At 42.9% G+C, this 71,702-nt stretch overlaps 1 protein-coding gene across 1 annotated transcript; it reads left to right on the top strand.

Moving 5' to 3' along the window:
- The first annotated feature begins 21,213 nt into the window (after positions 1-21,213).
- On the top strand, positions 21,214-58,494 carry RASGEF1B (RasGEF domain family member 1B). Its single transcript, XM_063336313.1, has 14 exons — positions 21,214-21,328; positions 33,999-34,181; positions 35,959-36,081; positions 37,051-37,188; positions 41,294-41,506; positions 41,605-41,679; positions 42,990-43,085; positions 43,702-43,804; positions 44,567-44,646; positions 45,931-46,026; positions 47,990-48,085; positions 49,281-49,404; positions 50,057-50,129; positions 51,333-58,494. Exons 2-14 carry the CDS (start codon positions 34,005-34,007, stop codon positions 51,355-51,357), a joined length of 1,419 nt encoding a protein of 472 aa, XP_063192383.1. The 5' UTR covers positions 21,214-21,328; positions 33,999-34,004; the 3' UTR covers positions 51,358-58,494.
- The last annotated feature ends 13,208 nt before the right edge of the window (positions 58,495-71,702 follow it).

Raw genomic sequence — 71,702 nt, 5'->3', positions numbered from 1 at the left:
GAGCGGTCATGTTTGAGGAGGGGATGAGATTTTGAGTGCTGGTTTGTTCCGTTACACAATTAGGTCTCAGGGGACCTCTGGGTCTCAGCCTGGATCTCTGTAGGAACTTGTAAGAGTCCCGAGGCACACTTTGGCATCTAAATTTTAAGATATTCTTTGCTATAGATAGGGACATCACGTGATGTTGAGGAAACATTTGATTTACTGCAAACAGGCGGGGACAGCCCAGCTTGTACTGGCATCGCAGCCAAGGAGATGTTTAGCTCCTGAGGCGCTCTCCATGCAGCAGATCGTATACTGTCAAAAATTCCTTTGGGCCTCAGGATTTCAGCATGTCCCCCAAGGCTTGGTGACGTGCCAGAGATCTCTGACCTCTGTGGAAGCATTTCTTCTTAGTCCACCTCCAGCAATATCAGCTACCCACCAGGGCTGTGCAGCTGGCATGATGCCATCCCCTGTTATTCCTTGGCTGTTCTGAAGTGCAGCATTTCAGGAGCTTTCAGCCAGCCCAGCTCACAGATGTAGTTCAAGGCCTTACCTTCGAGTAATGTTTTGAACGTTACCCGTGACCTTGCCATGATCTTAATTCAAACTAGATCAAATACAAATTAAAAATGTTTAATTAAAGTGTACAAAGCTCACTGGAAAAAAAAAAAGAAAGATAAAAAGCAAGTTTTATCTGCTTATATGAGGATAATGTCTAAAAAGTGTCTCTCCTGTATTTGGCTGCTGTATTGCAGGTACTTTCTGGTCCTACATTCCTGGAAGCTGATGGCCTAGCTGTAGTCTAATTAGATTTCTGAGAGAAGGCTGTTTCCTGGTGCAGAATATTTGCTTTGTAGTCCTTCTGTCCTTCAGAAATTTTCCAGAGGTTCCATTCATGTTCAGTCCTTTTTCTGCAGACTTGTTCACTTCTGGCAGCTGACGACTGTGGCACCTCCTGGGAAAACTCGATATTTCACTGGAATGTCATCTATCACTTTCTGTATGCATTAAGAAGTTTCTGACTCAACAAGGGGTTGAACTCTCTCTCCCCTGTTTTACCCCACACACCTACTCTGGGGAATATACAGTGTGGATCTTGAACTGATCTTCATGTGTGTATCAATATTTATATCAGCTATATGACTAAATGCCAGAACGAAGATGAATTCATGCAGCTCATTTCTGAGCATTGGATGAGGACAAACATGATGATGATCAAACTTCCGTCGGATTGATAGCTTGGGCAATGGACTCCCTCACAGTCTGTCTTGGAGTGCTGTTCCTTTAAATGCAGAAGTCTACACCACCTCTAAATGTGGCACTTGTGTAGGTTTAATTACAGGTTTTGCATCATGAGAACTCCCAGTAGCTGTGCTTTGCTTTGCATTTGAATGAAACCAAACCTTTCAAAAAAAAAAAAAAAAAGCTCAGATTAAACTGCTCATTTTCATCCTTTTTGTGGTTTGATCATATGAAGTTGACATATTTCCCATGGTTTCTAGCCAAAAACATTAATCTAAGGTTCATCTGAAACTCAGTAAAACTTCATGTGGAATTGGGCTCAGATTTTGAGGTGATTTCACTGAATCCGGACTCAATTCCAGGGTTACAATGGAACCACAGTGTGTAGTGGAAAACACCTGTTTAAGTTCCCTGCCTACCTCCTGGATGTTGAACTTGACAATTTAACTAGCATTCCTGTGCTTGGAAATAATAACCCCCTGCCAGTGCAGCCTGTGCTGCTAAAACTCGTCTTCTGCCAGTATAACTGTGCATAAGTAAAGTTTTCTCTCTGTCTGAGTGGGAATGTCACCACCACGCAACCTTGGTAAGTTGGCTGTCGTGGCCAGCTGTACCAGGATGCTGGCCAGTCATTAGGGAGACGTAAATGGCAGTTTGCATCTTATTGGATATCAAAGAGAACAGGCTCGGAACAAATTGTCCCCACATCCATGCCATCGCTTTCAGTAAGAATGTGCTTTCATGGCTGCCTTAAATTAGTCTAGAGGTATGCACTGCTGCCAGAAGGCATGCAGTTCTGGACCTCTCAGTGGCTCTTGCCAGCTGAAGTGGCTTCAGGCTAGCTGTTCATTTTCAGTTGTGGCAGTACAACTGTTTGTGAGACAAAAGGGTGAAATGGATTCAGGGAGGCTGAGCCAGAAATTTTCCTCTCCGTTCTTTTCCATGTCCAAGCACTGTTCCTACCGTGGCTTCCCAGACAAGCTGTATTGGTACAACCGTATGCCACAGATGAGCAGGGAACGAGCTGTTAGGGGCAGAAACTCTTAAAGCTGGTGCTGCACTGAGAGAAATGGCCACGGCGATGAGGCTCTTGGCTCTTTTAATGAGTTTCAAGACAGGTTCTTTTTCTCTGTACCTGCTCCATGTGCACAAATACAAGGCTGCTTGTTATACTTTTTACAGCATCTCTGTGCTGACTACCACTGACCTCATCTGAATGAGTGCGGATTTGCTGTCATGCATGTGAGTGCATGGTCAAACAGCCATGGTAAATGTAATACCAACTGCCAAGAAGATTTAATCATCGTATGAGGTGAAACATCTCCCACTAATGATACAACCTAATCAGAGGATGCTATTTTGCATGCGTCACTGTCAAATGCTTTAATAGTTTTAGTCAGAAGGTATATCAGTGATTACAAGCTGCATGTGATTAAAATTAGTATAATTGCACTAAAGGAATCATAAAAGGTCACTGGGTTGGTCAGGCAAGACTTCCCCTTGGTGAAGCCATGCTGGCGGTCTCAAATCATCTCCCTGTCCTCCATGTGCCTTAGCATAGCTTCTAGGAGAGTCTGTTCCGTGATCTTCCCAGGCACAGAGGTGAGGCTGACAGGGCAGTAGTTCCCAGGGTCCTCCTTTCTACCCTTTTTATAAATGGGTGTGATGTTTCCCTTTTTACAGTCACTGGGGACTTCAGCTGATTGCCACGAGTGAGGTCTACAAACCCCACTGAATTTACTTTGAAGCCTGTATGTTACTTGAAGGGGCATTAGAAAGAGCCACCTGTTCCTAGCTGGGGAACTCGCTAAAGCACCTTAGGCTTACACATGAGAGTCTGTATCCATCCCATAGGTTGGGAGACATAGCTTTAAGCTCAGAGGGGGAAATGAGGTTGTTGGGTGGGGGGCAGAGTGTGGGTGGTTCTTTGCCCAGTAAAATTTTTAAAGTTGCCTTTGTGCTGTCTAGCAAATTTTTCCATCACTTTCTGCAGAGTAAGTGTATTTCGTAACCAGTGTGCTATTTCGTCAGTTCCTCTTCCTGCTACGAATAGCAGCGGCAGTTACTTGTGGTGAAGGCAGCTGGCATGGGACTTACCAGGGTTTTTGAGAGGCAGTTGCTGATTGAAGACTGGAGAGAAACTGAGCCGGTACCTCGGGGGAAAGCACAGTTCACCTCGGTGCTGACATACGCGCACTGTCACTAACAACACAGCTTGCCGTGCCCGCCCCCAAGCAGGGGTGGAAGGCGTTGAGACAGAGCTCACAGCTCTGGACATGACGACTACAAAAGCAGGTTCATCTCCCAGGTGTTGTTCCATTTCCTGCATGTCCAGATTGGCCCTTTGGCAATTACGGAGGAAACCAGCCTTAGCTGAAGGACAGTATCCATGCCCGGGGCTGAGTGTAAATTCTATAAAGTATTAACGAAAGGACTTAGAGCAATGAAGCCCCACCATATCTCACATCCTGGGAGCCAGCCAATGTTGCAGCATCGCAGTGGCAAAGAGAGTGTGCTGCTCAGTCTGGATCTGGGTTGCAGGAATAAAACTTTCCCTTTGTGCCCAGAACACAGGCAGAGTTTGGGAACTATTAAACTGAAGGAAGTGAGTGATGGAGAGGGAGGCAGGCTTTCAAAGGAAGTGTGTGGTGGGATGGTAAAACTCAAGCAAAGCAAGTATGTGATATCCAGAAGGGATCAGGACACTGATTGGATCCACGTGTCACAACAAAGAGCAAGAGAAATAAATCTCCTTAAATGTGGGCGGATTGAGCTGCGGCATTAGGGAGACCTAGCATGTCTTTCACACAGATCCTCATCCCTTAGAAGCAGGAATTCAGCTCCATCTCTCTAGCAGCTCCCTCTAACTTCTCTGAAGCCTTCATATAGTTCCTTAGCCAGAAGCCTTCCCCAGTGTGTTCTGCAGACTACAGTAAACCTCTCACTTCTAGTCAGGATTCAGCTCCTTCCTATTGTTGCTTTTACTTGCTTTTTCTCTTTCATTGCTTCTGCGGGGCTACACGTGGTCTCAAGAAATGACTGGAGAGCATGATCCAATTCGAAGCAGAGAAATACCTTTTCTGTTCCATGGTACAATGGTTCCCTTCTTGCACATGGGAGACAGTGTACCCTATAGTTTATACTGAAAAGTACCACATAGGAAAAGATTGCAGTTTTTGAAGTTGCTTCTATTATTCTTGAACAATTTGAATAATATCATTTTTTCATGTGCTGCATGATTTCTAAACTCAGAAACATGTATGTAACTTGAAATTTAATTGCCCTTATTACCATTTGCACAAAAAAAAAAATACTGCAAATTAAAATGTTTCTAAGTACAGTCAATTAAAGAAAGCTTTGAGAAATCCCAGCCAGAAGATTTTTTAAAAATTTCTTTTGAATAAACTATTGTGTTTCAATGAAAATAACTCCGTAGGAAGTCTGCTACTTTTAGTTCTGTATATTTTCGGCAGAATAACAAGATTTTTCTTGTTTTTGAAATAGTAGCTGAATGATCACTAGTGTCCTAAAAATCAGAAATACTGACATCAGTAAAATAATAATAATTAATATTACGCTGGCTCTCTCATAAGTATAGCTATTCTAGACTTAATAAATGATAAAATGTCAATTAAAAGGGTGTTTTCTTTTCTCAGGGTGTTTTCTAAATCCCAGCATGGTAAATTCTTTAAATGAGTGCATTTTGTCTGTTGAAAGCACTTAGAGAGATGGGAAATTTACACATTTATTGTTCAGTATCTCAGTATTAAAAGTAATAGTCTTCCTTACAGCAATGCCAGAAACTAGAGGGGGAGAAAGCAATCTTGTAATTGTAGCAAGCCTTCTTTGTAAGTGTCTGTCTTCTTGAATTTTGATGCGGGCATAAACAGGAGTAAAGTGCTCTCTATGGGTTACAAATCTCTCCTATTAAAAATGCACATGACAACCATGGAGGAAAGGGTGGTTTGGGAGTGCAAAAAAAAAAAAACCCCATTCTGGTCCTCCAGACCTTCTGTACTCCAGCAACACAGCTTCCAGGCAGAAGCCAGTTCTCAGCTAGGAGACTGGAAAAGGGGACACATAACCCCCATTTTTAAAAAGGGAAAAAAGGAAGACCTACAGGAACTACAGGCCAGTCAGTCTCGCCTCTGTGCCCAGCAAGATTGTGGAGCAGAGCCTCCTGGAAACTATGCTAAGGCACATGGAAAATAAATAGGTGATTGGTGACAGCCAACGTGGCTTCATTAACGAAAAATTGTGCCTGATGACGGGGTTACAGCGTTGGTGGATAAGGGAAGAGCAACTGACGTCATCTACCTGGACTTGTACGTGTTTGACACTGTCCCACATGACATCCTTGTCTCTAAATTGGAGAGACGTGGATTTGACAGGTGGACCACTCGGTGGATAAGGAATTGGCTGGATGGTCGCACACAAAGAGTTGCGGTCAATGGCTCAATGTCCAAGTGACGAGTGGTGTTCCTCAGGGGTCGGTACTGGGACCAGGGCTCTTTAATATCTTTGTTGGTGACATGGACAGTGGGATTGAGTGCACCCTCAGCAAGTTTGTTGACGACACCAAGCTGTGTGGCAAAGGAGGGAGAGGGAAGTGTTATTGTATTATCCAAGGCAGCGTGGTAAACTGACATACTGGACACAAGCCAGATTTGGAAATGTGCATGAAGTAGAAGGAAAACTCCCTGGAGTTGTGCCTGATGTCTGTGATTAATAAGTTACTCACTATCAGGTGGTGGTGTAGAAACTCATGGTCCTTGTCTTCAGCTAGGCCACCGTATTCAGCAGTTTGTGTCCTGTGGAAGGGAAGATGACCTTGTCATTAGCAAGTTAGCCACAATGTTAGAAGACCACAGCTTAAAAATGCCTAAATGATTCATAAGTCGGTGTTTTCCTGATACAGATACCTAGTTCTGAGAGCTCCACCTAAGAGAGTGCCTTAACTGAGCAATGATCTTTTGAGCAGTGTGTTTCTGAGGAAGCAACTGGGCATCCTCAGTGACTGCTGCTGCCAGGACCCAGCCATCCACCCCTGAAGGAGAAGCGTGTGGGAGCCCTGGGCTTCATTCCCCCTACGGATTATTAGTTTCTGACTCTGTTAACATCAAGTTGTAATCTCTAAAGAGTGCTTGGAGAGGTGCACTGGTTAATGTGCTGGATTAAGCTTTCATTAAACCTATTTCTCATTGTTTGACTACGGCAATTTGGGAAATGATGTTCCCCTGCTTCACCTGGGTGTTTTTATCTCCCCTTTAAAGCAGATCAATCTGACAACTTCAGAGGTCATAAAAATAAATGTTTGTAAGGCCTTGACCAGAAAGGAAGTGGCTGCCGCCATATGACATGATTTTTATATTCCCCAGTACAGATTTGTGCTTACTGTTGAGTAAAAATTTTGAACCATTTTTAAGACATCACTAAGTAGTAGTACCCCTTTGAGGATTTTGTTCCTTTGGATGAAAGAAGCAACACTCCCAAAGCTTTCTGGGTTGCTTCTGCTGGGTCTGATCACAGCATTTAAAGCCCATTGCTTCCTGTTCCTATGGAGTGTATAGCAGATTGAGTGATGCTCCAGAGCCGTAGGTGATGGAAAAGCTATCTCTATAACGGATGGTGGTGGGAACATTTCCTTGTTCAATTTAGTTAAAATCAGACACGGCTCTTCTGAGGAGATGTGGAGTATGGTTTGGGTTTTTCTAAGTTCCATAGAAGAACACACAAGAATTCTCGTGGCAACTAGGACCAGCTGCTGGAGTTATGAATTTGTATGAAGGGCTTTCTGGCAGCCATATTAAATAGTGCCTTTAAGTCCACATATCGTCTCTCTGAAGTAATTTTTATATCATTAGATGGTGCAAATGGGTGATGTGTTGCAGCACTGGCTGCCATTTAAACTCCTGGGCTACTACAACAAAAGGCTCATCTACTTTTCAATGTTTTTGAGTTTGCATTTAATTTTTCACTCAGAGTGATGCTAGTAGATAGAAGAATTATGGAAGGAAGAGAAGGGAATATTTTTTCACCACCCAGGACTCAGTTATAGTATCGGTTTTAATATCAGTTGAATTTCTTTACATCTTACTACTGGTTCTAGCTTCCAGGCTATTCTTCACACCTGTGGCTTCTTTGAAACGGCCCCTAAAAATGAGCATCACCAAGAGTTCACCCTTCAGTGACTGATATCTCAGTCCAAATGGACTCATATTATGTCATTCTGCAATACAGAAGGACAAATTCTGTTCCCCTTTATGTGCATCACCTGCATGTCTTCAAGACTCATGATGTGAAAGCTGTAAGTGTTATAGCAGAAGTTGCGTGCAGGTAAATGAAAGCAGAATCTATTCTGTAGAGTGCAGGTAAGATTTGTTGGTAAACACTTCTGGAAAGAAATCCCATAGGGCTCAAGTCAGTAGGTTCATTTTATTATAGTCATGCTGTATTCTTCTCCATGATGTTTATTGAAATACGAATTCTGTAATTTTCACCTTAAATTCCATGGCATTGCAGAATACCAGAATCCAGAGTAAGTTCCTTCTCTAATCAAGTTAAATAATTAAAACTATTACAGTGATCATTCACTGATGATATAACCACCACCTCACTCTGCTAGCATTGTTTTTATTTCAAGAGGCTGTGTCCTACTCTGCAGCTCATCTTGGTGCTGTGAAGTCTGGTGGTTGCAGTTGTAAAGGATGCTCATAAATGTTCTCCTAACTGTTGGAAACTGGTTCGGGAAGTCTTTTTCATTTCTGGTTCTACTTTTTGAAAGCACACCGAACTCTGTGCATGATGATGCCCTTACTTTGGAGCTATGGACTGTCTGACAGTTACATCAAATAAGCTGGTTTTGCACGGAAGGGCTTATCCTGTAGGAAATGGAAAAAGGGAAATGGGAGGATAGAGAGGAAATGATGCACATACAGCTACCAAAAGCATCAGTGACAGAACGAGGGAAAGAACTTTGCTCCTTGTGCTCTATTTCATTAGAGCTTTCAATACCAATTGGCAACATTAGCTCCAAGGTTTCATGCAACATCTTTTCCTTTGTCCATGTTTCCTGACAGACATGCACCATTCAGTTGCGTTTTTCTGCAGTTCTCGTTTATATCATCTGCAGGGTGGACGGGGCCTGTGACGTTTATAAAACTCTCATATACTCTAATGAAACAGTATGTGTAATCACATACCTGCCTTTGTTTTTGAAGCTGGTCAGTACAGGGTTGGGGTTTTTCCATGTGGGCGACCCAGAGACTTTTAGCAGAGTTTCATGCATATGGATTTCACACCGTTCCTTGCTGGCATACTTCCTGTTTGATTACAGCACATCTGTACAGAGCTTAAACTGCAATAAAATATTTCAGTGAAAACTGCACACAAGGACCTCTGATTTTCTCTGAGGAACTACAGTCCCCCTTAATTATCTTCTGTAGCCTGGAGTGTTGTTGTTGCCTTTATGGTTGGACTTCTTTTTAGCCAGTCCACCCTTGTTTAGCCAAATGCCCTCCCTCCTTCCCTTTCTCAAATCATAATGTTTGAGGGCATTTCTTAAGACGTGGGAACCTTCTTAGAGCTTTGTGCTGCCTTAGTCAGAATACTTTTAGGGATAACCTCTAATCTGTGTGAGTAAGTAACACAAAATAAAGCCCGTATGTCCCTGCCTGTACGCAGACAGAGGAAGAAAAGGGAAGGAGGCTTTAGCAATGGTAGCCTGATGACTGACTGTTCAGCAAAAGCAAAAACCCTTTTGGCTTTGATCACCTCAAATATTTGCGTTTGCCAAGAGAGGCAGAAACTTCTGCATGACTGTGTAGAATGCCACCTGCTCATTTGGCATTGTGAATTGTGACTAAGCCTACTGTTAAATTAATCCTGGCCTCAAAGAACGGTTATTAATTTTGCAGGAGGAAGTATTCTCTTACATAGATTATCCTCAGCAATCCGTATATATTAATTCCTTATTTCTTATTCTGAATTTAGGAAAATTCTCCCCCATGCTGGAAAAGGAAGGCATAGGCCAGGCTCTTAATCAAATATAATAATTCATGCTCATTCTTCAGAAACAGAGAGCTACACTGATATATAATTGACTACTTGACTCATGGGTAAAAATCAATGTTGTATTGAAATTCTCTAGCTGGAAGCAAACGGAAATTATTTTGTGAAAATATTTTATTTACTTTGAAATACGAAATAGAAATCACTTAAAAAAAATCACAAAATCTTTTTCCCACATGATCCAAACCAAACCAGATGTGTTTTGCCAGCTGCACTTTCCTTTGCCTAAACCAAGGCCTACTACATAGGTTCTGAGGGGTATGACAGTGCTGTGGATAACACCTAGAACCTACCCCTTTGCTGCTGCTTTCTCCCAAACAATTCCTTAAAAATACACTTGGGTCGTATATACATGCTTCTTCCTGTAGCCATGAAACTTAGGTAAAATCAAACGATAGAAACCTTAGATTTTTTTTGTTTTTTGCTTTCTTTCAATGCAAGGAAGCAAATATTTTCATGCCATAACATTTCTGGTAGAACCTTTGGAGCTGGCAAATTGAACTGAATTGCTGAAAAATGGCAGAACAATTCTGGCTTTGGTTGCTGTATGAAAGGTGAGTACAGCATTACTCCAGTAACTCAGAACACTGGAAATTGTGGCACTGCTGATTTCCAGAGGCTTGCTTTCAGACCCTTTCATAACTTACACATTTAACTATTGTTGTGTTTCTGAATCCTGACACTGTGGCTGTATCATTGTTTAGGTACAAGAAAGAGGCGGGAATTAATTTAAAAAAAAAAAACCAAACACAACAATGAAAAAACTAAAATTAGATTCAAAGCCTCTTTTTTGGAAAAAAAAAAAAATCTTGTGATTAATTTCTCCTAATTGCCTGTCGTTCAATGGTGTTCATCCCAGCATTAAAGTCAGAGGTGATGAGAAACACCTTACTTGCCTGAGGTTACGCTCTGATAAAGTAGTACAGCTCTGTGAAGTAGACGACAATAAAGCAATAATATTTAAACACTGTTGTAAATCTGAAAAAGAGTACACGTCTTTAGTGTAAACGTCCTTCCTTTCAGCCTGTGTCCTACATTCACGTGCTCTGTCTGACGTACGGTATAAATGTTTAATGAGACTCTGTCTCGGGTCAGCTTCTATTAAAGTTGAGCGTGTGCATAACAGTTTGCAGAATCTGAATCCTGGTTTCTGTCACAGCGCCTTTCCTTTCTGTCGTGCTATAAGAGGGGCAAACAGCAAACCGCCATTGAAAGCTAGTGAACAAACACAGCAGACGAGTTGCAGCCCATCGTGGGTGTAAAAGTATGCCTGCTAAATGATATTTGGACAGAATTGAAGTGTTCGCTATTTGTTCTGTTTCAAGAATGGCTGTTTTGAAGCCATTTCTGTTGCATGAAGTAACGTTTAAACAGTTTTCAAATGACTGTTTCTGGCTTATTGGAATGAAACACTGAAGAGTCAAATGGTGTCGGTGTAAGATACTAAGCCTGTGTTGTTTCATTTTCTACCCATCAAAAGTATCGACCCAATAGCAAGTCTTTGCAGTTACAGTGAATAACAGCAGAAAAAACGTCAATAGTAACAGTTTCTATCCTCTGTCCCACCATCTTTTTTCAGGAAAAGAGTCTTTGCAGATTTATGCAGGGAGAGATGCCCATCCAAATAGATAGATACATAGCCAGGGCTTCTGCGTGTGGCTGGAGAAGGTTTTGTTTTGCTTAGTTTTGTTTTCTGCCTTGTATGTCCTGCCTGTTGTACAGTACCTCCTGCAGTCTATGAGCTCAGGAACTGTTGTTCCAAGCCTTCTGGGAGACATACACCATGCTAAAAAAGGGGCTGAAGGCTGAGCGCCAGTTATTTTTCTTGCTTTGGGTGTAGTAGCTGCTCTGTTATGTGCATGCAGGGGGAGGGCTCCAGGAAGTTTTTATTCTGCAGAGCTTTGTAATCCTCCTCTCCACTGGAAGCAGACAGCTGGGGACACAGCAGGCAACCTTTCTATTAAAAGGAGAGAGTAGGAAATTTTCCGGTAACACTTTTTTCCCCTCTTGACCAGACAAATTTGCAAAACTGAAAACTGTTAGGAAAAAGGGTAGTTTGCAAAAACAATCACAACCTTCTTCTGAGGGGGGAAGAATCGAAAAAGATTCGGTATTTTCTACTTAGTTATTTCTGAATGTTAAAAAAAAAGGGGGGGGTGTCTTTTTTTTTCAAAACGACCTTTGTTGGTTAATTTATTAAATAAGGTTTTAAAAAATACAAAATTTTGAATTTGAAATTTAAGCTTTTAAAAACTATATAAAGAAAATTTTCAGTCTGAAATACGTTTGGGATTGTTGGTTCATGAATATACATTTTTTGGGGTGTTTTCAAATTTGTGTTCTGGTTCGGGAGGGATCTTCGATACCTTACATATACTTGCAGAGTAGGAAAGACATTCCCCATTGTCACCGTTTCAGATGAGACGGGGTTGACTTTCTTGCTAGCAGCTGGTGTAATGCTATGGTTTGGATTTGGGATGAAAACAGTGTTGGTAGTGCACTAATGTTTTTGGTTGTTGGTAAGCTGTCAATGCCTTTTCTGCTCCTCACACCGTCCTCCCAGCAAGTAGGCCAGGAATGCACAAAAAGCTGGGAGGGTCACAGCCAGGACAGCTGACCCCAACTGACCAAAAGGGATATTCCATAATGTGTGATGTCCTGCTTAGCTGATGTCATGCTTAGTTGATGTCATGCTTAGCTGGGGGAACAAGAAGGAAGGGGGCAATATTCAGAGTGACGGCATTTGTCTTCCCAAGTAACCATTACACACGATGGAGTCCTGCTTTCCTGGAGATGGCTGAACACCTGCCTGCTGATGGGAAACAGTGAATGAAATTCTTGTTTTGCTTTGCTTGCATGCGCAGCTTTTGCTCTACCTATTAAACTCTCTTTATCTCAACCCACAAGTTTTTTCTCACTTTTACTCTTCCGATTCTCTCCCCCATCCCAACTCGGGGGAGTGAGCGAGTGGCAGCATGGTCCTACTTGCTGGCTGGGGTTAAACCATGGCACCCATGCAGCTGCTGGGTGCTGTGGTGACAGTTTTGAAAATGTGAATCCATTCCCTGGAACTTGACAGAGGTCACCCACCAAATTCCTTTCGTGTAGGCTGTCAAATGGCTTTCATTCATAATAAATCTTCCTTTTTCTTCACCGACCTACAACTGAACTAACACATTAAAAATAATAATGGCAATATTTGTTAGGTTTTGGGACATCTCTTCATTTACCTTGTCTTATCTGTTGAACTATAAGCCTATTTTGCAATACATAATGGTGGAAAATACACCAGATCCCTTCACAAAATAGCAAGCACAGAGAAACGTATGTGCACGCTTTATCCATAACTCAAAACAAAAGTTGTGGTTTGTGAAGTCTTTGAATCCTTTGTGCACTGTTTGTGGGTAGAGATGACTGAACTGTAGCCAAAGATTTTGAGAGGGCACTGTCGAGTTTATTAAACATCTGGGAGGCATACCAGGTTTCCTGCAAGTCATATGGCACAGAAGCTTCTTACTATAACCAGTGCTTTGAGGTTTGTTTAAGAGCCATCGCTGCTGCAGGTTAGAAGGAAGGATTTCCTCCATGACATAGTCCGACGTGGTTGGTATGGTTGGAAGTGACAGAAGGGAATGTCTTTCAAGCTAATAGATCATCCATTATACCAGAGTCCCAGACTGGGACTAGGCCCACACACAAGAGAAATAAACCAAGTGCTAGTATAAACTGTAAGCAAACATAGTAGGATCATTTTCTCATTTTGATAATCCATTAAAATGGAAACTATTTTGACCTCGTGATACTTGCAGTACAAGACTCTGCACTCCAAAGGTAGTTCAAAGCTCTCCAATTCCAGTTCAGGAGTTCAGGGAGAGTTTATGAACACTACAAAAATCAGAAGAAGCATTGGTTTTGGCTTTGGGAGGAGGTGGTTTATTTGTTTTAATTGTGGGCTTTGGTTTGTTGTGGTTTGGGGTTTTTTTTCTTTTTTTCTGAAGACTCCCTTTGTTTCTATTTTCTCTTTCCTGTTATTTTCCCAAACCACTGAGTCTGTTTCTTGTAGCCCAGATTTCAGTTGTATTGTGGTACCGGGAAAGATGTTCAAAGCTTCACTGGCCAGAGATCAGGCCTCATTGTCTCAAGTAGCAAAAGGTGACAGTTCATCCACGTAGGTAAATCTGTCGCTGCAGTCACCCTTCCATCAGCATTTCCCAGCCCAGAGGATGGCAAAGTTTAGTGCACAAGGGTTTTTTTAGCTGCCTGTGTGAGTGTAGTGAGTCCACAGAACATTATTATTCCAACCCTTAAACCTATGCCAGACTGCTTATGTCTTAATGCTTATTCAAGTGTCAGGGAGTGCTGGCAGATGTCAGAGTAAATGGGAGGCTGTCACTAAGGAAATTACTTACCATTCACAGGGTGATTGCTGCAGTCTGTCAGGTAGCATTCGAGAGGATGTCAGGCTGAAAGAAGAAAGAGTGGGGAGGCAGGAGAGTTGTAAATGTTTCCTTGTCTTGAGGGAGTGAGGGAGATGCCTCCAGCAACAGAACAGTAAATCATTAACTAAACAGAAATAAAGATCTCAACATCCAGCTTTAGAATAATGCTACTAAAGGAGTGGTTTGGGGCTTTTAAAGCTTAAGGCATGTGGCTTTGACACAGTCTTGCAGTTATTTTTGCAGTTATCCACTAGCAGCAGAAGCCAGATCACATTCATCAGTAGTCCCCTTTCTCCTGTATTCGTACATCGCATGTGTATCATCAGACAAAGTCCTAAATGAGAGCTTTTACCCATAGTTAAAGATAGTAATTGTGCATGGTGCGTTATTTCTTGTGGATAGTGTGCTTTGCAGTTAGACGTACTTCCCAATCCATGAGGTTCTGACCTCCCAAGCCACAGAGGACTTGGGGATCAGGGCTCGGTTCTGTTCTTGGTGTTAGCTGTTCCTGTGCTACATCATCTGTCTTTGAAAATGCCTATGTTTATTTAAGAAAAGGTGGAATATTTTTCAGATTTGCAGGTAACTGTAAAGATTTATTAGTTAAGATACTTTGGGAAAGTTTTATGTAAATAAACAGGAAACTTAATTATTTCACTCTGGACAGTGTATTCCTTTGTGGGAAGTTAAATAGAGGCCATCAATAATGCAAGTGATTGCAATGAATCGACAACTTCTCTTAGAGATAAAAATTGGGATTAAGCCCTACTGAGTTGGCATTGACCTTATCCACTTTCTGTATCTCCCAGTTCGTAAGGGACATCAGGAACTAGTGAAACATCATGCATTGACCTGCACATTTTTTGATGGTTTTGAACTTGTAAAGCACCAAAATAGTACTGGCAAAATTCACTCGAAAGGAGAGAGAGCCTTTGCTCCTTGCATAAATACATTTTTAAGGTAGGCCAAATCCTAATACTTTTCCTCATGGCTAGTGGTTCCACACTGCATTAACGTTGAAGGATTCAGAGTGACTGTCAGTCTTGAGAGGGTCTGTAAGAATTGTGCTGACAAATTCTCACATGTGCTTGTAGGGCAGACAGAGAGCTTTTAGAAATTAAGACCTTGTCTGAATTTGGGCAGTTCTTGCATTAAAGGCAAATTACAGGGAGAGTATTCTTTCGGTTTTCAAGTCCTTGTCCAAGGCTTTGTCTCCGAACGTTTTCCTTCAATAGGTAACAGTAACAAATAAAAAAGCTGTATTTAGCACAGAAACATGACCAATAGCAGTATATTTTTGTCCGCCATCTTTTCAGAAAAGCATAAATGATTTCATCTGCATTTTGCCCTAGCCTGAAACAGGCACCTGCCATCAACACTTTTAGCTCCCATTGATTAAATTCTGACAAAGTTGTAGACAGCTAAAAACAAAGTCTCATTACAAAAAAAATCTGTTACAGGATGTATTGTCTGCTTACCAGTCAAGCACCCTGAGTGCTTGTACGTCTTAATCTCCACACAAAACTATTGCACTGTCACATCACTCCATCTGAACATTGAAGACTGTACTTGAATCCCTCTGTCAAATCACTGAAGCATGCACTTAATTTCAAACTTGAAGCCAAGGCAAGGTTTAAGTGATCTGCTGGACTGATCCCTCTAATCAAAATGTTTGAGGTGTGAATTTAATTTGAAGCAGTTTTTTGAAAATTCAAAGTGGTCAAGAGTTTTGGTCTCTCGTTCTGCTCATGATTCTATCTGTGCAGGTATCTCAGTGACTGCAGCATGAGTTCTCTGCAGAGGTTTAAATGTGTGCTAATATTGCCAGACTAAAGCTTACCTTTGAATTTCAGACAATTGACTTCAGGCTCTAAATCCTTCCCTTCCATCCATTTCTGTCAAGACTACTATTTGTGTATGAGTTTCTGCTGAGTACTTTTTGAAATGCCAAATATGTTGTGCACTTTTTACATAACATGACTTCTCTACAGTGAGTTAAATGCTACTTTTTATTTACTTTGCCTTTCCTCTTATTTAAAACCACAGATTAGTTTTGGCAAGCAGTAATAGCTCTTAAATGATTAGTAATCTGTTTTTAATATGATCCTAGTTCAAGTTCAAAATGAATAAACATGGGGCTTAAATGAAACCTGATGTCTTTCCGCTTTATGCAGGGAAGTGCTACAAACCAGAGGGTAAGGGTTGATGTACTTGCACAGCAACAAGTATTGAAATGGAAAAAGAATGGGTATTGGCTGTTTTCTCTTAATTCTTCTTCTTTGATGATCCTTCGGAGTACGAGGAGGCAGAGAGCAGCTGGTTTAGCGATTGTTCCACGGTTCTGATGGAGAACTGTCCAGAGGGTTACTGCTGAAACAAGAGGGAACGTTCTCTCTTTATGCTTAAAATTCCGCATCGCCTAACTGTTTTACAGACCACGCTTGTGTGAGCTAACCAGTAAAAGATTACTGTCTAAACTAAGGGAAGTGGTTTTTGGTTTATCGCTTGGAAATTATGAATAGTTGGCAGGGGCACGTAGCACAAGCAGTGCTGCATGGGATCAGGGTAAACCCAGAGCCGTGGGGGAGATGGGGAGGAGGGGGCGGCGGGTAGGTTGTTTTATCAGTAGACAGATTTTCAACCATGAAACGGAAGTTAGTACAGAACAGAAGTTGCGTAGAGCTAACAACTCTATTCTCAGCATTCCCAGGCTTGGTGATTTTTCTGAAGCTTCACTTGCTCAAATGATGCCATTAAATATTTTCAACCATGAAACAGAAGTTAGTCCAGAACAGAAGCTGCACAGATTTAACTCTCAGGAGGTTCCTGGAGTGTGTTGGGGATAACTTCCTGACACAGCTGGTGAGGGAACCGACTAGGGAAGGAGCCCTGCTGGACATGTTTGTAAACAGAGAAGGACTTGTGGGGGATATGACAGTTAGAGGCCATCTTGGGCATAGTGATCACAAAACGATAGAGTTTTCGATTCTTAGAGAAGCAAGGAGGGGGGTCAGCAGAACTGCCACCATGGACTTCCAGAGGGCAGACTTTGGTCTTTTCAGGAGCTTGTTTGACAGAGTCCCTTGGGAGGCGGTCCCGAAGGGCAAAGGTGTCCAGGAAGGCTGGACATTTGTCAGGAAGGAAGTCTTAAAGGTGCAGGAGCAGGCTGTTCCCATGTGCTGAAAAGCAAGCTGTTGGGGGAGAAGATCAGCCTGGCTGAACAGAGAGATATGGTTACAACTCAGGGGAAAAAAAAGGAGAGTTTATGGTTTTTGGAAGAAGAGGCGGACACTCAGGAAGACTACAAAAAAGTTGTAAGGCTATGTAGGGAGAAAATTAGAAGGGCCAAAGTCCAACTAGAACTTAACCTGTCTTGGGATGTTAAGAACAATTAAAAAAGTTTCTATAAATACATTAGTAACAAAAGGAGGACTCAGGAGAATCTCCATCCTTTATTAGATGAGGGCGGTAACATGGTGACAAAGGATGAGGAGAAGGCTGAGGTACTTAATGCCTCCTTCTTCTTTGCCTCAGTCTTCAGTAGTAGAGTCGGTTGTTCCCTGAGTACCCAGACCCCTGGGCTAGTAGATACAGGTGGGGAGCAGAATGAAGCCCCCATAATGCAAGGGGAAATGGTGAGGGACCTGCTCCAGCACCTAGACATACGCAAGTCTATGGGGCTGGATGGGATCCACCCAAGGGTACTGAGGAAGCTGGCGGAAGTGCTCACCAAGACACTTTCAATCATTTACCAGCAGTCCTGGCAAACCAGGGAGGTCCCAGTTGACTGGCATCTAGCAAATGTGACGCCCATCCACAAGAAGGCCTGGAAGAAGGATCTGGGGAACTACAGGCCTGTCAGGCTGACCTTGGTGGCTGGGAAGGTCATGGAACAGATCATCCTGAGTGCCATTATGCAGCACATGAAGGACAACCAGGTGATCGGGCCCAGTGAGCATGGGTTCATGAAAGGCAGGTCCTGCTTGACAAACCTGATCTCCTTCGATGACAAAGTGACCTGCTTGGTGGATGAGGGAAAGGCTGTGGATGTTGTTTACCTGGACTTTAGTAAGGCCTTTGATAGTAAGGCTCCCCACAGCATTCTCCTGGAGAAAGTGGCTGCCCATGGCTTTGAAGGGGAGTACTCTTCGCTGGGTACAAAACTGGCTGGAGGGCCAGGCCCAGAGAGTGGTGGTGAATGGAGTTAAATCCAGTTGGTGGGTGGTCACAAGTGGTGTTCTCCAGGATCTGGATGAGGGCATTGAGTGCAGCCTCAGTAAGTTTGCAGACAACACCAAGTTAAGTGGGAGTGTTGATCTGCTTGAGGGTAGAAAGGCTTTGCAGAGGGATCTGGACAGGCTGGATCAATGGGCTGAGGCCAATGGTGTGAGGTTCACCAAGGCCAAGTGCCAGGTCCTGCACTTGGGACATAACAACCCCATGCAGCGTTACAAGCTTGGGGAGGAGTGGCTGGAGAGCTGCCTGGCAGAAAAGGACCTGGGGGTGTTGGTCGACTGTCAACTGAATATGGGCCAGCAGTGTGCAGGTGGCCAAGAAGGCCAACAGCATCCTGGCCTGTATCAGGAACAGTGTGGTGAGTAGGACTAGGGAAGCGATCATCCCCCTGTACTCGGCACTGGTGAGGCCCCACCTCGAGTACTGTGTCCAGTTTTGGGCCCCTCAGCACAAAAAAAACATTGAGGTCCTGGAGTGGGTCCAGAGAAGGGCAATGAAGCTGGTGAGGGGTCTGGAGCAGAAGTCTTATGAGGAGCGGCTGAGGGAGCTGGGGTTGTTTAGCCTGGAGAAAAGGAGGCTGAGGGGAGACCTTATCACAGTCTACAACTATCTGAAAGGCGACTGTAGAGAGGTGGGGGTCAGCCTCTTCTCCCAAGTAACAAGAGATAGGACAAGAGGAAATGGCCTCAAACTGCACCAGGGGAGGGTTAGACTGGATATTAGGAAAATGTTTTACACTGAAAGGGTTATTAAGCATCGGAACAGGCTGCCCAGGGAAGTGGTTGAGTCACCATCCCTGGAGGTATTTAAAAGATGGGTAGAGATAGTGCTTAGAGATGTGGTTTAGTGATGGTTTTTGTCAGAGTTAGGTTGATGGTTGGACTAGATGATCTGAAAGGTCCCTTCCAACCTAGGTAATTCTATGATTTTATCATTCTAATTCCTTTAATCTGCATTGCTGTTGTGGGCACTACCATATCAAAAATGGGAAAAATAAAAAAGCATCTGAGCAATGCAGGCTGGGCATGTTCTGTGTTTGAATCGTTGACTCATAACTGCTTAGCTCCTTACAATTTTTGGTCTCCTCTCAACTCTTGCCAAGTTATTCATAACCACTTGCACTACTGCAAATGGGGCCTGAGCAATGCCAAGCACAGCAGACAAATTACTTCACTTGCTTAACGTGATACTTGACTGCAGCCCACTGAGCTGTAGCATTTGTCAGTCCTGCAGCAGTGCAGCGCTGCTGACTCATGCACAATGCGTCGTTCGCTGCACCACCCGTCGCTCCTCTGGGGTAGTCCTCTCAGCCAGGAAACCCACAGGCTGATTTCACTCGTCAGCTTGCACCAAAAGAAACCAGGATAAATGTGTCTGTACATGCCGTTACTTCAGTAAAATATTTCTGCTTTAATCACAGATCGTGTCTGAGAATACAGGAATCAAGGGGAGGGAAAAACAAAAGTTTGTCCTCAAATCTGAGAGGGGGAAAGGAAAAAGGGAAAACTCTTTATCTGGATGAAGTTTAAATCTTTTTCTAGGAGATTTCTTGCAGGTATGGCAACAAAAGTTGTCTGATAAAGAGAGTTGTAGGGGTAAACAGGAATCAAGAAAGTTAAATAGTTATTGCAGTAGGAAACCTGTCACAGAGAGGAGATGGAGGTAGAAACATCACAAAGCAGAGCCTGAGGAACACGTGTAGCGCCATCTCTGACATACTCACTGAAGTGGGAAAAGGACCAGAATGCGTGTGTAAGTGCTGTGACCTCCGACTTCTCATTGTGTCATCTCCCTTCAGAAATAACATTGCAATGTCATTTCGTTATACTTCACATTATATGTGGCACTGTGCAAAGGGACAGAGCGGGCTTTTCTGTGAATCCAGAACTCAAAGACTTGAAAGTAATTTCTAGAATCCACAGGGAAATCACATGAGCCTTTAAGTCCCAGTTCCAGGGACTTTACTATTAGTTATCTTGCCAGCTTGGTTATTTTTAAAATAGATTTTTAAAGTATTTGTTTCCAGAGACTGAGTTTCAAGAAATGGAAATGCAGGTAGGTAGGATTGTGTGACTGACTCCAAAATCATCCTGGACAACGGAACGCAGGTCTACATGCTCCTATGCTTATATGCAGAAATAGTAGCCAGAGGGACCTATCTTTTGAGCATTTAAGTACTGGGGACAGTTTTTCTTCAATTAGTGGAAGATCTGATGCATGTAGCTTCATGTGCAAAGTATGGGTTCTGACCCGGCTGCTGACACTTGGTCAGAAGATCTTGGGTGTTCTGAAGGGTGGCTCCAGCTCAGTGCCCAGTTGCAGTCAAGAAAGGAAATGTAGCATAGGTTGGGAATTGCTAGGAGGGGATGGAGTGTAGGGAAAGTTGGCATACTGCTCCCCAAACCTAAGGTTCAGCTGCACCTTGAATTGTGCGTGTGCAGCTCCTTTTCCCTCATCTCAGAAGGTTTAGAAGTAGTGCAAAGAGGTTGGTGAAGGATAACAAGGATCGTCAGAGATTTGGACCCTGTTTGTGGAGTGACCAGGTACACCTGGACTTTTCAGCCTGGAAAAGCGGTGACTGAGATTGTTGTACAAGAAATGGAGAAAACTCAAGAGCGCTCTGGAGAGACCGCATAGGAGCAAAATGTTTGTCACTCCATGAAAGAACAAGGGGACATCAGATGGAAGCTAGTAAGCCGACTTCAAGAGAAACGAAGGACAGTGGCTCTCTGAGGGGTTGTAGTGGATCTGCCCAAGTCCTTTTTGAAGGCTATTGTGGATGGTCTGCGGGGGGAACTGGACGAGTACTGGAGAGAAGGATCTGCAGAACAGCACCGGGCTCGGGCAATCCTCTGTGCTGAACATACGAGCCGGGAGGAAGCACCGTGGATACGTGTCCTGTTCTTGCCCGTGTATAACCACTGGCTTACGACCGCGGCCGGCGGCGAGCTGCAGGGCCGGCGGGGCAGTCGCCGCCCAGGGGCCGCCTCAGCCGAGCCCGGCCGCACATGGGCTCAGCCCCAGCTCTGAAACCCGCGCCTGCGACCTCTGCCCCGCTGGCGGCACCCGGAGCGGGCTCGCCCCAGCAGCCTCCCCGGGGGCCAGCGCCGCAGCCAGGACGGGCCGCCGTCACGCTCCGCCGGCACCGCAGCGCGGGCGCCCCCCGCCCTTCCCGCCGCCCGGGGGCGGGAGCGGGGCGGGGCGGGGGAGCAGCTCCTCCCGCCGCTCCGCCTGCCGCCCGGCGAGCCCCGGCTTGGGAAGCGGCGGGGGGAGAAGCTGAGCGCAGCCGTGGACGATGTGTACCTGCGGGCGGTGAAGCAGCGGCCGTGGCCGGGAGCGCCTGCGGTCACTTCCAGGTACGGTCCGGGGCGTCTGCAGTGCTCGGGTGTGCGTCCGTCCGTCTTCTTGCTAGCGCCGGCAGGATGTCGCTTTCCTCCTGGTGTTTATCTCCTTACCAGCTACCCAGTTCTGTACAGCCACAGCCACTCATTTCTGCGGGACTTCAGGATACCGGGGAGGGGTGAGAGACTTCAGCCCATCCGAAGCATCACTTGGCGGTGCGGTGGTTGGGTCCCTCTCCCTGGCCCTTTCCCTGTATTAACATGGAACAGGGTCCTAAAACTGCGTGATGGAATCTTTCTGTGGCTATAACCCTTGGAGGAGCTCTCCCCGTTTTTCCTGAAGCCCGTCGGTTCAATTGATGGCTGCTTTTTTTGGATCGGAGGGATGAAAAAGCAGTTTGCCAGATTGTGGTTGTAGGGCTGCATAAAATGGGTGCGCAGGTGGGACGGAGGGGTGTGTGTGGTATCGCTCAGATGTGTTTATGGGCTTCTCTTATGCTGGGCATCTGCTGTGCGTGACTGTGGTAAAACAGGTCCTCTGTGCTGAGTAAGGTGGAAGCAGTTCAGGGACAGGAGGAGAGTAATGGCTGTTAAATGACCCCTAAGTTGTGCTTAGGCCAGACTGTAAACTAAGGCAACCCTAAAAACAAGCAGTGCCTCCCTTTTCTTCCTGTGCGTAAAGCTAAATATAGCACTGAGGCATGAGGAAAACTCTTCCAGAGGAGTTCCCCTGAATAGAGCAGAGGAGGGCTGATTCCTCTTAAAGGGGAAGAATGGCCTGAAAAATCAAAAGAGCCATGAACAAAGAGGTACTCTGGACCTCAGACAGGCAGCTATCTGTCTCATCGAGGAGTGCTGAGAGGGTTGCTTTCAGTGAGATTACAGCTGTAACGTAATGTAATGTGACGTGGGCTGGGCTGAGATAACATGCCATCTGTGGGAAATGGGGACTTGGGCAGGCAGGACTGGGCCTCTAGTCTATCTCTGTATTTTGAAAGCCAAGAACATTGTTTGAGGGATAGGTCCCTCAGGCTTACCTTACAGCTTCCAAATGAGATGTCTTGGAGAGAAGCTCATAATCAGCTGAAGATCAATGCTAAGCATCCTCAAGACGAGTAGCTAACTGGTGAGCTGTGCTGGAGAGACCTAATAGGTAAGACCCAGCTCTGGTTTTGGCTTAGCAATGGGGATATCACTCTAAACAGGCAGGACTGAAACAAGCCACTGTAGGTTATGTTAACTCTTTGTAAAAGAGGGAAGAAAGTGCTGGTTTGTCTGGGGTTAAGCTCGCAGCGGTGCTACACACTGAGTAAAATGCTTTTTTCTGCAGTACAATGAATCCCTGTTGGTTCGTGTTCTTCATGGTTTCTTTCTGCTGAGGTTTTCAGGGATAGCACAGTGTGTTGTTACCTGTGCCCCAGTTGTATGAGTTATCTAAACAGTCCTTGGAGAATGCAGTGAGTCACCGTACCTGTTCATGGTCTGCAGGGTGAGCTGCTGTCACACTGTGTCAGAAATGACAGGCATAGTTCAACACTAGAGCCCCATCAGTGAACTGAAAAAGCTGAAAACATGGGAGTTTATTTTTGTAACTCGCGGTAGTTAAAAAGTGAGTTTTTCTTGGGGTAAAGGTAGGAAGGGGCTGTGTGCGGATCATATTGCCAGTTTGTGCTACATCGCTGGAAGGGTCTGGCATTGTGACACCTACTAGAGCTGACAAAATTGTGTGGGTGGGATCTTTCTTGGCAGCCTTTGACTACATGGCCTCTTGGGCATTGGTGTTACCCTTGGAAGAGTGCTACAAAGCTAAATGGTTAAAACTGGTGCTCTCAAGCACCTCTGAAATGATCGTGGGTAAAAGGTTAAGTGATGTTTGGGGCCAAGGATGCTGAATGCTCCTGGTAACAGGGATGCGTTGTGGCTCTAAGCTTTTCTGAATATCAAGCTCTAGGTGCCTTGTGCAAAGAGAGGAAGTGTAAGTATTGGATGGTTCACACTCCAAATATTTCCTATCTAAATCAGAGGGTTTAGAAACTTTTTTTTCTATGCAAGGTTGCAGTCAGTCAGCTGGTACTGATTTTAACTGGAGTGTCATTACACTTAGAAAACGTCCTGGGAGCTCAGTCAAATGACTTGGAAAAGGGCAAGCTTGTGGTGCTCATTTCATTCTTGCACATCCTTGATGTGGGTGTGTTGTTCTTTGCAACTGTGTCCCTGCTCAGTTTGTAGAGCTCCTTCCATTAGCTGTGATCCTTCTCACTCATTTAGAGAGATTAATGTCAAAGCTCCAGCGTTGAGTAGGGTAGCTATCATAGGAGATTTCATTTAAAGCATAGTCTTCAGAAGACAGCCCTTGATTTTTGGAGATAGAAATGATCCAAACCATCTATTTCCTTATATCTTTATGCAGTGTTTCTAAATGAAAAGCTAATTTTGCGTTCGTCTCAAGATGTCTTCCTTTTCTTCAGTCATTTGAGCACTGTTGTGCTGTTCAGTAGATGGTTGGGCAGTACAGAAAGAAGCCGTCGGTTGGAATAGGATGCCTGTGTTTCAATGAAGGCAGGATTTATGATTGCTTATACTTAAGCATATTTTCCCAAATGTTAGTAGATACACAAGTGTACTCTGCAAGCACTGACGAGTGCCCTTTGCTTGCTGGAACCAGGCCACATCATCTAATAAACACTTTGCTAGAAAATGAGCTTGCAAACAGAAGTTCCAGAGTGTACTTTGCAGCCGCAGCAAGTACAGTACATAATTTACAAACAGGAGGCAAAGACTCTACCTCTAGCCGAAAGCTATTGCTAATTTCTCCTCTATTATAGCTGCTGTGAGAAGTAGTATTAAAAAATATAAATCACTGCAGTGAGGAACGTGAACGGATGGTATTCAGTATGGCTGTATTTTTAATTAGAAAATGAGCAGGATCATGGAAACAATACAGCTCAGTCTTCCTAGGCGGCTCTAGAATAGCACTGCGTGACTCAGATCCATGTATTCTGACTATTTTGGTTTTGACTCATTAAAATGCATCTTCTCCCCAGAGTAAAATGTTCCTCGGGTCACCTGCCCTTCCCATGGGGTCAGGTACTCTGCTTGCATCTTGTCACATCTGGAAATAGCACCAAAAATACCAGGTTACACACCAGTAGAGAGATGAGCCTGGGAAGCTGTGAGTCTGCATCAGCCAGAACAATGAGACATTTAGATTCATAAGCAATAAGACAGAGGATAAATATGCTTGAGTCAGATTGAGGAGTGGGATATTCTCTGAGATAATTGCTCTAATTGATACAAGGCCAGGTGCTTTCCGCATGAAAGCAGCATGCTGACCTGACGATACCTGCCCATCAGGACTGCGAGTCGATCCTCCCTTATACATCCTGCAGGGATTCAGACTCTATTAGCCTGTGTTTACAATGATCCTTTCACAACCCAAGCTGGTATACGTTTGCTCAATACCATACTTACTGTGTGATGAATTAATAGCTGTAATAGTTTCAAGGCAAGACTTTGTCCCATCGATTGCAGAGGGCAAGGGTCCACCTTCAGTCGAGCATGGGAACTGCTGCCGGGTCTTAGAGGCTGGCACAAACCAGTAGACGCAGCATGTAAGCGGTGGAGATTTCTGCTGTGGCCCTGCCTAGACTAGGGAAAAAACTTTTCAGTCAGTTTGGCTAGACTGTTCTTCTCAATTTCCCAAGGAGCCAGTCAAGCTGATTGGAGGAGCCAACTGTTTTAAAGGTCTCCTGTACCTCAGACCCAGCTCTTCGCTAGAAACCATTGGCTGATGTTCAGGTTGTGAGGCAAGTATAACTGATCCATATACAGAGCTGTGTTTGCTTTCTTAACTCCAAAGTGGGACCATCCCTTTTTATCATCAACCTAAACATTTGAAGCTGTATTTTTTTTTTGTGGTTGTTTTTTAACTGAAGTATTTCTACTGCAGAAACTCTAAATATACTGCTCTCAACCTGCTGTACGTCTGTAAGTGTCAGTAAAAATTCCATACTGTTCATGGTTTTAGTAAATGGAAAAACAGAGATTAGGTGAATTGTTCACCTTAAGCCAGCATTTTTTCTGCATCATCTAAGTGGAAAGAAGACGTTTGTCAATGAGGTTTTAGGTAGAACCAGTTAAATGAAACTAAGTACTGTTATTTAACACTATTACAGCTTGCTGTTGTAAATTATAACTTGGCTGTCTGTTACGATTAGAAGAGGGAATGGTGCTTTCTTCTGAAGTGTGTTGTAGGTTTCACCAAAAGGCCAAGCATGGATGTCTGCAAAGAACAACAGCTTTTGCATTTGGAAAGTGTCTTCCTTTGATGAGGTTGAAGAAGGAACCGTGTCAAGAGAGCTTCATGCTTAAGGCTAGTGCTGTGCTTCTAGAATTAATACAGTGTGATACATCTTCTGTACCCCTTTTGAAAAAAGATCTTGGAACTTAATGAAAGGAAATAAGCCCGCACTAATCCCTCTTTGTACTGTCAAGCAGAGGAATGCAGTAATGAGAAACTGAGTGACTTGACTAAAGCCACTTTAGGAGCTTGTAGCAGCGTCAGAAGCAGATCTAAGCTCCCAGTTGCCGTGTCTGAGCACTGAAATCATGCTTTTTCTGTTGACTGCAGATGGATGTGTAAACGGTTCTTGATCGAGCTGGTTATCACGACGAACTAGTTTGGACCCACGCTTAGCTACTGACCATGCAGATAGAGAAGGTGTATCCTTTGGCCTCGACCACCTGAGGTGGGTTAGGATTACAGAGGTTCACATCCCTGTCTCATAAAATGGGTCATATTCCCCAAGCTTAGTGGGAGTCTAATACCGCATTGAAATCAGCAATACTATTCTGATGATAGTCTAGGGGAAACTGCTCCTGTCTCTACTGACAACATCAGTTTTCTATTTCTTCAGTTTGAGGTATGCAGGAGGCACAAAGCGTGCTATGGAAACGATAAAGTCAGGGTTCTGATTCACTAATGGGGATGGCATGGCATGGATGACATGCAGATCTCAGCTGTCCACCCCACCCCACCTTACGTCCCATTCCTGGACAGCTGAGCCATAGTGAATCAGCTGCTGAATGACTCGTTTTACAGCATGATGTTTTGAAGTTAATCATCACTGCTGTTCGCTTGCCTTAAAACTCCTGACTGCAAACTGCAGCAATTCATCAGCTGATTGATGAGCAGCAGGTCAGCTGTCTGCTCAGCCGCATGGGAGGCTAGGATGGTAACCTCCTCAGATCTGTAGAGCTTTGCATCTTGATGGTGTGTGGGAGACCAGATGGAGCCAGTCTGCAGCTGGCTGAATAGAGAGGTGGGATTTTAGTCTTTTATGATTGTAATATTTAAGTACCCTCTATTCCCAATAGAACAAATGGCAAAACTCTTCTGTGCTTCACTGGGTGCAATTAAGGGAATGCTGTGTACTTATAAAAAGCTTACCCTGCTTCAGTAAGTTAAAAAAAGCATAAGACTTGAGTAGCACACTTGTGTTTTCTTTGCACTTAATATACTTGTACTCTTATTTCAAAGCTCTCAATTTTGCCATCAGCAATTCTAGCCTTTTTCTCAACACTTTTTGCTGGCCACCCACTAGGTTGTCTGCCTTTCCTGATGGTATTTCATTTTGAACGAAATTTAACATGTAGGACTGAGGAGATCACACTCAGCTCGTGCATTGGTTTAGTTTTTTAAAAAGTGCTTGGAGGACAGTTAATTTATGAATTTTTCTAAAGGAAATAGATCCAGGGGAGGTGAAGTTGTTTCTCTAAGATGATCCCAGTATTGGTTGTCTATTAAAGCTTCTTTGCTTTCAGTCCAGCTGTCTGCTCATAAATTTTCGTAGAGTAAAGTAGCTACATGCCTTGTCTGTTGTTTAAGATGGGCGATATTTCATTGCATGCTTTGGCTGGTCTGAAGCCTTTGTGCATCCTTTTATGTTTCACTCATTCTGTAAATCACTCAAGCTGTACAGGAGTCACTATGGAGCATACAATGGACTGAACTTTTCTAGAATCTCTGGTGGCTTGTAACTTGTAATTACTGCTGTGCTAATCCATCATGTCACTTACAACAGATACTTATCCTGTGTGGCTCATGTTTTAAACTTCTCCTCTGATACCAGAAAAAAAAAATAATGTGTGATTATCAGAGAGATCTACAAGGTTAAAAAACCCCTCACATTTGTGGGAGAACAGCCTTATTTTGAACGGAAAAATTAATTAAAATGTTAAGAGGACATCATCCAGATAAAGAAATTGTCCATAAATTAAAATATAATTTACAAATGAATTTAATAAAAAGATTAGTCAGTGATGGAACACACTTCATATAGTGAAGTTTTAACCTACAGATAGAAATCTCAGCTGCATTGTGATCATGGTAGGATACAAGTGTGCTGAGAAAGCTAGTATGTGCTACGTGTGTTCTTCTTTTCTCATTCTGTGTTTCAAGGCTGCTGCTTTTGTGTGCCCAGCAATACAGGCAAATTGTTTCATGTGTTTTGTTTGGAAGGAACTTATGTCCTCTCCTCTCCCTTGGCCTGGGTAGTTTTCCTGCAATTGGGGGTTTTGCCGTGATGTAGTTTGCCTTCGCGTGCTTGTCTGCAGCGGTGCTGTGGCATGGCCACCCTCAGCATCGTTAGGCTCGTGTCACTCTTCCTGCCCCACAGAAGAACATGGAGAAAGGGCAGAAGTGGGGTTGGTTCTGGGGGCTTAAGCAGGGGACATGGATTTACAGCACAGTGGCATCAAGAGGAACTTGTTTGTTTTCTTCCCTTTTTCCACCCTTGCAGATTTTGAAAAATTAAAGGCGTTCTTAACCCCCCTGCACTTTTCGCTATGCTCCCAAGCATATACACAAATGCATTCATATCCGTCACGCTTTTGCAGTTCAGTATCCAAGGACTTTAGCATCGAGGGTCCGTTCTCATATGCGAGTGATCAGTCAGCAGTGCTGCATCTGTCCTTCCCGCATCATCAGCTGGATCTATTTATAGATCCAAGAAAGAGTTCCTTTGCACATTCAGGAGGAAAATGCCTTTCATTGAAATTCAGTTCCTGGTCTGTTCTTTGCTTACTGGGGTTTTCCTTTTTCCTTTGCAGCCTATTACTGCCTGAGTAATTCTTTGAGAACTTGACAAAATTGTTCATCCTCTGCTGTTCTAGTGAAGATGAAGAAGTATCTCAGGGCTCGGTCAGGTTTATTATGCCTGCCTCAGGTGCTTGCTCACGCTGCCAGAGGCTGCAATTCACTGGTCTCTGCTGTGTGCAAGATGTGTTTCTACTGTCACGTCGCTGTCTAGCAGTATCGCCTATGGATAGTTTTAGTCCTCTTCTTACTCTGTGATGGATTCCTTCTGAGTTGCTCTTAATCTTGCTCTTGATTTCAGGAAAAAGCCCATGTCACTCCTCTTTCCATCTCCTATGTGAATATGAAATACCATTCTGTACTCTGCCGTTTACAAGATGCAGTTAATAAGAAGTATTTCTAGGAAGAACAATATATAAGAAGGAACTGTAAGTCAAAGTTGGTGCTGAAGTCACACTGCCAGAATCGTATGGCAAATTCTTCATGGAAAATGGAAGCAAGAAGACTTGAGCTGGGATAGTTCTGTGATCTTAGTTTCTGCAATTAAGGCATATAAAACGCCGACCTGGGGTTTTTTTCAGGTTTCTTATCTTCTCAATAGTTTGAGCTGTAGAATTGCACTTTACCTTTCAGTGCAAAAAACAAATGCTTTGTAAGAAAAGCAGTGACACTCAGCTGTATGGAATGCAACCAGTGGCCTCTGGGTCTGGTATGCTTTTGTTTTAGGTAGCCTGGGTCATTGTCTAAAATACTCCACACTTTCCAGAAACAATTAAGAGAGCTGGATGTTGCTGACAAGCACCTAGTCCTTACTTCCTTTCTATATGTTAAAGCTGAGGCTTATTCTGACTTGCTCAGACTTTCCCAGGTTGGTGCAAGTAGTCCTTTTCCCAGCAGTCTTTTATTTTGCTATACCTCAATTTTGTAATGCTGTCCTTAGCAGCAATGGGAGATGGTAATCACTTGCTAAATGTGGTTTGGGGTTTATGGTGAAGCATTGAGGTATGATGAAGCGGCTCTGAGGGGATATAATTGCAGACCTGAGGTTTGCATCTACTCTGAGGAGGTGTGCCTTGGGACTCATAACAAGTTCAGTCACCGTTCCTCTGGTTGAGGGAGGTAGTGTGGGAGATAACCTGTACATAACAGAGGAGCTGAAAATGTTTGGCAGTGGCTTTAAAGGCACTTTTGTGGCTACTACTGAACCCCTCAGTGGGTGCTTCTATAAAGGATGCAAGCTCTCCATATTGTTGATTTTGTTGTATACACCTGATGTGCAGACTGAGCTCTTTAATGTAAATGAAAACAAACCAACGCAACTTTCCACTGTTGCTAGTAGAAAACTGATTTTTTTTTTTTTTTTTTTTCCCTATTGCTGATCATAGAGGTTTGGACAAGCACTCGGCAGCCTGGAAGCTATGTCCGATTCCTTTCGTTTTGCCAAACTGGAACTCAGCTCCTGCAGGAAATGGTGGCGTTTTGAGCACATCATCTTTGGCTTTCTAGTTACACCAGTGTTACTGGGAAGATTGAGGCTTCTTTCCTGTCAGAGGCTACTCAAAGTCAGAATTTGGACCTTAATGCCCAAGATCTCATGTTCTTCATAAGGATACTAAATGCAGAAAAAATGTTTTATTCCTCTTTCCATAATGCAGACAGTTAATCGACTTCTCGCTGTCACAGGAGAACATCACTGGTAGAGAGCCAGGAAACTATTTCATTGCTCTTTCCTTCAAGTCGGATCTTTAACAAAAAAAAAGTCACTCTTTTCCTTAAAAAAAAAAAAAAAAAAAAAAAAAAAAAAAAAAAAAAAAAAAAAAAGGACAGAAAGAGGTGAGAGAAATGTTTTTCCATGTTAGTGATAGCCAAATGTTTCCAAAGCCCGGTTAAAAAGTTCCAGTTTTAACTCTCAGGACGTCTCTTACTGGAATCATATTTCCTGACTTTTTTTTCCTAATTCCTGCTTCTCAGACATAGTACTGTTGTGGTTTATGTAGACCTGTGCTCTATATGCCAAGGATTTGTGGACCAGATTCTGTTCTGTGCCCAAATTTCAATTCTACTCAGGTTATTCTGAAGACAGGGTTTGGTGTTACGTGTTTAGCTTCTAAGCTAATTAAAACTAAGCATGCTGCTTTGTGGCTCCACCTCTGTATAAAATGCAGCAGGAGAGTCAAGGTAACAAAGGAGTCCTGCTGGCAAAAGTACGTGTGTTGTATGAATCATCCTGTTGGCTGTACTGTATTTATCTCTGGCACACTTTGATATCGTCCCTTTTCATCGCATGGAGAACGTGTCCTGTGTCCTGTTCACTTACAAATGAAATCCTCAGTGTCTGAACACAGGACATACAGAACGTCTCTTAGCTGTACGACTTGATGTCTCACTGAAGCAGAACTGAACTACCTCTATCAAGCAGCTTCCAGAAATAAACGGCAAACAAGTGAGCAAGTATGTACCTTTTGGGGCCAGACTTTTGGGAATTTTATGTTATTGTTATGAAGCAGTATATCTATTTATGACCTGATGATTTTTTTCTTTCCTCTTGGTGAAGCTCTGTGTGTCTCAAATTTAGTTTTGTCTGAAGAAGGACCCATGTGGTCCTGGGTGTAATTGTTTTGCTGAGAGTTACAGGATTGCAAGCTTCAAAAAGGTCTCATTCCCTTTGGGAGTTAGTTGGTAGAATTTAAGCACTACCTGCTGACCTTCTAAAAAGCCTTGCACTTTAATGGGCAGTAAAATATAGTGTGCATGTGTGAAATATGTTGGAGAAAAACCCTTCTGTGATTCACACCTGTTTCTGTTCTTACCATGCTCGGTAAAGTTAATGTATGGTGGAAGTGAAGGTTTTTCCCCAAACGTCGTATGGCAAATGAAAGGAGATATTGCCTGAGTCTGCAATATACGAAATAGCAACTAATTGCTGGCTAAAACCTTTGCAGATTCCAGTCTCGCACTGAATTGGGCCGTTTTGGTTAATACGAGATCTGGATTGAAACAACTACTCTCCTTGTTTTTTCACAGTGCCAGTATTGATGTCAAGTCGTTTTGCAGATGCAAGCTAGCCTTTCTCACTTTCCCTGGGGAGTAATACCTTGGAGCCACAGGGCTACAAATGTTTGGTGGGTGGCAGTGTTTACACACTGTCCACTGCCACTTGCCTTTTGGCTGAATAAACTTTGCTACCGTAGCTGAAAAGATTTCTGAATTTTGGTGCGAACAGGACACCGTTCAGTGCCAGGGGGCTGCAGAATGTTTTGGATTTGTTCAAGTCTGTGGTTTGTGGTTAAAACACGGTGAGCTTTACACCGTATGAAGACCTAGGAAATGCTGCAGAAGGTTTGCGTCAGCTCCTTAGTAATAACTTTGTTTCTTAAACTTTGCTAGCCTTTCAAAGAGTCCAAGAGTCCTTATGCATCAGAGTGCTTTAGTGTTGCAGAGTGGCCGTCATGGGGTTGCACCTCACCTGCCCGGTGATTTGAACTCTCTTGTATGGGAACCTTGTTCTCTTCAGTCCTGCACCTCGTCCTCTTATTCTGTGGCACATGTGTTTATTTTATTCTTCTTTTCTCTCAATTCATTGGGCTGGATGGAATTGAATTGCTGTTTGAACAGCTGCACAGAGTGACTAATGTCACCTTACAGACATGGAGACTCCTCACTCCCATTTTGATGCAGATATCTTTTGGCATCTCACAAGGCAGGATTAGCACAAGCCACATAGGCCAGGAGGCTCTCTTCACCGTCCCTCTCTGTTTTGGCAATTGTTTTCACTTTCTCTTACTGTTTACTTACTGAATCCCTCAGTCTTGTGCTGGTTTGAATGCCTCCATTGTCCGGACATGCTGCCAGCAGCAGCAAGTCTGTGGCTCTCTGTGTGGTGCTTCAGGTCCCCAGGAATCTAGCTAATAACTTAATAGCTTCTCATCTCCACTCAGCTCACTCTGAAAAGTGCTTTGTTGTGAGTTGTGGAGCACACAGATGGCAGCACGCTATTTATTTCCAGGCTGTCACATCGCCAGTTGTTCTCAAAGTGGAGTGCCTTTACAGACTCGTGTTTGCTGAGGTCTATGGCTTTAAAGTGCCTTTTCCCAACTAGGATTCAATACAATGGAGAGAAAAGCAACAGCATCTGCACTTACAATGATGGTTCAGAGGCATTAACGCTTTTCTCAGGCTCAGGGACACGCTCTGTCAACACAGGAGCCTGGCAGCCTGTGGATATTACCTTCTCAGTTTGATCTCCCTTGCCTCCCAGTTGTGGGGAGGATGGGAAGCAGTGTGCGACACTTTCTTGCATTTGATCCACCCGCTCCCCAAATGCGGCTGCCCCATGAGCACTCACAGCCCAATAACTGCCCTAGTAGTTAAAACCAGCACGTAAGTATTTGTGGTCAAAATTGGGCACAAACTTACTCGTAGTCAAGACTATAAAACCCAGGCTCCTTAAACTGACAGGAATTGGTACTCACAGAAAACAGGGGAGGGGAGAGGGAAGGAGGGTATGACTCAATGCTCAAGAAATCAGGGAGATTTTATCTTTTGGCCTTTTCACATACTGCTCACCAAAAGATCTCTTGGGTGGTCATAGCCCCCTCGCCGCCTACCCACTACTCTGGATGACTGAACAGCCTGCAGCGCTGGCTGATCTTTTCCTTGGAAAGACGTTTTCATTTCACAAGCACTGAGGTGCAGGCTGATGAGTAATTGCTTTATTTTTCCTTAAGTATTAAGAAAATCTGAAGCTGGAAAACACAGCGCTGAATTTTTACATTGTCACAGAATTTGGAGAGAGGCTTTAACAGATCTCTGACTCTGCTCATATCTTTGATATCATTGGTGAACTTGGACAACGTTGGTGAGCAACTATACACAGGCATTTTTTTCTAAATTTCTGTGGAGCCCCTCAGAGAGTAGGTGGAGACAGATGCGCTGTAGCATCAGGCTTTAGCCTGGGTCACACCTGTCACGGTGTGGTTGGAAAAACCCAGCACTAATTTACCAGGGTGGAGTTGGGAAATTGGAGCTTTTGATTGCAGTTACGTGGCTGTTGTGTCGCATAAGGAGACTGTCCTCGCACACAACCTCTTCGGGGCCTTACTTCAGCCTCTCTTCCTCTGCTCGGACTGGGGCTATGTCAGCCCGTGACAGCCTGAACACGCTTCCCCATCAGAGTGCTGCTCTTAGGTACCTACTGTCAGGATTTGCCCGAAGCTGTCCATGAACATTATGCCACATGCCCAAAAGCTTTACAGAGAGCTTGGGTTCCCAAAACCCGTCGGGATTCTTGTATCCTGCATCTAACTCTTAACCTTGACCTCTTATCTGTCGTTTAATGAAGAAACAGCAAGATATAAAAGAAGCGCCTGGCAATTGTGACAGACAGGTAGTGATGAGAGCCTGTGTTGGCCCTTTCCTGAGAAATCTGCGCAGGCTGGAAGACAGTACAATCTTTACTGCTGTGTGCAAGCAACCCAGGGTATGACTCTGGGTTTTCTTCCTAGTGCAGTACTATCTTTGGAGTGTAGAAATCCTCTTACATCACGCCTTCTGGTAATTATCACGTATCTCTTTTGTGTGTCTCCTCAGGAAAGGATGCCACAGACGCCTCTCTTTGCAGCTATGTTTGACAGCAGCAGCTACAACAGGAACCTGTATCAGTCAAAAGAGGATACCTGTGGAGGGCTCTATTACCATGACAACAACCTCCTGTCAGGGTCTCTGGAAGCTCTGATCCAACACCTGGTACCCAATGTAGATTACTATCCTGACGTAAGTCTATATACCCAGGTAACTATATGGCTAGGCCTGATGTATCTTGTAAAGGGGAACTTTCACATATGCAGCAAAAGCAGAAGGTCTCGCATCAAATTGCTAAGGAAGGGGTTCAAGTGACTGATCAGCAATGGCGGGATAAACACATGCTTCATGTGAGTGCAGTATGCAGTAAGTCACCTAACGCAGGAAATCTAATTCTTTATTACTCCTGTTGTGAGGTGTGCAACCCTGGTGACTCATTTATAAAGTAAGTACCTATTGTGACCTACTGTTTGATGGATTGTATGTACCATTGACCCTTAAAAATCTGTAAGGCAAGCTGAGGAGAAAAGCATGACCACTGGCGTGACAGGATGAATGTATTTAGTTTAAAAATAAACAGTTTTTAACGCATATTTCCCATTGCTCATCTGAGGTCGACATGTATCTTGCAATTGGCAACTGAAGCGTTGAACTAGTACCACACTGTTCAGAATCAGCAGAGGCTTTACATGAGAAAAGGACATTTGTCATCTGAGAATTTTTGGTCTGTCTAGATGCATCCATGCATTGAGGCATTTTATTTAATTCTTAGAAAAGAAGAGTGATATCAAAAGGTCGGGGGGGGAGGGGGCAGTCAGGTATGACTGAGGGATGATGAAATTGCATCTCTGCTTGTTGAAAGGCTCCTGCTGAAGACATAACTCCACTTATATTCAGCTTCTGTTACTGTCATAGATGTATTCACATTTCCAAGACAGGATCTTTTTTAACTTGGGTCAGGGTTAACAGCAGCACAGGACTGTGCTTAACCTTAAATGTGCTTAATGTAAAATTCAGACATGTAGCAATTTAGACATCAGTTGGTCGAACGTGATGATTTATTCCAAGTCCCTAGAATTGGAACGCTGTAGAATCTTTCTTGTGGGTGCCACAGATACTTAACTACTGGCAGTGTGGGGAGTGGAGTGGATGTTTTGAATATCCATCTCACAATGAGTTCAAATCACGATATATGGAAAACTAAAGCAGAATAAGGAGCCTCTTCCTGTAACCTCAGAATGAGTTATTAATTTTAATTCTCTGTAATTAAGCTATGTAGTTCCCTCTGCTTTCACTCAGGAGACCAGCAATACCCTGAGAAATGAACAGCATTTGGGGATTCTTAAAGGAAGCACAAGGTCATAGTATGCGGTTTACTGAGGTTAGGCAGGCAAACACAGCATAGCAAAGATGGTGTGTGTGGCAAAATTGAGTCAGCTCAACAATCTGGTCAACTGGCATCTTTTTTTTTTTATTATTTCTCTGAAGACTGTTTACTTTCACTAGCAATGTGGAAGCAGAAAAGATTTCTCTGTTGGTATTCTAAGTAGCTTGGACTTGCAACATGAGTTTCATTCCATTGTCAGCTAGAAAGAGTTATGTAAGCTGGTAATGGCTCTCACAAAGGTTTGCTGTAGAGCAAGAGAAGATGAGTTTAAATTTGATTGTGGGTAATTTCAGGTACTGAGCTTGTAATAAGGTGGTGTGCAATAGGAGAGCTGAACGAGCCCTGCCCTGCCTTGTTTTGGTTAAATCTTGCATAACTTGGCTCAAGAATTAATTTATAATGCTGATTCTGGAGCAGTGACAAGTGTTAAATGCTTAATGCTGTAGTATTAGCTCCTGACACAGCCACATGCAGAGTTTTCTTCTGCAGATAATAAAGCATTAGGAACTGATCTGTCAGGAACATATTTTGAGAAAACATAAAACTGGTGGTAATTTATCTCTGTCTTCCTCTTGTTTGCAGAGGACATATATCTTCACCTTCCTTCTCAGTTCACGTCTGTTCATGCATCCGTATGAGCTCATGGCCAAAGTCTGCCACCTGTGCGTTGAGCAGCAGAGACTAACTGAGCCAGGCCTGGACAAGGTAAGATCCTTCACTCTCAGGATCTCCTCTTAGTTCCAGTCACTGTCTCTACCCTGCCCACAGCAACGTGTTCCTACTCAAGAGAGTCCTCAATAGGATCAAACAGATTGAAAACCCGATACCAGCAACTAGAATTTGACCCTTTATTCACTGACATTCGTGAGAAATTTCCACAGTGCTCAGCCTGTCCTCCGTGAAGACTGTTGCAGCTGCTGCACTGTTTGTTTTGCCAATATGTGGGCCAGAAACAGAAGTGCTTGCTGTTAATGACATATCCTGCACCGACCCTGCAGTGGTTGCTTTTGATTCACGGTTCAGCGCCAAAGTGTTGGAAAGACATTAAAGATGAATTAAGCACATCAATGGGAATTACACTGACCTGTCTCCTGTGCTTAAGCTACACTCTTGCTACAGTCTTTCCAGAGTGGCTTAGGTTACTGGCCCCTTTGCGCAGGAACACATGGTGTTTTGTGTGTCATGTCTAGAGTTGAAAGGAGGCAGGATGTGGACGTTTGGGTAGAACCTCCACCCCAGTGGAAAATGACACAAATTAAATTAAGATACTTGAATACTTCCACTGGTTTCTCACTATAAGGTGTAGCGCATGAATAAGTCTTGGCAGAACTGGCGTTTATCACTTTCATTGTTGATAGTTAGCCGTAAGTTATGGAAACACTAATAAATGTCTTGCACTGAGACACTCCTGATAATGAGGAGAATCGTTCTAAGATTTCGACCTACCTGGGCCTAATTTCCAGGTCAGTTAAGCCAATGAGAGTCTCTTCATTGGCTTCTGTGGGTATTGGCTCTGGCCTGTAATCCAATGCTGAATTAAATAAAGCTTTAAAATTTAACTGACCTTCATACCCACTCCACAGTATCCTACAGAAGGAAAATCTATTTCCTTTGGGTTAATTATGTGCTGTATTGCTGTTACATGTAATATTCCTCCTTACCATTTTCAAATAGAACTGGAATCAAAAAATTGCGCCCAAAATCCTGCAATTGTTGACTGAATGGACAGAGACATTTCCTTATGATTTCCGAGATGAAAGAATGATGAGGAACTTAAAGGAGTTGGCACAAAGAATAGCCAGTGGTGATGAGGTAAGTTGTCTGCGCACAGTTATTGAATGAAAAGGCATCCCTTTAATGCTTTGATATTGCGGTTTTGTTGTTGTTGTTAATAACATGGTATGGCTCTGGGTGGCTAAACTGACTTATTATGAAGCTGCTGGTAGGCAAAAGGTTCTGTCCAGTACCTAGGCCTAGGAAGAAACTACACAGCATAAGCAGACCCTTTCCAACACACAGGCAAGGTTCACTCCATCCCTAAACGCATAATATAATTGCATATTGTGCAGACAGACACAAGTTGGTGGGTATTAGTATTTTTCATTTTAGCAATTCTGCTTGGAAGAAGCTAGATAAGACACTGGGAAGCCTTGCATATCTGAGAAATCCCTACTGATGAAGTTGTGTTGGAATTGAGCCTCTGACCTGTAGGTCAATGTAAGAGTTATAGCAGGTTTGGGAAAAAGTTTCTAAAAGAAAACCGGTCCAGGAAGAATTGTCTTGAGCTTAAAGCATCAGATATGGACTCAGAGGAAGTCTATCATATTCCTTCCTTATGGATTGAGCACAAAAGGAAATCACTTGACTCTTTTCTAGTCCCAGTTCTCAGAGAGAAGTTAAGTTTCACGGAGGTCTTATGAAATATTCTGATGCTTAACTGATGCTTGTCTTGTAAGTACCGAAATAAACTTAGCCAAAAGCCAAGGTTGATATTTACTTAGTGGAAAGGCAATTAACAAGGTTTCAGTAAGCAGATCATGTGTAGCCGGGGTAATACTAAGATTACAAAGGACACTGGAGCACTGGAGTGGCATTTGGAAGAACTATAAACGCAAAGAGCAATTGCTAAATGGCACCATGTTTCTAGAGTTCCTTATGTAAACTTTTGAATAAGGATATGGATGAGGCAGCAAAGGGCATGTTGGCAAGCATGTGTGTAAGCTTTAGCGGGAGGAGTTGCGAGTGCTGCCAAAGGCTTGGGAAGATCTTGAGAGATTGTACACAAGGATGGAAGAGAACAAACCTAAACTGAATTTGGAAGCTGAAATACATTTTGATGTTGTGAAAGTGGGAGGGGGACAAAAGAAGATGGCACAAGAGGGTGACATGCAGTATGGAATACAAATGAAAAAGATGCCAAATTTGATGGGCAAGCTTAGAGTTGCTGCAAGATAGCTACAGGGGGCTTTGGACTCTGGAGAGGCAATAGCTTTGCCTTCACTGTGAGGATGCCAGGAGGCACCTTTCCCCGTACAGTACTCCTGCACTGTTGCTTTGTTTCTGGGTACTCTTAATAGGAAGACAGGGAACTGAAGTTCATTTCAAGGAAAAGTAATAAGATTGAGGACTCGCACCTACTTGAAAAATACTCACTGGCACAAAAAGAGAGAGCAAGCTATTTAGCCTGGAGGAAGCTGAGTTGGTGGACGCAAGAGTGAAATGGCAACAGTGAAGTTTCTGGCAATACAGACAGTTTAAACAGTTAAATCATCTATTGAGGGAAAAGGCAGAAGTACAAACTGCTAGAAAATGAGCACTAGGGAGCAATCTTACTCTGGCAGCGAGCTATAGATCTCTTCTAGCTCTAGCTTTGAGCTTTTTTTGACTTTGAGGTCGCCTTTAGAAAGACAAAAGAGAAAGCAAGCGCTGCAGTAAATTGACTTGCATTATTGTGAACTGCTTGGAACAGTAAATGGCAACATCCTTGACCTTGCTTTTCTACAGATTGCTTGGATTTGTGCGAGTCATTACCTTGAAGGATACAAAAGAAGCAGTGTTTCCTATTCCTGGTCACTATAGCTCTTCTACTTGTAGCTTCTTATTCCACGTCCCAAATTATTGTGCTCCAGCATTGTTAAGAGCTACCAGTAAAAGTCCAACTAAAACTGTTCACCATGTTAGTGTATTGCTCCGTCAAAAAAAATGTCTTTAGAAAAACCTTATTTTTATCCCCTTCTTCTCCCTCAATTTAATTCCATTCCTTCCACTTTTCCCCGCTCTGTGTCCCGAGAGGTCATCACGCTCGTGAGATATTTCTAGATTGTAGTGGTCCCTTTTACTGCTTAACTGACCTTTGTTTCAAGGTACATCTTTTGAAACCTTTCCCATCAGCCATTGCCTCACATTTCCTGATTAGTTCGATATAAACATTTATCAGTAGCTTTTTCTGTTGAGTGTACGCACTCACACCAAGCCACGTCCTGTATCCTGGTGTCTTTTCATGTGCACTGACCTCTCTTTTTTTTTTTTTTTTTTTTCTTCCCCACCATGATATCATATAGTGAGATTGACTGTGGAAACTCATTTAACATGTGATATTCCATATCTAGCAGGTAGTAGTGATGCATCCAGCCACTATCCATACCAAACAGAGACAAAAAGGCGTGACCTTTAGGTGAAATGTCCCATCACTTTTCTCCTGTGCTGTCCAATCCTCAGAGGTTTTTAAATATAAATGAATATCAGTGTTGTCAGTGTGAACTTAAAATCAAAAATGAGACTGTGGGACAAGTAAGTGGAAAGGATTGGGTTTGTCGGCTCAGGTAGGCTGTCACATCTTTGTGGGCTCTCACATCTATGAGGTGTGAGAGGAAACTGCTATTTCCTTCTACCTTTGTGCCAAGAGGGTTTTACCTCATCGCTGGACAGAGGGGTGTTTGTTATGTTGAACTGCTGTTAGGTCAGGTGTTAGATGAGATTTCTTGTTCTGTTTTGGAGGGTATCTCTGCCAGTTTGCATTTTCTCTGGGTTTCTCCAACTACAGAAGCAGGTTGACCAGAATTAGGTGGTTCAGCTTTGTATGTTCACCCGTTTTCTCCCTGAATTTGTTGTCAGTTCTGGGTTGACGTGAACCACAAATTCAGGCAAGGTTTGTGTTGGGTTTTTTTGGTTTTTTTTTTGTTTTGAAGCTCTAACCCACTGATTATTATGTGATTTCCATCAGTAGCCAGAATTCATCCTGAGTAGTTCAGATGTTTTTTTCATTCTCAGTTGATTACCAGTGGGGCAAGAAAATGCTTCATGAAGTTCTCTTACGATAAATTTCAAAGAATTTGGAAGGAAATGGGTCAGTGAAGCAAATGTCTGTGTGTGTCACCTGTTAATGGAAATGCAGCACTTACGAAGTAATACTCCTGTGTCTTTCTGAGGAAAATGTAGATCCTTTTCTTTAAAAGCTTGAGATCCTATTCTCTCCCCACCCCACTGAAAAATTATGCTGTATGTATTTGTCTAGAAAATCAAAATACATCTAAGCAGAGAGCAATTATTTACAAACTAACACAACAAATTCAGCCTTGGTTGAACACAGCTGACTCCAAGAATGAATCTGACCAAAGATAGTGCTGTTGTATTGAGTAAATTTGGAAATCCATATAAATGGCAGCTTTGGAGGGAATGACGAATTCATTAGAATACAAGAAACATTCCTGCCCTGGACTGATCACACCATAATGTGACTGTTGGACGTCTATTAATAAGTTTTGGATGCTCCTTTTTTCATCCACTTAGGTTTCACTTTACTGGCTTTAGGATGGTATCTGGAATTTGGGAGAGTAACCACCTTGAGCTCGCTTACACAGATCTATCTACCTGAGTCAAGTCCTGCTCCTGCTTAAATTTGTCACTCCTGTTAACTTAAACCGCCACAAGGAAGGACCGGAATGGTGAAAGAAAAGAGAAATGGTTTTATTGAATTCTTTTTCTCAGATTTACTGCAAGTTTTAACTGACTTCAGTGAAACTGGTCTTGATTTACTTCAGAGAGAAGCGGGCCCTTTCTTCATCATTGAATGAGTGTATATTGCTTTTTCTGTGGTGTTAAGCAGGAGAAGATGTAGTATTTTCATTTCTGGTATTTTGTCCAGTACTTTTCATGCAGTAGATTACGCATGTCTTTTCTGCTGTTCCTTGAGCTAACCAGGTCACTATTGAATCCGTGAGACAATCAGTGTTTAAATCCTCAACTGGATTCCTTTAGGTCTGATGAAATGCCAGTATTAGAAACTTACGTAGTAGAGTGTATATTAAGTTGACAACAAATACAGGTATCGGCATCAATCTGTTTTGGTGTTATGCAGACTTCAATACTATCTTCTCATGTTTTGAAAACACCTTCCCATTGTTTTATGTCACGACAGATCTATCGGAAGAACGTTCAGCAGCTCCTCCAGAACCTGATTCGGAAGCTCTCCACTGTTAGCCAGTATGAGGAAGTACTTGCAAAAATTGATGCCACGTCCACAGATCGCCTCACGGTTCTAAAGACCAAGCCCCAGTCCATCCAAAGGGACATAATCACAGTCTGCAATGATCCCTACGCATTAGCTCAGCAGCTGACACAAATAGAGCTTGTGAGTTGTTATACTTCAAGTATGATTTCATCCTTCCTCTCCTTTTGAAATGCAAGTTAACGTAGGATATGACTTGGCTGTTTGTGTGCTTTATTTAGGAGAGACTCAATTATATTGGACCAGAAGAATTTGTCCAAGCGTTTGTACAAAAGGATCCTTTGGATAATGACAAGGTAATTGGAGCACATCTGGAGCAGCTCTGAAATATGATGTTTAACATCCTGGAGCTCAGGAGCCCCATGAGCTGAAAGTGAGGTCCAGCAATAAATGAGGACCAGCAGAAACAAGCTTTATAGTGAAAATGCTTTAGTATTCCTCTAAAAAATTTTGTTGATGCTTTTTCTTTCTGGAGGGCAACTCCTGGAGCTCCAGAACTCAAACAACAAATTGACTTAAATTAACACATTTGCTATTTTTTTTCTGATTGAAGCTAAGGGAGAACTTAATCCTGTTAATATTTTCTCCAAGCCACCTACGTGGTCTACAGCTGAAAAAGTTGAGTTTAATTTTGGCTTTTGCGTTACTCATTTTCAACATCTGTTTATCCTTTTAGTAAACTTTGCAGCAAACTGGCAAGTGGGGCAATTTGCAGGGAGAGCGCACATCACAAAAAGGGGGCAGTGAGCTCTAGATCCATGTGAGATGAAGGGCAAAGATGCAGTGTTTTTAGCTAACCGTGACAGAGTTGTCATCTCCTTGAGTGCTGCTTTTGAGATGACTTATGCTCTGTCAATAAACTGTGCCAAAGTCAGGCAGTTAAAATTTGAATTACTGTCCTCTCTAAAACTGACAAACAGAACAGAATGACTCAAGTTTGCAATTTGATGTTCAGTCAGACAGCCTCTGAAAATGATTTTATAGGTAGAGATCACTAAAACTGCCGTGTGCCCCTTTTTAGGCAACCCTTGAGATGTGGTGTGGGAATCATTCCAAGACAGAACTAATAGCACTCGTTAGGAAAGGGGGAATCCAATCAACGTGGTAGAGCTGATCTCCCAAAGTTAGGATGCAGTATGTTAATTTGGTGTCAATGACTGAATGTAAAGGGACAGTGGAGTGGGCTGGCCTCTGTTTTCCTTCTGCACTTGCAGAGGGCATAATGTTGTCTCTGCTATAATTCAGTGGGACAGGAGTGAGGACTGAAACAGTGCTCATATGCAAGGAAATTTTAAGCAGATACTTAGCTTTGATTGTTTGCGTAAGTTTATCTTAAGTCCTTAAAGCATCCCAGTAGGACTTACAGCAGGTGATGGATTCTGCGTGCTTGCTTGAGTGCTTTACTGAGTCAACAGCTCAGGATGAAGTTATACACGCCCAAATACTATCACTGCTGCTTTCCCTCTAAGCTTTTTGTCACTCTGTGTAATTGAGTTATTCCTGATTACTTGACAGTGTTTTGGGATGGTGAGGTGGAAAGCCAAAAGGTCTCTCAGGGAAAAGATGAAGATTACACTAAAAGTTGCTATTTTTCTTCTGTCTGCAGAGCTGCTATGGAGATCAAAAGAAGACCCGGAATCTGGAAGCTTACGTGGAATGGTTTAACAGGCTCAGTTACTTGGTTGCAACAGAAATCTGTATGGTCAGCAAGGACTTTTTCTGCTATATAAGGTTTTGTTTAGTCTAGTTGTCTAAAACTGTGAAGCCTTTTCAGGTTTGGTGACCCTTTGGCACTCTTGACTTGTGCTCTTCGACTTTTCATTCTCTCAACTCTGTACTTTTTCACATATGGATGAAGTCAGCACAGGGCTGAAGAGGAAATAAGTTCCATGTTTTCGGCATCATACTCGTGCCTCAGCCTTGTTCATTTGGCACAGTAGTGATGTTATGCTGGGTTAGCCCTTCCTGGCACAGGAGTGCGTCTGGCCTGCCCTTCTCTCCTGTGAATGCCTCTTTTGAATGGGGGCATCGTTTCTCTCCCCTGTGCTGACTCCCGTTTCCGCTCCACTGTTCTTCGTACCCTTCTTGGCAGAGCCTCTTTACCTGTTTTCCTTGCTCTCTACCTGACTGGTATCTGGGTTGTCTTTGCCGCCCTGAGGGCTTTTGAACACAATAGTGTGGCTTCCTCTGCACGTAAAGCATAGTGTGAAGTTGTGGTAGGTGAGGAAGACTTTGAACTGGAGTGTTGTTTCTTTTGGGGATGGGTCAGAGTGCTCTGTTTCTGGCTGAGTGTAACGTTCTGATGGCATCTCTTGCAGCCGGTGAAGAAGAAGCACAGAGCAAGAGTGATAGAATATTTCATTGATGTGGCACGAGAATGTTTTAACATTGGCAACTTTAACTCCTTAATGGCTATTATTTGTAAGTATGTGTCCTGAGGCATTTTGAATCCAGTTTGAATCTAGATAAAGGAAGCACGGTGCTTTATACAAAAGTCTGCTGCGTAGCACGCCCAGCAGTGTGAAGTTGGGGGGGGGAATTGGTGGAGAATCGCTCAATGTTATTGTGGTGTTATGTGTTAAGAAATTATTTACTGCCTTGGTTAAATTATAGAAAAACAAATTTTTCATTGCAACTATTCAGAGAGGTAAATCCCCACTTTTTGAAACCACCTGTAGTGCTAAATTGGAATAGAAGCTCTTCTTGTAATATGGAGGATTGACGCCTTCCATCGTTTCTGTTGCACCATAAATACCCTAGTGCTTTAAAAATTCCACACCTTTTTTATATTTGATAGGAAAATATTTTGAATATTTTTAAAATTTGAAATGTGAACACTTCATAGATATGTGCAGTTTTCAATGACATTTTTAAGAGGTGGTGTTGAGAAAACTCATTTGTGTTTTTTTTTTTTTACTGTATATTCATGTTTTATCAAAACCACATTAAATAATGTCATAGCATGTTTTTGGAGCTTTCATTCTGTAAGAGGCGTTGAGTTTGTTTCCAAAGTTGATTGTAACGTTGGAATTTCAAGAAAATTATGAGTCTGATTTCTGAGTAGCTCTGTTGAAAATACTTGCTATTGTTAATAGCTTCTTTGCTTTAGAAATACTTACTAGCCTTAGTTACGTGAAAGATATATTTTTAAATACTCCAACAATTTCTCTTTCTTACATCAAGCTGGCATGAATATGAGTCCTGTGTCTCGGTTAAAGAAAACTTGGGCAAAAGTGAAGACAGCCAAATTTGATATTCTTGAGGTAAGCTTTGCCAATATTTGGAGATGGAATGGTTAATTTTACTTTCAACCGCTCTAAAATGCGAGTTTGTCTTCATTATGACATGTTTAATTTACTATGTTTGTGTTCTGTATGGAAGTTCTAGAAGACATAATACGAATTGTTCAGCCGACTTGTGCTCTTTTGATTTGGAGGAAGGAAATTGAAGTTGTTTTTTTTTTTAATTCACAAACCCACCTCCTAAGAATTATTAAAAAAAACCCACCATGTAGGTAACCTCTTTAAAGGGAGATGTATTTGTGGATTGACCTAATGCAGTTCTGCCTTTGAAAATCAAGTTGAGCTGCAAGACAGCTGCCTTGCCCTTTCAGAAAAAAATTATCTTGAGCTAATTGATTGCCAGTTACCTTCAGGTAGTAGAGAGCTCTGTCAAAAGTTCATGTAGGTGCAGTGTATGAGTTTGTGATTTACCCAACAGATTATTTGCCAACAAGTTAATTATCCTGCTGGAAATGGCAGTAGGGTTAATTCAGGTCACTTATTAATAAAATAAAGAAAGTATAATGTTTTGTACTTAAAGCAAGCATGAGAAGTTTATTAATATCATCAGGAGATTTGACTTGTGTTAGGACAACAGATTAAAACTGGATGGCTGCAGCTACCTAAACTCTTCCTTCCCCCACCCTCGGGTGGGAAATAGCCTTCCTTGTGTCAAGGGTGGCTGCACAGCTCAGGAAGTCGCTTTTATTATTGCAGCTCTATTTCATTTGACTTTATTATGCAGTCTGGACTTTGCTGGTTAAGGACGCGCTTTGTGAGCCATGCAGTCATCCTAGTCATTGAAGCGCGGCAGTCAGTCTTGGAGCAGTGAGGTGGGGGCACTAACAGCTTTAGGTGTCGCATCTTACTTTGCCATTGCAACTGAATTGGCTCTCAGAAACCTACACGCTAGGAAGAGCAGAAAATTAGTGCCAAGACCCATTGTAGTCTTAGTTCCAGGATTTTGGCTTCCAAATTAAAGCTGAGCTACCTTCTTTGTGGAGAGAGAAAGAAGGTCCGTGAAGCCTGTCTTTGCTTTCCTGCCCCTGACTTGTACTGGATCCCTTGTTGTGCTGAGTGAACGTTTTTAAGACAAGATTCTCTTCTGATCGAGTGAACAGATAAAGAGATACTGCAGTCCTCTAAAAGGCCGTTTTTGTGGTGCTGCTCAGCAGACCTCTTGCTTTTTAAAATAGTTGCTGAAGTGAAAAATAATTGAGTGTGGTGATGACTGGCTCATTATTTACATTTTTTCATGCCTGGTAGCATCAGATGGACCCTTCTAGCAATTTTTATAATTACCGAACTGCTCTGCGTGGAGCCGCTCAAAGGTCCTTGACAGCTCACAGCAACAGAGAGAAGGTATGTTTACAAATGACTTGGCAGCGTGCAAAAATGAAATGTGCTTGATAAGTTGCATGGTAAGCTGTTGTCTTGGGATTCTGATCCTCAGCAGCTTTACCCTGGTGGGCTTTTAAAAGAATTAAAAGTCTCAAAACCGAATCCTTCTCTACTGGGAAAGTCTAAATATTGCCTGTAAGCTACCAAGAAAATAAATGGGATGTTTGAGGAAACCAGGTGGCTCGAGGAAGCTGACCATCTTAGGGCTGCCAGTTCAGTTTGTCACTGACTGAAATCTGCAAATATGAAGTGATTCCTTTGATTATTTATATAAAATAAGTACACTGCCTCAGCTCATTTCTTTTTTGACAGAGAACTTTATCTTGGAAACCAGCAATACAGATGGAAAGGTTAAGGACTGAGATAAGGTTGCTAGTAATTTGTTCTCATAGCTGCGACTTGTGCTCAATTTTAAGTGGTTTATGTTTTGGGGTGAAAAAGCTTTAAAACTTACTCAGAAAAGGTATTCTAAATCTCAAATCTAGACAGAGCTTCTGTCTAGATTCTGTGGAGTCCCCTTCCTGTGCACAGTCTTTAGATGAGCTTTAAATATACTCTGGAGATTTTTAGTGGAAACGGTGAGATGAATCAGGTGTTTGTGTAATGGAGTGGGTTAAAATCCACCTTTAGATTCAAGAGTGGCTGTGAACTATGCGTTAGTAGAGGTGACATCTTTCTTTGCTCTTCAAAATAAATTAGCTTTTGACAAATAAACTGGGTTTGGTCACACATTAATGCAGAATCTCAGTTGTAGTTCTTGTGGAAAGAAGCCAAATAGTTGCTCCCCACTTAGAAGCATTGCTTATCAACTGCTGTTAATATTAGGACTTCATGCTGTGTTTAATATACCCGATCTTGATGCTCGTAGAATAAACTACCAGGCAGGATGAAGCAAATCCACATGCAGTCTGCCGGTCTATATTGTGGTTATACACATGTAAATTAAAAACAGGGATTTTTTTCTGAGTCCTGAGGATCTGTTCACATATCATTCAAAATACTGGAAGTTTAAATGCAAGATGCTTACTTCCTTTCAGAGAAGAGTGAGTTTTAAGGCTTCAAAGAAAGAACTTATTGAAATGGTGCAGCAAAGTCTTCCATGGAACTACTGATATTTGTTTTATCCCCAGTTGCAACAAGGACGTGCAGCTGTGAAAATTTTTGTAGGATGCAAATTAAAATACAATCATTTTAAGAACGTAAGAATGTTCCAGCATTCTCCAAAGAAAAATATTTTGATTTGTTCAGTTGGCAGGAAATGCTTCGTTTTGAGTCAGTCGGTGCCAAGGTTCAGTTTCGTGCAGGAGCTCAGGGAATTGTATTTCGAAAGCCATTTGTGCTGCTATCCCCAGATTTTCCATGCTGTGCTTTAACATGCATCTCCTTTCATTTACCAAGCAAGAGGGAGAGCTGTACTAAAAGATACCCTGCAGGAACTACATGTAAGAAGTAGGCACCTCTGAACTCTTGTGTTCTGGCATCTGCAAGGAAGAATGAGAAAGTGAAAACAAGAGGGACATGACATAGAAATGAGATGAGTTAGGCTTATTGTTATTCTAAACATGCCTCATAGCCACAGTTGACAAGCAGTGGAGTGCCAACAGGTACTTTAATTGTGACCTTGAGAGAGCTACATACCCATAAGAGTTCAAAGTAATGGTGGCACTTTGGCACAAAACTGGAAATAAAACTGTATGGATTAGTTTACCTTCCAAAGGATGACTGTCTTTATAGAGAAACATCATGTATTTTTAAATGTAGTGAATGCAGAATTTTTGTCTAGTGAAAGAGAGATATCATACAGATCTTAGTCCTTTGATATTTTGCTTACTTTTTGCACCACCTGTCTTCCTTTTATTTTTCTCTGTAGAACATTATATTTTGATGCAGTACCAGACTGAGAATAATGTTGTTCTTTCCTTAGATTGTAATACCTTTCTTCAGCCTCTTGATCAAAGATATTTACTTCCTCAATGAGGGTTGCGCCAATCGTCTTCCAAATGGTCATGTCAATTTTGAAGTAAGTAGAGCACTGAGTTGGGTATTGATAAAGGATCAGCCCCTTTAACAGAAAACTGAAGTAAATCATGGTTCAAGTTCCACTGGATTCTGGGAGAGCAAAATTAGACTTGAATTTGAGTGTATCTGCTACTTCTCACAGGAGCTGGGAGGTAGTCAAGATATTCACAATTTTTTAAGGGGAAAAAAGTCAGAACTTTTTCCCAGGGCTCTAATTCATCTAAACATTTCAACTCATAGGTCTATTATACTGAACAACAAAATCATTCAAGTTAGTATTTTAGAGCTGCCTTGTGAATTCCACATGTAAAAGGTGAGGTCATCCTCTGTCAAGATACGGATGCAGTATTTTCATACATGTAAGTCACAGATGATTGTCTTTGAAGAAACATGATAGTGCAGCAGGAAAGAGTTTTCAGTCGCTTGTCTTCCAGTAGTTGTTCTGCCTCCAATTTTACACTTGTTATCTGACAGCGTGGGTTACCCATTGATTTGTTTGCTGGTGCTTTCAACTTTCAAGAAGCCTGGGTCGCGCACAAAATTACAGTACATTTCGCTTGGAGTCATTGGCCTGAATTAGCCTGGTTCTAAAGCTGTGTGATGATCTAGAATGTACTTTTATTGTAGGAATCCACATGCACTTAAGACATGTTAAAATTTAATTGAAAGAGTTTATCAATGGATGACATCAACACACTACATGGGGAATGTTTATTTTTGGCATAAATTTCCAGTAAGAAAATTGAGCATTTCAGATTAACTAATTAAATGGAACATCTGGATTTTGAAATGTCAGTATTAAGCATCTAGAGACTTTTGATGTGGTAATTACTAAATATTTCACTCTGCAATAAACAAGCATGAGCATCATCAAAGTGAAACGTTGGGCATAAGGAGTGTTATCAGCTCCTTGAAAAGAAACTGAATGCAAATCATGGTCTACTATTTATATTCCTAAGTAGCAACAATTTGACCATGGTGGAGGAGTGGAAAGTCATCGCAGTTTTGAAACAGAAACGCAAAAGTTAGAAGCTGAGTTGTTGAGTCAGATCACGTTCAATTCTAGCTTAAAAGCCAGGGAAAATCCAAGCCTTGGACTTGAAACCAAGATATCTCTCTCTCTTTAAAAAATGTTCAGGGTAAATAGTACTGTTCAATGTATAGCACCTCTTCTGTTTTCTCTTCTATTCTGACAGAAATTTTGGGAATTGGCAAAACAAGTCGGTGAATTTATGACATGGAAGCAGGTGGAGTGTCCTTTTGAAAGGGATCGGAAGATTCTGCAGTACTTGCTCACTGTCCCAGTCTTCAGTGATGACGGTAAGAAGCTCTGGACTTCCTGCAGGTCTGATGTCACTGTCTACCGCTTAGTCTCTCTCCATGTTAAGTTGTTGCTTCCTCACAATGAAGAAAGACTTTGCCCCGAGACATCTTTGTCTGGCAAGTAAATAGTGATTCTCCCTTACAAACGAGAGAGAAAATAAGATTTTTCTTTTTATGTATGTGTGGTCTGTGAGAATTGACTTTATCCCTTTTTCTGAAATGGAATGAAAAAAATTTGGTATGTGGTCCCATAAATATAACCTGAAGTGTATTTATATGGACTTTCAGGATGCTTTACACTAAAGAGTACTGCCTGAAAAAGAAAACAGGGACTTCACTAATTGCTTACAAAGCACCATGTCCCTGGGCTCAGTTTTTTATTTTAAGTGTTTTCTTCCACTCTTGTGCTTTTGAGTTTTCACTAGTTGTTCTTTTCCCCCGCAGGGTAGCCTTTGTTCTCATGCACTGTTTGTTAGTATTGTCTGGGTGTAATTGTAAGCAATGCTATGCTTCCTAATGGGATTCTGGAGCTCTAATCTGAGAGAGGGGTAGTACAATCCTGCTTCCTTTAACTTCAGTCCACTTTCCAGGGAGAGCAAATTTTAAAACGCCGGTAGGCCTAACGTACTGTATTTGTTTCTGATTGCAGCACTTTATTTGGCTTCCTATGAGAGCGAAAGTCCTGAGAATCACGTTGAAAAGGACAGATGGAAGATGCTAAGGTTTGTGTCAGAGATTACCTGCATCAGTAAATAAAGAGAATGGGATACAGAGCAAGCATCAAACAGTTAAAACCAAATGGCACACTACGTGTTCGACAGATGGGGCACAGCATTGCTATAAATCCCCCCCTGCAATCTAAGACTCTTGGAAAAAAGAGAGCAGTCGGTCGTTATCTTAAACCCTCCCAGGCCTTCTCTCCCTTAGGGGATGGGAATCAGAATAAGTAATTTTTAATCTTAATTTCTTGTGTTATTCAGTGTAGGAAAAAATGCTTTCTGAACTTCAAAGAAATCTCTGCTTCCTGACAACTACTATACAGAATACTCTGGTTTCCAGGCAGATGTTTCCGCAGCTATTGCATCCCTTGATGTGCCTAGCCTTTCAGACAGGGATGACGTTTGCACAAAGATCACCCTGGGGCAAAAGCATTCATGAAACCAGGTAATGATTTAGAGTCCAGGCTGGGAGAAACAAATTTAAGCAAAATCCTATTTTTGGCTTTTCTTCTGCTGCTGGTTGAACATAGTCTCATCAACTCTTTCATTTTCCTAATTGTGGAAGGATGCGTGAACCATTATGGCAGTGTTTTAGCTCATGCTTTGCCAATCAACTGTTGGGTTTTTTAAAGTTGAATTCATGGCAGCAGAAAAAAATAACCATGTGCATAGATAGACACAGAAGTAAATAGGTGTATGAATAGTCCGTGTTTTCACCCCTAAGCCGTACCTCCACTTAAGTCTTAAAGCTACCAATATCCCAAGGAGCTGACCATTACTCAGATGCTCTTGTCACTGTTGCAGACGGCTGGTACATTAACACCTAGAGGTGCCCATTGATAGAACATCCCAATTCTTCTGATCCACTCTGCAGCACCACAGTGAGATAACCATTCTTGGAAAGGATTCTCAGGCAGTGTTGTTTCTTCCTGGAATATCACAAGGACCAGTTACAGTTCCATCTGATTAACTCCAGTTATTTTGGGGAGAGAACAGAAAGGAAACGTTACTAAAATCAGTGCACGGACACTCTGCATTACACAGGGTGGCAAGATGAACGGACAAAGACACTGAGCTTGAAAATCTGTGATAACACGAACTTCAGTTTCACAGGATCCTTATGCAAGACACTCTGAAGCTGTCTGAGAAGATTTACATCATTCTAATGATTGTCTTTACTTACTTGCATTTCCCTCTTCCTTTCAGGTCAGCGCTTCTGGGCAGAGCCTAGTGCACAAGATAGCTGCCGTTTCTGCCATTGCTACGTTATGTGGATTACCAAGGGGCACAGCTTGGTTTATTTTTCTGAACACTGAGTGGCATTCAAAGTTATAAAAAAATGTGCAGTCAGTCGCAATATTGTGTCAGCAAAGATGAAACGAGTTAACTCAAGAACAAACAGGCAGCTTCTCACATGTGACATACGAGATAAAATCACAGCCCACTCAGCTGTGATTCAGGCTTAAGTATTGATTGAGGACAGCGCTGACAGAATCCTTTGAAGACCTCAGATGCCGCCTATGAATCATTTCACACCTGGATGGAATAATTTTCCCCCTTCCTTTTGCTGCAGCTTGCTGCTACAAGGACTCTGTGGAGTTGATAGTAGATTACAGAGGGGAAAAAATCACCTTTCCTTTCAGTGAAACCCAAGTCTGTATTGAAGAACTTCCATTCCTAATAAGCTGAATATAGCCAGGAACTTTGCCTGATCAGGATTGCTAAGAAGGGAAAGGACTGGACACAACAAATTGGCTGCTGGGGAGTGTTTCTCCCCACCACTGTAATGGTGGCTGGGTTTTTTTTTGTTATGTTTTTGAGTTGGCTGCTGGTAGGCAAACTCATTGTTATTTTAAGTTATTTAAAAAAAATATAAAGTAATAAAAATCAAGGCTGTTGTAGAAAACACCTGCTGCAAAAATATAGTAGCTATGTAGCTTGGACTACAATTTTTAGGGAGGCTTTTTCTTTCTTTCAGCTGTTTACAACTAACCATTACGTGCTACAGACATTCTTATTTTTACTATACAGTTTTGTTACTCTAATTTTCCATACTTGACCTTCTTCTTATATTAGGTTGAACAAGCTGACTTTTCTAGAATAGTCTTTGAGAAACTGGTGTACAAACTGCACTGAAATATGAAAGTATGTTTTTATTAAGTCATTTATATAACTCCTTTTTTTTGAAAGGGTAAGAATGGAGAACACAATCCACTTTGACTGAAATAGCAAGATGCCAAAAAGAAAAAAAGATGAGGCTTCTTCTCAGCTACAGCTATGAACAAAACAGTCTCCCTGTGTATTTGCTTTATGGATTATGTTTATGACTGCGAAGTAGTACACATCTAATAAGTTCATAGTAGCTCTGAATACTTAGTCACTCTATTTATCCTATGAAGAACCCAATGGAAAAAAAAAAAAAGAAACTGTAGCTGTGGATCACCCTGGACACAAAATCACTAAGCAAAAGCACATACTTGGCAGAAAAGGTAGTTGCAATTATCCTGCCACTGTTATTTAAATAAGAAAAGAAATAAGAATAAATATAGCTATTTGTTGCACTGATTCTCTTGAGTTTTAAGGTAAGCTGCTTTTTATGTCCTGTCCATGCCTTCTCAGGCAAGTATTTAGTTTTTTAATTCTGTAAGAACATGCTGAAGTAGCTTTCATCAATGGGGATACTGTCCTTAACTGCAGCCCATTTGCTGGTACAAGGTGCTGGAAGTTACATATTCCATGAACACCAGCACCAGGGCCTCAAGCCCCGATGGTGGAGGAGGATTCCTCTCTTTCTCTCCCATTCGCTGAGTTAGGGTGAAGGAGAAAGAAGAGGCTAACTCTTTGAAAGGAAGAGACTGCTTCTGCAGTTCACAGACTTACCTCCTAGCTTTCATCAGGTGAGGTCTTTTCCCATCTTCCCCTCTAGATCCTTCCCCAATTGTTCAGGCTTATAGGCAGGACCTAGTTTATGTAAAAAGCTGGGGAAAACTGTGTATTCCTCTTCCATGTCTTCTGAAAGTAGGAATATAAGGTACATAAATGAGCTTCCGTGACACAATATTTGCTATCCTTTTTAACCTGCTTTTTGAGACCTGCTGAAATCGATCCATAGGTCCTGAGTGAACTGGTGAATGAAGTTGCTAAGCCACTATCCATCATATTCGAGAGGTTGTGGCAGTCTGGTAAAAGGCCCACTGACTGGAAAAGTGGAAACATAACCCCCATTTTTAAAAAGGGGATAAAAGGAAGACCTGGGGAACTAAAGGCCAGTCAGTCTCACCCCTGTGCCTGGTAAGATCATGGAGCAGATCCTCCTGGAAACTATGCTAAGGCACATGGAAAATATTGAGGTGATTGGTGACAGCCTATATGGCTTTACTAAAGGCAAATTGTGCCTGACAAATCTGGTGGCCTTCTACGATGAAGTTACAGCATTGTTGGATAAGGTAAGAGAAACTGACATCATCTGCTTGTACAATGTGTTTGACGCTGTCCCACACAACATCCTTGTCTCTAAATTGGAGAGACATTGGTCGCACTCAAAGAGTGGTGGTCAATGGCTCAATGTCCAAGTGGCAGCAAGTGACGAGTGGTGTTCCTCAGGGGTCAGTACTGGGACCAGTAGCTATTATTCAACATGTTTGTTGACACGTGGACAGTGGGATTGAGTGTACCCTCAGCAAGTTTGCTGACGACGCCAAGCTCTGTGGCGCAGTTGACATACTGGAGGGGAGGGATGCCATCCAGAGGGACCTGGACAGGTTTGAGAGGTGGACCCATGTGAGCCTCATGAAGTTCAACTAGGCCAGGTGCAAGATCCTGCACCTGGGTCGGGACAATCCCAAGCACAAATACAGGCTGGACGGAGAATGGATTGAGAGAAGCCCTGAGGAGAAGGACTTGGGGTAGTTGGTTGATAAGCTCAACATGACCTGGCAATGCATGCTTGCAGCCCAGAAAGCCAACCGCATCCTGGGCCGCATGAAAAGAAGCGTGGCCAGCAGGTCAAGGGAGGTGATTCTGCCCCTCTCATGAGACCCCACCTGCAGTACTGCATCCAGCTCTGGGGCCCCGACATAAGAAGGACATGGAGCTGTGGGATGTCCACGAAGAAGGGCCACAAAGATGATCAGAGGGCTGGATCAACTCTCCTACGAAGACAAGCTGAGAGAGTTGGGGTTTTTCAGCCTGGAGAAAAGAAGGCTCTGGGGAGACCTTATAGCAGCCTTCTAGTACTTAAAGAGGGCCTAGAAGAAAGCTGAAGAGGGAGTTTTTACAAGGGCTTGTAGTGATAGTATGAGGGGTAATGGCTTCAAACTGGAAGAGGGTAGATTTAAATTAGATATAAGAAAGAAATTTTTCACTGTGAGGGTGGTGAGGCACTGGAACAGGTTGCCCAAGGAAGTTGTGGCTGCCCCATCCCTGGAGGTGTTCAAGGCCAGGCTGGATGGGGCTTTGAGCAGCCTGGTCTAGTGGGAGGTGTCCCTGCCCATGGCAGGGGGGTTGGAACTAGATGATCTTTAAGGTCCCTTCCAACCGAAACCATTCTGTGATTCTAGGAAAAGCCGGAGGGTTGAATACAGGGTTAGCTTACCTGTAAAAATAACTTCTCTGTTTCCCTCCTTCATTGTAACACGGTTTGACTACTCGCCTGGTTTAGAAATAGGTTTGTTATTTATGCAGTTGGAATTAAGCCTTTGTAAATAAAAGGACAAATAGCATTATGCAGCCTTCATCCGGATCGCAGGCTCTGTTATCTTGTGGGCCAGCTTCTTGCGGAGAAAAGGCAGCACATACCAGAGGGATTGCTATGGACAAGACGGCTGCTGCCTTGGCACAGAAGCTGGGCAGCAGGTACAGGAACCTGTGACTGGTGCTTGAAAGGGGAATGCAAATTGCCTAGCCCTGGGCAGGCCAGAGGCTGCTCCTGTAAGCATTAATGAACTCAGTGTTTGATGTTAGAGTGATACGCTCTGCACTGTACCCTCTGCTCCATCACTTGGTGCAGCCACTGTGCTGAGCTTTAATTTTGACCATCCTGAGCTACTGTCAGACTGTTGAACTGTTGGCTTGGCAACAGCTGTTCACACCTGTCTGTAGCAAATAAAAGAGAAAATGGCTGAATCTTCTATGGCTACCCGCTCCTAGAGGAAACATCACAAACTCTCTGAGGAGTTGCGAAAACTCATTAACTCTACAAGTTGAGTGTTCAGCCAGGACTGAAAATCCCAGCTCCATGCTGGCAGATGCTCAGTGCTTAAAGGGGACAGAAGCAACGTTGAAGTCTCGTGTATAAGTGGCTCAAACAGTACGTACTTCTTTATGGTGCAGAGGCGAAAACTGTGGGTCTTACGGACCCATATGAACCAACTTGTTCATGTGTCTGCATGTCTGGCTAAGTCCACAAGAACAATACCTGTCCTTATCATCCAAATATTGCCTTTTTTTCTCCTACTTGGATAGAGCTTCGTGGCATCATCATGAAAGAATAGTTGCATGCAATACTGTGCAAAAGCCTATTTACAACTGTCATCTCTAAAAGAACAAGCAAGAACTTATACTTCCACGTGGTTTTTTGGGGGTTGTTGGGTTTTCGGGGTTTTTCTTCAGCCTTCCTAGACAGCCTGTTCTTGACAGAGCTGAAACTGGTCCTTGATCTAGCACTAAAAAGAACTTTTTTTTGGATAATAAGCAGAATGTCGTTCATTTTCCAGGACTATCATTCTTCTGGGGAATTTTTCCTGTCACTTTGGTTGGCTTTCCTTGTTGTGTGCAGCAGGACCCCTTGTGGGCTTCGGGCAGTATTTCTGCTGGAAAAGAAGAACAATTCTTTGGTAGTGTACCAGCGTTTGATTTTTCTCTCAGCTCCTCTCTGTCTCCTCTTGGTCATGCTGAGCCGGATTTTCCCCACATAAAGGGAGATGCTAATCCCTAGAGATGCATTCCCTCACAGCTGCATTTATCCTGCTGCTATCAGTCAGATACGGATAGCCTGCTTCTACCAAGCAACAGTATCCCAACCTGCGCTTTATGGCCATGGGGTCCTGTGTCATGAGCTGGTTTTTAGCTTGAGAACACAGCTGGGAGAGCTTGAGAACAAGTCTGAAATCCTTTCAAGGGAGCTAGTCTGTTTACAAGGTTACTGTTGTTACTTATCTGCTAAGCTGACACTTCAGACTCAAAATTGATAAAGTTCAGTCAGGCTAAAAGCAAGAGTTTAGTGCCAGAAAGCATATCATTTGGCACCAGCAGACACTTTGCCATTATTCCACTGTGCTGCACTAAGCTCTTGTGGAACATGTTTTTTTGTTTCTCCTTTATTAGAAAATTTTAGCTACAGTGCGACCCAAAAGGGCCAAGTAAACACACTGCCTTTCTTTCATGGAGATTACTTTTCAGGAAGAAAAGTGTAAAAGATAATGTGACTAAAGCAGCTGTTTTTCACCGGTTATTTATGTAGCCAAAGCAATCTGAGTGTCAATGGCACCGTGGGGCAGGATTCTCTGCTTTCTGTTAGAGCTTTTCTCCCCTGCCCCTGTCAAGGTTGGAAGGGGAAGTGGTTCTTAGGTGGACCTCTAGCTGCAGTTGAAAGCAGCATTTGGAGCCAGAGAGCCACAGACAACACAAAGCACCTGTCTTGGTGTTACGGAAGGATCCTCTGTAAGCCCTGAAGTTCGGTCAAGTGGTCGAAAGATGAAATAGCTTTCATTGGAAAGAACCAGTAAGCCATCACCCAGTCCAGGGAGCTCTGATAAACACTAGTGGGAAGGGCGGGGGGAGGCAGGGGGAGAGGAGTCCCTTGGCCTTTCAACTGCTTTTCTTTATTGTCTCATAACTCAGTGCATTTACATTTGGGATGCCTCACTGCTTTTTATATGCATTTTTATGGGGAGAAAAGTGTATATAGAAGACCATCACAAAGAGCTGTGGCTGAAAGTTCAGGGCTGGTGACTCAGAAGGGAGTGAATGATGTGGGCAAAGCAGTTCAGAGAAGCTCACCTTGTTGTCAAACAGATCGACCTCGTTTGTATGAATCAATGTTATCAACACCTATTGATAATGCTGTCTCCAAGGACAGAAGTATGTTTTGAAGCTACCATGAGGGCCGTTAAAGCAACCACCTTGATGCTTTGTTTTTTATTTAACCGTAAAGGTACTAACACATTTGGACAGCCAACGTTCCTGGCCAGTACCTTTTTCTCTTTGTGTGTGCAACTGCAATAGAGGCTTTACTATTTACTCCAGAGAAACACACTAACATTTTCTTTGCTGTGTCTCTCAGAGCTGGGCCATCTTCCACATTTCTAATCTTGCCAACCTACTCAAAATTGAAAGTATGAAAAAAAAGACAGAATACATGTGAAAAACTGTGCTTCTTGCTGACCTTAACATATACGGGACGACTGTTTTCACTAAATGTTGGTGGAAAGTCGGAAATAATTAGGGCTGGGAGCGAGTCAGTCATTTCAGGAGGAGTTGCACTTTCCTTAGAAGACCTCTTCTTCCCCGGGCAGTTCACACAGTTGCAGTTCTGCTTTTCTGTAAAAGAAGCGAGAGGAGGATCTGTGGAGTAACAGAAAAGAGGATCTGGTAGAAAGTGAATTGGCGTCCCTTTCCTGAGACACACATCACCTAGTTGTGGCCCGTGGTATTGAACAGAAAGAAGTGCAAGCAAGGAAAGTTTAGGTTACAGTAGTTTGTTTGACGTGCGTATGTTGAACTGCAGTGCGCTGACAAAGCAGCTCCACTCATACTTGGAAATACCATAGCGACTCTCTTATAAAGGGTGCCAGAAATATGCTCTATCTGCTAGACCAGGCAATAGTGATCTTTTGCTTTAAAGGAAATAACACGAAATTGCAATGGGATTAACCTGGTACTATGACAGCAGAAGTTGATATAAAATCAGAGCAATATGTAAGGAACATACTCACCAGTGTGGTTAGCTGATAGTTTAGAAAACTAACATGTGAAACATGAGAAAAAAAACAAGTAAAGGATATGTTTATTGGGGTGCACACAGCATGATGTTTCTTGCTACTGCTGCTGCCAGGGTAACAACATACTCTGATGCTAACAATGGAGAATGTTACCATGTCTCCTTAATTTCTGTTTGAGCAAATGTATTACTTTTTTGGTACTCGTTTCTAACAGTGTTAATTTTTTGACAAAATTTTTCTTACAGTCCATACAAAATCAAATATTTTCATCCTACAAGGTTGCTTTTATAGTACAGAGTTTTATGACACAGTACACCTTTTGTTGATGTGCTATTAGATTCTTATTATGCTTAAGGAAAAGTCGATCACCTTCTTTAAAAGCAAAACATGCATTTATGTAAGTCCATTTGTATTTCTGTCTATACAAAATCTCCATTTATATAATAGAAGTATGTTTCATTGGATTATTTAAATGCTGCTTTTCTTCACAAAGAATAAAACTCTTTCCTTTTTATTAACTGCCTTGTGAAATAATACTAGTTGCATAACGTCTTGAGTAGAGCAGCAGTTGTATATTTAGCTGGTTTTCAGTTAATTATTTGTGAATATGTTGGCTAGTAATGAAATTAATATATCGGGGGCTTGGCTTGTTTTTAACAGCTGCCTGGCCTCAGAGATCAAAAGATAGAAAACTAACCAAGGGGAAATGAGCAAAGTAACGAAACTTGAGGGAACTGGAACAATTGATGCCGTAACTGGGCGTACAGAAAAAAGGTTTCTGTTCCTCAAGATTTTTGGACAGTTGGTCTGGAAATTTATTCTGAGGAAAAAAAAAGTTTGTAGCTGTACGTCTTCAAACGCTTCAGAGTATAAAGGGCTCTGTAAACTAGCCCCGTGTGTGCTGTTCATCAGAAGAGGTCAGTGCTCATCAGCTTAAGGAACTGATCTGTGACACTTAGCCATGGTAGAACTGATCTGTGACACTCAGCCATGGTACTGTGTTGAATGGGCCAGTCTAAAAAGAGGTAAATGTTAGCAGGAATGTTGGTGAGGAGGTAAACCTGATGGGACCCTGTTTTTCAGATTTCAACCAAAATTCACAGCAGTGTAAGAGGAAGGGGGTATCGCTGCATTTGCATCGGTGGGCTGCCAGTCTGAAAGAACATTTCCTTTACAATATAGGGGTGGGACTTGGCTCACAGATGAAGGTATCTAAATGCGGGTGCTGGTATCTGAGCTGGATATGGAAACTCTCATTACTAGCAATGGACAAGAAAAGCTATTGAGTGTTCAGTGATGTCTAAAGTTGGCACCCCAGGGGTGTCCTTCAGTTGCCTACAGGCAGAGCAGGAGTTCAAGTGCCCTGGGATATCAGATATTTTTCACCTGCAACTGGCAGGCTTGGCTCAGGAGCTAGGGGAGACCCAGATCCTTCCAGATGAACTGCAGGGAGGGGCTGAGAGAAACCTTCAGCGTGTCTCGAACGGTACCAGAGGCCCAAGGGGCCTAGAGAGCAAAGTCACCTCCTTCGCCGGGTATGGGCCGCTTCAGGCACGTATTTGCAGCAAACAGAACATTTCAGGCACAATTCTCCCCAGGAGCCTGGAACCTCATTGGCAGCAGAGAAAGCCAAGCAACTGACCATCAAATAGTGCTTTTTGCATAACCTGGCAAAATAGTTTTAAATTGCTTCGGCGGTTGGGTTGCGCGGAGGTCTGAAAAGTTAACAGTGAAGGCAAGAAAGGAAGAGTTGCATTTCAGTTAGCTTCAGCGTGGCTGAGAGGGCATTTTCATTGCAGAGTGTTATACGGTTGTTTTGTTTAAATGCCTTATTTTGAGTCGGCTACTTTTTAATTCAGTTTTAAAGCTTGTAGGAGTCCTCTCCCTACAGGGATCACACAGAGGAGAGAGAGTATTTATTGCTGCCAGCGAGGAGAGGTCACTGCCACTGCAGGTGCAACTGGTTGTTCCCTGGTGGCTCTTCCTTTGGTGCCCCTCTCCCTGTAAGCCCATTTCAGTCCAAGAACTTTACTGTTTTCAGCTTTTGCCCTTCAATCTGTGTATGGGAAACTTACTGTAGTCAGGCGAAGGGTGCCCTCTTGTGATATAAATGAAACAAATCCAGAGATATGGGTGGGAAGCGTTGAGGAAATAATGAAGGTCCACAGGAAGAAATGTGTTTACGTTGTGCCCATGCCCAGCAGGTGGAAACTGCTCTATTGACGTATTCTTCAACTTCTGTCCACATGTTTTAAGTGAGCCCATATTGCAGCTAAGTTCACTGAAGGGGCAGGGGACTGGCACAGCACAGGTGGAGTTTCTGGGTGTCTTCCATGGGATAGAGAAGTCCTCAGCTGGGTACAGACAAGGCGAGACCTGGAACAACTCGGCTGTCATGTAACAACTGTCCCAGGGAAAGTCCCCTCAGTCTAGGGGCCGAGAGGGGAGCTGTGGAGCAAGCAGGAAGACCCTGCCTGCCACACAAGGGTTTTCCTGGTAGGTAGAAAGACTAACTGAAGGAAATAAACTGAAGAATAATGGTGAATGGGAGGGCATTGTCTTGTTCCTGTGGAGGGTGATGGGGAAAGGTTGGGAGAACAGACTGGTTTCAGCCTGTGGAGTCTGGAGCTGACAGTAGGAGACGTATTTCATCTGAGTCCCACAGAAGACATGGCATTTTGGCCAGCTGGCTGTCCTGGACAGCTGCTTGGCAGAGCAGTGTGGCACACACTGACAGAGGTAACCACAGGGTGGCTACTGGTGGTCTTTGGTCCCGTCAGAGAAGCCCTGGTCAGGAATCATTTACTTTCCCAAACAACTGACAAATCCAGGTTTCCCTCTGATTATTTTCAGGTTTTGGTGCTTCAGGCTACTTCAAAACTTTCTGACCAGGTGCATTTTGTGTGGAGAGATGGCAGATCTGTAATCCAAAAGATCTTGAGCATAAAAAAACCCTGCCCGCCTCATCTGTCACACCATGTTACCATATGGCACTTCACTTGACTGTGGTGAATGGCTCAGTCCAGCATTTTCTGGTACACAATTTCTAAAGGCGCGTGTGTTTTTGTGTTTGCATGTGTAGGAATGGAGAGGCTTGTGCCGGGTTACGAAGCCCCTTTTGCCTTAGTGTCAATGTATATCTGTTCTAGGCCTTTCGTGTTTGCAAGCCTTTGCTTAGTGTGAGATTGCATCTATATAACCAGTGCTTTAGCGCCTAACGTGTTCTACCCGCACTGTGAATTTCGTTATAGGTCGTATGACTGTTTGTTTGCCCACGTAAATCTAGCCTGTTATCTTCTGCACAATACTGAAGCAGAACAAACGTGGGGTGAACAAGCCTTCCCAATTAGGTGAGGGCAAAGGGAAAGGAAAGTACCGGAGCGGTGTGAGGTTGCACCTTTACCTCCAGGGCCGTAAGGCTGGTCAGCACAGAGCAGCAGCTTCACTAGGACAGAGAAGACGCAGCACGTCTCAGACCGATCAGACTGAAGAGAAGCGAGATTCATTGTCAGCCATCCAGTGTCTCAGAGCAGTCCGGGTCAGAACTGAGCAGCCAGGCCATGAGACTTTGGCAATGCTGTGTTGGACCCTTCTCCATATTGTCTGTGGCTACTCCGCCTAAGAAAACGAATCTTCAGGAAGCCTGGTACAACCTCAGCCTGATACATAAATGGTTGCAGTGGTTTGCTCAAGCCCAGCCCCTCTGGTGAGAGCTTTTGCATGTTCTGTTTCTCACTGTTAAAGGAGGAACTTTGTCAGGGGAGCCAGCGCACATGAGATTTCCAGAACTGTTCACGCGTGAGGAGAAGCACTTCCCACCCCCTCTCCATCTTCCTCCAGCCACCGTGCTGCCTAGGGGATGGAGAAGTTGTGCTACGATGCTCTCTCTCACCCTATGTGCGGTCCTCCGTGCTTCAGGCTTCAGCTTAGACCCAAACTACAAAGGGAGAGACAGTATGATCTATGTGAGGCAGTTTGATGTGTCACAGCCAGTGTATGCCCGGTCTCCAGTTCAGAGTTGTTCCTTCATGTGCAACATAAGCACTGCTTGTCATAAATAATGCCTTGCTTTTCCCTGTCTGACTAAGCTAAGATGTAAAGCCTCATTTATATCTTCCATTACACTTCATAGTCATCCATGAAAGAAGTCAATTTAGCTATGAAAGATCTTTCAGTGGCTCTGAAAACTCAGTGGTACATTATATGATACTATAATGTACCACTATCTCCTTTGCTAATGGATTGAGTTTTGCCAGGACTATTTGATTTATATAAAATAAATGGTTTCCTGAGATGTTTGAAGAGCTGCATAGTTTAGTTCTGGTAGCAGGCGGGGAACATTTAACTAGCTAGCCAGTCGGTATGAATGATAATAGAAAAGTTCATCATGAAGACTACCTTCACAGGTTTTCCCCTCCCTGTGTAATACAGGGGGGCTTCCTGTAGGAGGAAGTTCATGTGCCTTGAAAGGTGGATCTTTTCCAGGAAACTGAGGCTGTGGTGTGAAGCCAATGAGAATTAAACATCATAATAAGCTTTACTGGGGCGTATTTCCTAGACAGTCTCATTTCTCAGAGCTTTTCCCTTGGCATATGTACCTTGTAATTGGAATAAAGTTAAAAACAAGCAGCAAATCAGGTAGGACATGACAGCCTGTTTTGCGCCAACTGGAAAGCTGGATTCTTTGGAGTAAAGGAAGCAAGATTCAGCACATGACAAATGTTATCTTGCTTAATGTTATCTTGCTTAATGACCCACTGAAAAGCGCTCAGATATTCTGGAGATGGGGACAAAGTAAAAAGCAAAATGAAAGAAATGAAAGCATCGAGAGCATGAGCAGAGCTTTTTCCCTGTAATTTTACATCCTACTGAGTCAAAATTGAACTCATTGAAATGTTTCTCTCAGGACTGGCCAAATAGGGCATATGATTCAATGTAAATTTTCTCTTGTAATTCCTTTTTTCCTCTAACTGCAGAAGAAGAGGTGGACTTTGAAAACCGCAAACAGAACTCTGTGTGGGGAAAAAACCCAACAAGCCTGTAATCACCCACGTATTTAATTTTTGAAAGCAAATACTCGACTACTTGCGGAATGAATCCAATGAGCATACAAAGATATTTTTAGATAAATTCATTCTCCCTCTCTTCCTGCCTCCCAGCCCTGTTTACCAGCATTGATCAAAACGCAAAAACATTTTCTCAGTGCTGTCTCTCACCGTGTTGCTTCAAATCACATTCTTGCTACTTTTGTCAGTCTGTTCACGTATCAGTTTGATATCACATTGCTTTCACAACCTCCCGTAATCAGGCAAGTCATCTAGCTTACAATTTGGAATTTACTTGGCTATAGAACAAATTCTATGAAGTAAGCAAGCTCATGGCAACAGGCTGGCCAACTCCGCTCCTACATTTCCAGGTAAAAACATCGAAACAAAACGGCATTAAAAAAGTCCACTGAAGTTGAGGAAATTACTTGTCTTAGAAACGCAGTAAGTTTTTGAAGAAACACTGTAGGAGCACGTACTTGCTATGAGTAGGTACATTTTTATATTTGGGGTGGGGGTGGTGCATGTTTAGTTTATTTAGTGTGTATGTAGTAAATAGCTGAAACGTGACCAAATGTTGACAGCTAAGTTATAAAATGTGTAAAACTGCTGTTGCCTCAGAAGTGGACTAACTGCTCTCTGCTGAGAAGTTAGAAATTGCATTATCACAAAGTTCATATTTAAGTTAAAAATAGCTTTTTCTACTTTCTAGGTATTCCCTATGGGGTTCATTCTTTTCGGGAATTTTTCTATACGTGCTGTAAACTCACTTTTGTTATTTCTTGTGTCCTCGCTTGACCAGGTCATGGTTTCTTTTAACACAGTAAATTGGCAAAATAAATGTACAGTAACACTAAGGGGAAAAGCACTAAATTTTCCTGTATCAAATGTCCAAAAAGATCCAAATCTAGAGGGATTTGTTCAATTTGATTATGTTTTGGAGAAAACAAGGGAAAATATGGGAGCTCTTTGAAATACTTCAGAATTTCTAGGAACTGAGTGAGCACGAGGTGAATTTGAGACAATGTATGTCCCTTGGACTCTCAGATGCTGTATTGCTTAAGTAGATGTACAACTCTGAGCATACTCTTTTAAAGATCTGTCAGTTCATCCCTATGGAGATAGGTCTAAACATTGTGTTGCTCTTTGGAAATAGCTCCTCTGTCATAAAGATTTCCTGAGGTTAATAATCTCAGTTAACATTCTCAGATTAGGCTTCCTCCAAGTAACCCACGTAGGACTTTGTTTTCGTTCTGGTAATTTATTCCCAATATCATTGTATTTACTCATCCATGAATCTCTTATTTCTTAGAAGAACTGGAGATATCAGGAAAATCAAATTTCAGTTTGAACATAACTGAATTGAGGGGTAGATGATACCAATGGGAAACATGAAACATGAGCAGAATGAGAAAGACTCAGAATCGTTAACTGAATTAAAGAGCAGTATCTTCTGGGGCAAATGAGTGCACCACGTGGAAGCCCTTGTGCTTTCCAGAGTTGACGTAGCTTTTGTTTTCCTTATAAAAGAGACAGTGTCACATTTTTGCCTTATATTGTCTGCTCTATTACTTCTGGCTGCAGATTAGATTGGAGTTATGAAGAACACTGGAGAACAAGTAGGTCACCTGAAGCTGAATATGGTAAAACAGGGTTCAATAATCAAAGCCAATTTTTCTTGAGCCCAGAGCAGCATACTGCTGTAATTAATGGGAGACAGAGGTGTCATTACTATGTTGAAAGTCTGGTGAAATCAGACTGTAGCTGTAAGAAAATTCAGTTTCTGTGGAAATGTTTTGTCCTGTAAATGTATATCATGAAAACAGGAGAGGCGGGGACAATACTTGGGAATGTTTTGTGAAAAATGTACTTTCCTCTGGTTTTCTAGCTTGATTCTAAAATAGAACTCAAATTATCTATCATCTTCATACTTCACCCTGATGATCAAAACTGTAATTGTGCAGAAGGCCCTGCTTATTTCTGTCTGTAGCATTTATTAACAAGATACAATTATGTTCCAGGAAAGGGGATTCTGCGGAGGCTTATGTGGGAGGAGCCATGTTGTGGCTGCGGGTTGAGAATTCACCCCTTGGTTTGCACGGGGTCTTAAACCCAAGCCAAACCACCTTACAGATGTTTATAAATAAGCATCAGGTACAGAGATGTCCCCAAAGTCCTCTAAAATAAAAATAATTGCAACGGGTACATTTAAACAACAGGCTGACAATGAGCTTCTGGGGCAACAAAGGTGTTGTGCACAGCTGTGAGACATCTGCAGCCGATCTTCTCCTCCCTGAAGTGTACGGAAAGTGGTCTTTGCCTTTCCCTCTGTACAGCAGAGCCTACACGGAAATGCAGGCAGAGCCTGAGTTGTTTCCCTGCTTACCGAAGTTAAGGGCAAAACTCTCCAATGCTCTTTGACAGTGGGAGACCAGAGGCTGATGTGGAAGGATATTGCAAGAGGATTGTTTGTTTCAGCAAAGGGCTACGCACAGCGGGTCCCACAGCTTCATCCCTGTCCGGCACCTCTGTTACTATTTCCCGGGGTGGATTTTTGTTCACTGTGGCAGGTAGCACTAACTGAAATCAGCCCGTGTTCATTGTTCTGTCTCACAGGATGATCTGTTGTGGCATTGACACAGTAGTGAAAAAGAGAAGTTACATCTAGAAAAAGGTTGGAACTGAAACACAAAAAATTGTGCAAAAAATATTGGGTGTTAATCCAGCCCCTTTTTTTTTACGGCATTGATATTGTATATCAGGATGGTGGGAACAGGGGAAAAATAAAAACAAATGTAGTTTTACAACCAGTCAGACCCATTTCAGAGCACAGACCTGGGCCAAGTGCAGGATGTAGAGACTTTTGCAAAATTCATCTATGAAATGCTCAGTGCCCTGCGCTGCTTTTCAAACATGGTGAAGTTGAGGGCTCCATTGAATTACCCTGCGTTTGCTGAACAGAGTGTGGCTGTAAAACAAAGCAAAACCAAAAAAACCAGAAAGTTCATGCCAGCTCTGATAAAAATTTACTTCTGCGTTTTTTTCAGACTATAACTTGTTTTCTTATGCGTCCATACATGTGACACAATTTGCTATTGGTTCTAAGCCGGTTCTGCCATTGCACGTTTACTGTTTGCCCATTGCTTGTGGGTTTTGCTGCACAGCCGCACTGAGTGCTGTGTTACATGGGGGTGGATGGTGGAGTAAGCGAGTCAGGGAAGCTGATTTGTCCCTCAGGTGTGAAGAGCATCTCACCTCAGGTAGATCTGCGTGGTGCTGGTACCGTTGTGCTGTTTCTAAAGATAAGGAGAATTTTATCCCCTAGAGTTTTCCAGATATTCCCTTCTGTCAATGTTACAGGAAGCAAAATAAGTTAATAGCTCTCAGCAGCAAGAACACGCATTCCAGCTTGCCTCTCTTGAGAATTCCCACGAGAGTCTGGTTTGATTCCAAAGGTTGGAACTGAAACTAATGATTTCTTTAGCAGAGAACAGGGCAGTTTTGCTGAGATGGTTTCATATGCAATTGTTCAGGGCATTTTCTATGACGTTTTCCATGAGTTCCTGAGACTCCTTCTTTAAGTAAGATATTGGTCAATGATACCCTCTGCAGATGAGATGCATCCTGATTTGGTGTCACAGAGCTAAGGCAGTTGTCCTCTGCTAAAACAGCTCTAAAAATATTTCTTAAGGAGGTCGTTCATGTAAGTATCACAGGAAAACTCTGCCTGCGAGTAGCCCCCCTGCAGAACCAGTGAGTAATTGACATCTTGATTGGTGATTTAATGGGTTTTGCTCGGAGCACTCAAGAACTGCTCTCTGTTGCTGCAATCTTCCTGAGTATTTTCCTAGGATTAGGAATATTATAATAATCAATCTTTGGGTTTTCTTTCTGACTCTGTTCTCTGCGTTCCCCCTCCTCCTTTTTAATGGGTGAAGTGTATGTCTGCGTTTTTCCTGTAGCACAGAGCCGTTCTTCCTCCTTGTCATGTCATTTGCTAAATGTGCCCCAGTTTGCCTGCAGCAGTGGGATTTCCCGAGAAATCCCAAGAGCCTAGAGGTGCCAGCAGCCACCAAGGATGCAACAGACATGGCAGCACTGCAGTAAGGGCAAATATCCCCATCCCCTCCCTCCTCTCTCTAGCAAGAAACAAAGCCTGTACTGGAAAACATAAGATGTATCCAAGAAGAAGCAGGAGGCGGGGGATTGCAGGCAGTCGGAGGCAGTCCAGGAGGGTCACACGCACTGTCCGGAAACACTGCCTGCTGCAAACTCCTCCTGGCTGTCAGAGGGAGGAGTAAAATGCAGTTACCTGCACTCGGGCGGGATTGACTGGAACTGTTCTTTGCAATATGGAGCATCTATGTAGCTGACATTGCTTGGGTGTGCGTTGCTTGCTCTGCAGATCGAGTCCCAGGCTGAAACAGCCTCCGCTTTGGCTCTGGGCACGTTTGCATTTGCAGAAGCAATCTGAAGAAGCAATCTGCACCCTTTCCTCCAAACTCCCAGGAGCAGCAGGTCCCCGAGGCTTGAGGAGGAGAGAAGATGAACGGCACGGTAGAGGAACAACAAAACCAAAAATAAATCCTTGCATAGTAGAGTTTGGTTTTCCTACCACTAGGCCAAGGTATATGAAAAAAGACCCCGCATCTCTTGTTGGGCTTCCCTTGCTCAGCTGCCAGCACTGGCTGGACCACCAGATGTCCGCACTGAGCAGAAAACTGAAATGTAGCCTGGAGAAGACCAGGTGGGAAAAGGAAAGGAGACTGAAGTGTCAGGGAGGTGAAGTGCAAAGGGACGTGGAAGAGCTTATTGCCAGGCCCGGACACCCTTGAGGCGGGGATGATGCTCAAGCCTCTCTTGTCAAGTTCAAGTTTCACAGTCCAGGACTATATTCCCACCAATGGCGATGCTGAACTGAGACTGATCTCTTTGGAGAGTGGGAGGAAAAAGGGAGGCTTCTCCAGTTCCAGTTGGTGTAGGAAGTGGTGGTGGTACATGTTTGACATCAGTGTTAGGCATCACTACCATGGTTATTTAACCTGGCTGCTCAAAGGCAGGTGCCTGTCTTGTCTGGTGAGAATGGCAGAGCGCAGAGGAGAGAGTTGCCCCACTTGGCTTCTGTGGCGGGATGGGAATCACAGAATGGAACTATAGATAGGAAGCCACTAAGGACCTGGACTGATGGTCTTGCCAAGTCCACACAGCAAACGTGGCCTGTGCAGTTTCGGCAGTGTGGTGCCCAGGCTGGGGTGTAGCTGGTGCAGGTGTCTTGGCACTGTACTCCCCTAGTCTTCTAGTTCTGGAGCTAACCTCCACCTCAGAGCTTTTGTGCGTGCTCACACAGACACACTCAGGTGTGTTAAACATACATCTTCTAAATGAACTGCCTGAAGAGACAGATAAGAAGTAATTTAATTACAGTCTTAAATATTCTTCCATCTATAGTGGTGTAAGAAATGGTGTCAGGTCTAACGAATTAAAGAAGCAGACAACTCTTCTACACTTCGTCACTTAGAAATTTCCAGTTAAAATGTGTTTTTTCTCTTTGTGCTGTCTATGCTTACGTGACCTCCTGTAGGACACAGATTGCCGGCTGTTTGTCCCCATGGGTCAAACAAGACACTTTTGGCTTTTATTCCTCTCACTATTTACTGGGTTTGTTGTTTTTTTCTTTTAGGCTAATAGAGGCCTGTCACAGTACAGAGCAAGAAAAATCATGCATGGTCATAAGCACAAAGTCAGTTTTGCTAGATCAAACGAAATGAGCTGGGAAGCAGTGAAGAGAGCTGACATGGTGAGTATACAATCATATAAAGAAGCCATGGAAGAAACTAATCATGTAATTAAAGACAGAAAAATGTGTGCCTTCACAACACTGTTAGATTTGTGATCTTATGGTCTGAGGAAACTCTGCAATCTCCCTAAATTCTGCTGGCCTTTTCTTCAGATGTAGTACAGTTATACTCCTTATGAGCCAGAACTTCCGACGTCTCTATACCTCTGTCTTACTCACAGACAACTTAAATGGTCCTTTGTCATGTGCAAGACCTACCTCCAATACTTGCATCCCTTTCTTTTAATCCCTATAATTAAATTTTATCTTTCCATGCTGTCTTATTAGGCTTGGGATTTTTTTTCTCTTCTTTAAAGTGTCATCCTGCAGTGCCTTGGTCACATTAACCACATAAGGGCACCAAGCTACGTGTGTGAGATTGTCTGTTGAGTTCAGAGCACCACGCTCTCAGTTGCCTTGCTGGATCAAGGGAGGGCAGATCCACACACAGAACTCAGCTGCCTCACGCTTCTTTTCATATTAGCATATGCTTCAGCTTCCTTTATGAATCTCAGGAATGCTCCTCTTGCAACACGGAACTAAGACTAGCGTTCTTGAGGCACTGCATGTTGTTTACTGTCGCTTATAAATGCTTCAGGGCAGGCAACATACAGTGTATTGTCTCTCTGCTCTCTACTGAGCCAACCTGATTACATATAGTTTGTATCCATTTATTTTCTTAGAAACATTAACACAAAAGAGGCTGTGTGCCACTCAAGGGAGCGTGGAAAAGCCGAATGAAAAATTTGAACAGGAAAGAGTGTATTGTAGAATATTTTCTGAGATAGAGAACTGGTAGTCATTGCGTACTTACTGAAGAGAAAAAAGAAGCAGTTGTTCCCAAGGTCTTTGTAAGGTATTGACATAAAAGTAGTGTGAAGCAAACGGCTTCTGCGGTAGTGTGTGGTGTGTTTCCCGGCTCTGTTCCTATTAGGAGCCTCAGTGAGCCAGTTCTTGTGCTTAAAATGATGTACAGCCTGAAGTATCTCCCTGATTCAGACCCTAGGAAACCTCATAACCATGGTCACGGGATTCAGAAATCGAGTAGCCAGTTGTCCCTATACCCACCTCAGTCTGACCTTGCTGTAAGATGTCAATCGGATTTTGCTTAGAGGGTTCAGTAGAATCAAAATATGTTCTCTGCCACAGCAAATGGTCATGAGTAGTTATGTCCCATGTTACAAAACCAATACCTAAACAGTTAGTTACCTTGAACATGTTCTTGTAGCATTTTAACTAGTGCTATTGTTAAGGTAATGCAGTGCATTTAGATAGGCTACAGCCGTATTGTTATAAGGATGTATCTTCCAGGTTGGTACAGGAGAAATGGCACAGGCAGTTGTAACTGGGTCCATATTAAAGAGTTTCTGATGTAGTAGTTTGATTTAAATTTATTATACATCTATAACAGAAAAACATTATCAAGATACAACACCCCTGGGAGGCTTTGATTTGGACTGTGAGTGCTCGGTCAAATCTTGACCTTGTTGAAGTCATCAAGACAGAACTTCTTCCATAATATTAATCTTCTGTTTAACATTTCATTTTTGCTTCCAGTGCCAAATACAATACAGTTTTGAAGCATCGTAAAACTCAAAATATTTTCGATATTGAAATTTCCGTTTTGAAAGGCTGGCCTGGGATAGAAATTAGTAATTTTTGCCTCCTTAAGGACATTAAGAACATAGAAAATGCCACCTCTCCGTAGCACTGCAGGAGAATTTTTAGTTCAGTGTCCATGTTGATGATAGATGTTTAACAGGAACCTAAAACTTGCCCAGTGAGCTGAAGAGCGCAGGGCAGTAGCACCATGGGCTATGCCAACCCTTCTGATCCCAGCTGGATGACCAGCTTGCCTGTGCAGCTATGACAACTTGGAGCCTTTCTTCAGCTTGCCTTAACACTGCACAGGCAGTTGAGGTCCATGGCTTTTTTGTTGTTTTTGTTACTTTTTAACTTAGCCATTTGTCTGGCTGCTTGCAGCAGCTTTTCCTCAACCTATTAAACTGTCTTTATCTCAAGCCACGAGTCTTTTTTCTTACTTCTACTCTGATTCTCCCCCACTGCAACTGAGGGGAGTGAGCGAGTGGCTGCGTGGTTCTAGCTGCCAGCTGGGGTTGAACCACAACAATAAGGCAACATGATCGCGATAAGGCGGGTCTAAGGCCAAACCAGGAATTCAGCCCACGGGTTAGGGTTAAGATCAAGTCCAGTGTTGCCAGGCATGTTTCTACTCAGATAGTAAGGACCAAGATTAAGCCAGGTTGATTAAGGACCTTAATAGTTAGTTGTAGCTAAGCTGGAGAACACTACTATTCTACCACTGTACCTGAGATGAGAACTAAAACCTCTAGGCTGAGCTTAAATAGAGCTCCCGGACCCGTGGGTGTAGGTGGAGGCCCCATGTGGGGCTGATCAGGGCCATTAAGGCATATTAGTGTCCTCAGGGCGCCCACAGCATGTCCCACTCTGAGATCTGCAAGTCAATTCTGTGGGATCTTGGGCAACTTACTTTCTCTATGTGGGATTGTTCTTCCACCCTCCTTGGGTGCCTTGTTGGTTGTCATTGCAGACTCTTAAAATAGAAACTGTTGTTTATTCTATGCTTGTGCAGCGACAGGCATAGGAAGGCCTTCATCTCGACCGAGTCGGCTGATAATGAAGCATGTCGTAGCTGCACACACGCCGTTCCTGGTCAGATTCCTACAAAAGCTTACGTGCTGTGCAAACAGTGAGCATTCCTACCTCCTGGCCC

This window comes from Chroicocephalus ridibundus, chromosome 5, assembly GCF_963924245.1.
Source record: "Chroicocephalus ridibundus chromosome 5, bChrRid1.1, whole genome shotgun sequence".
Lineage (NCBI taxonomy): Eukaryota > Metazoa > Chordata > Aves > Charadriiformes > Laridae > Chroicocephalus > Chroicocephalus ridibundus.
This window is presented reverse-complemented; position numbering and strand designations above follow the sequence as displayed.

Coding starts and splice junctions, on each gene's coding strand:
- RASGEF1B (XM_063336313.1), top strand. CDS start 34,005: ATGCCACAGACGCCTCTCTTTGCAGCTATGTTTGACAGCAGCAGCTAC. Junction 34,182..35,958: donor ATGTAGATTACTATCCTGAC/GTAAGTCTATAT, acceptor TCTTGTTTGCAG/AGGACATATATCTTCACCTT. Junction 41,680..42,989: donor ATCCTTTGGATAATGACAAG/GTAATTGGAGCA, acceptor TTCTGTCTGCAG/AGCTGCTATGGAGATCAAAA.